General features: G+C 31.7%; 3 protein-coding genes and 1 long non-coding RNA gene across 14 annotated transcripts; 2 read left to right on the forward strand and 2 right to left on the reverse strand.

The window, feature by feature from the left end:
- The first annotated feature begins 17,866 nt into the window (after positions 1 to 17,866).
- On the forward strand, positions 17,867 to 19,479 carry LOC103488021 (uncharacterized). The gene is made up of 2 exons (XM_008446556.3): positions 17,867 to 18,271; positions 18,351 to 19,479. Exons 1-2 carry the CDS (start codon positions 18,169 to 18,171, stop codon positions 19,205 to 19,207), a joined length of 960 nt encoding a protein of 319 aa, XP_008444778.2. The 5' UTR covers positions 17,867 to 18,168; the 3' UTR covers positions 19,208 to 19,479.
- Positions 19,469 to 23,705, reverse strand: LOC103488032 (BAG family molecular chaperone regulator 3-like). Its single transcript, XM_008446568.3, has 4 exons — positions 23,057 to 23,705; positions 22,683 to 22,939; positions 20,200 to 20,346; positions 19,469 to 19,912 (listed from the first exon to the last, which is right to left on the reverse strand). Exons 1-4 carry the CDS (start codon positions 23,319 to 23,321, stop codon positions 19,754 to 19,756), a joined length of 828 nt encoding a protein of 275 aa, XP_008444790.2. The 5' UTR covers positions 23,322 to 23,705; the 3' UTR covers positions 19,469 to 19,753.
- A 9,663-nt stretch (positions 23,706 to 33,368) lies between these two features.
- Positions 33,369 to 50,399, reverse strand: LOC103488011 (methyl jasmonate esterase 1-like). 11 transcript variants are annotated; one of them, XM_051080441.1, is made up of 9 exons: positions 49,853 to 50,390; positions 48,960 to 49,091; positions 42,544 to 48,521; positions 41,948 to 41,972; positions 41,568 to 41,811; positions 35,229 to 35,276; positions 34,512 to 34,618; positions 33,931 to 33,989; positions 33,369 to 33,586 (listed from the first exon to the last, which is right to left on the reverse strand). In XM_051080441.1, exons 1-3 carry the CDS (start codon positions 50,303 to 50,305, stop codon positions 48,405 to 48,407), a joined length of 702 nt encoding a protein of 233 aa, XP_050936398.1. In that variant the 5' UTR covers positions 50,306 to 50,390; the 3' UTR covers positions 33,369 to 33,586; positions 33,931 to 33,989; positions 34,512 to 34,618; positions 35,229 to 35,276; positions 41,568 to 41,811; positions 41,948 to 41,972; positions 42,544 to 48,404. The 11 variants fall into 11 exon arrangements, with proteins under 11 accessions (XP_050936398.1, XP_050936400.1, XP_050936394.1 ...); XM_051080443.1 differs by having other exon boundaries at positions 48,452 to 48,521; positions 49,853 to 50,389; XM_051080437.1 differs by lacking the exon at positions 41,948 to 41,972 and having other exon boundaries at positions 48,452 to 48,521; positions 49,853 to 50,391.
- On the forward strand, positions 39,041 to 39,636 carry LOC127144466 (uncharacterized). The gene is made up of 3 exons (XR_007816129.1): positions 39,041 to 39,185; positions 39,259 to 39,354; positions 39,436 to 39,636. It is a non-coding gene; the product is annotated as an uncharacterized LOC127144466 (long non-coding RNA).
- Positions 50,400 to 71,325: the final 20,926 nt, after the last annotated feature.

The raw sequence follows: 71,325 nt of genomic DNA on the forward strand, positions 1-71,325 counted from the left end.
TTGGTTTGCAAATACAAGATGTAGAATAATGGACTGATGAATTATGAATGTTTACTATCTTTTAGAAAGGATAAAAGAAAAGATTGGCAAATAAACATATGTTCAATAAATATAATAAGAAATGAAAAAAAAATTGTGACAACAATGCTTGGAATAGGAGTACAAAGAGAGGGTGAGAGAAAGTTTACACATCTGGAAATAACATTCTAAGAACTAAATGTAAGTTTCCTAGAAATACCCCTGACTTCTTTCAACATTACGAAACCCTCTAAGAAAAGGTCTCATGCATAATAACTTCGAACATAATCTGAATTCACAAGATTTTTTAACTCAACGCCATCCATATTAGTCAAAAGTAGAGCTCCTCCTGAAAACGCTTTTTTCACTACGAATGGACCTTCATAATTAGGACTCCATTTTCCTCGATGATCTTTTTGAAATGGAAGTATTTTTTTTAATACCAAATCTTCCTCTCGAAAGCTTCAAGGATGCACTTTCTTATTGTATGCTCGCATTAGTCTTCTTTAGTAAAGTTGCCCATGATTTAATGCTGCTAACCGTTTCTCTTTAACAAAATTCAACTGCTCATAATGACCTTGTATCCATTCAACTTCATCTAACTTAGCTTCCATGAGAACTCTCAATGAAGGTATCTCAACTTCTAAAGGTAAGACAGCTTCCATACCCTAAACTAAAGAAAATGGTGTGGCCCCTGTTGAAGTACGAACTGAGGTGCGATATCCATGCAGCGCAAATGGTAGCATTTCATGCCAATCTTGGTATGTTATTGTCATTTTCTCAATGATTCTTTTAATATTTTTGTTAGCTGCCTCAACTGCCCCATTCATCTTTGGGCGATATGGAGTCGAATTTCGGTGATTGATCTTGAACTGCTCACAAAGTTCGTCCATCATTTTGTTATTAAGGTTCTTGGCATTATCCGTAATAATACCCTCTGGGAGATCATAACGACATATAAGCTCTTTCTTGATAAACTTGATCACTACTCCCCTTGTAACATTGCAATAAGATGCAACCTCTATCCACTTAGTGAAGTAATCAATGGCCATAAGAATAAAACAATGCCATTTGAGGCTTTAGGATCAATGAGTCCAATAACATCCATTCCCCATAAAGAAAATGGCCATGGTGCTGACAAGATATGCAAAGGAGATGCTGCTACGTAGATCTTATCCATATAAATTTGACACTTTTTACATTCCCTTGCATATTTTATGCAGTCTGATTGCATCGTTGTCCAATAATAGCCAGATCTAAGTATTTGTCTAGCCAGCATATGTCCATTAGCATGTATTCCACATATTCCTTCATGAATGTCTGTCATAATTTGTTTTGCTTCCTCTTCATCAACACACCGAAGGAGCACCATATCGTGGTTTCTTTATAAAAAACTTCATGAATGTCTGTCATAATTTGTTTTGCTTCCTCCTCATCAACACACTGAAGGAGCACCATATCGTGGTTTCTTTATAAAAAACTTCACCACTTAAGAAAAAGTTCATGGCCAACCTCCTTATTGTGTGTTTGTCATTCTCTGAAGCTTCATATGGATATTCTCTACACTTTATGTATTGCTTAATGTCGAAATACCATGGCTTGTTATCATTTCCAACATTCATGCAATATGCTGGCACATCTCGCTTTGTAATTTGGATTGGATGAAGTTCAAATTCAAGATTAAGATCAAACATCACTGCCAGGGTGGCTAATGCATCCACCATTCGGTTGTCTTCCCTAGGAACATGGTCAAATGAAATCTTCTCAAAATTTTGAGATAATTTTGTAAAGTATTAGCTGTAAGGCACCAATTTAGCATCTCTTGTTTCCCATTCTTCCTTGACTTGATGTACATCGAGTCACCCAAAACTTTCAACTTTTTAATACTCATATCGCATGCTACTTGAACCCTAAACTTTTTAATACTCATATCGCATGCTACTTGAAGTCCCATAGTGCAAGCTTCATATTCAGCGATATTGTGAGTGCATTCGAAACATAACTTGGCCGTTAGGGGGAAAACCTTTCCTTCTGGAGAAATTAGCACAACTCCAATCCCATGTCCCAACTCATTTGAGGCACCATCGAAAAGCATAGTCCATGTCTCATGATCTCTAGCATTCTTTTCAACTATAAATATGTTTTCATCCGGGAAATCAATCCTCATAGGTTCGTAATCTGCTATTGGTTGAGTAGCTAAATGATCAGCAACTGCGCTTCCCTTTATTGCTCTTTTAGTAACATAAACAATATCGTACTCTAACAACAAAACTTATCATTTTGTAATCCTTCCAGATAATGACGGTTTCTCAAAAATGTATTTTATTGGATCCATTTTTGAAATAAGACATGTCGTGTGGTATAACATATATTGCCTCAAACGATGAGCGGTTCATACCAAAGCACAACAAGTTCGCTCTAACATTGAGTATCTAGATTCATAATCGGTAAACTTTTTGCTCAAATAATAAATGGCATGCTCATTCTTCCCTGATAAATCATGTTGTCCTAGAACACCACCCATGGAACTTTCTAATACTGTTAAATACAAGATTAACGGTTGCCCTGGAGTTCGAGGTATCAGTACTGGTGGGCTTTGCAAATACTGCTTAATTTTGTTGAAAGCTCTTCACAATCCTCATTCTATTTTCCTGGGTTGTTTTTACGTAAAAGCTTGAAGATTGGTTCGCATTTTGGTGTTAAATGTGAGATAAATCTAGATATGTAGTTCAATCTTCCCAGAAAACCTCGAATTTCTTTTTCTGTTTTAGGGGATGGCATTTCCATGATAGCCCTTACTTTATCTGGGTATACTTTAATCCCTTCTTCACTGACGATGAATCCCAGTAGCTTTCCCGAGGTTGCCCCAAATGTACATTTGGATGGATTTAATTTCAATTGATATTTTCTCAACCGATCAAATAATTTTTGGAGTGTAGTTGTATGATCTTCATCTGCCTTGGATTTTGCGATCATATCATCAACATATCTATTTCTTTATGCATTATATCATGAAAAAGTGTAACCATTGCTCGCTGATATGTTGCCCCAGCATTTTTCAAACCAAAAGGCATTACTTTATAGCAGAATGTTCCCCAAAGGGTAATGAATGTTGTTTTTTCTCTATCTTCGTCAGCCATTTTGATCTGATTATATCATAAAAAACCATCCATGAAGGAGAAAGTTGAGTATCTTGCAGTGTTATCCACCAACATGTCAATATGAGGTAAAGGGAAGTTATCTTTTGGACTGGCTCCATTTAAATCTCTATACACATTCTCACTTTTCCGTCTTTTTTGGACACTGGAACAATGTTTGCCACCCATTCAGGATATTTGGAAACTGTGAGGAACCCTGCTTCAATTTGCTTCTGTACTTCCTTCTTTATTTTAATTAATACATCAGGTTTCATTTACGTAGCTTTTGTCTCACTGGGTTGCTTTATGGTTTTAAAGGAACTCGGTGTACTACAATATCCTGATAACTCCAAGCAAAAATATCTGAATACTCACGTAACAAATTGATCAGTTTTTTCCGTGATTCACTAGTCAATGATATGCCAATTTTTACCTCTTTTGACTCCTCTTGAGAACCCAAATTGATTGCTTTAACTAGTTCTTGGTGAGGACGAAGAACCTCATCTTCTTCTTCTACCATTATGAGGATATTCCCACATCATCTTCATCGTCACTTTCTTTGTCAGATTCCATAGTGTATATTAAGGCATCAAGGGTAGAACTGGAATTACTAACATCTTCATTCTTATGAATATTGTCTATGAAATGGTTTAGACTTTTGTGTTTAATTTGCAAATGCAGGAAAGAAAGCAGAGAGAAGAAGAAATTAGAATGAATGAAATGAAAATGCGGAAATTTCATTAAATAACAAGAAAGCAGTACATTAATGTTGTAAAGCAAATAAATACTATGGCATTGGGTAGAGCCATTCGAAAAATAAAAATTTAAACAAATAAAAGCTTAATCATTACTCTTGAAAATCTCGTGAAAATGTAGGTAGATCTACAATATCCCAATTGTTAAGCTCAAAATCAGACGGACATGCATAAACTGTGTTGCCTTCAAATGATGCTTCTTGTGCTACTGCTGCAACCGATAAACTTTCCATTTTCGTTAACAAATCATCCTTCAAATCAGAGTTGTGTGATGAATAACTTATACCAGCACCCTTGAAAATATCATATAATTCTGGTATCAGTTTTATACTTGGATCAAACTCCCTCATCTTCAGTTTTGCCAAACGCTTTTCCTTCTTTTCCTCCTAAAGCCTAATCTTGTCATATATGGATGGCTTATAGCCCAAACCAAACCTCCCATCATTGCTCGGTATTTTTAGAAGTGTCTCTAAGTTTTGATTCAATGAATATCCTCCACCTCCCGTTATCCTAGTGGTCATAACTTCAACTTTAAACTTGTGTGGCTTTATCACTACATCTACAGTTGCTTCCATCATAGTTGCATGAACAATTTTAAAAGAGCGAAAAGAACACTCTAATGTTTCCTCTGTCGCTTCAACATATGGGGTTGAGACCAGCTTTGTTATTAAGAAATCTTCCTCTCCCATCACGTAAATCAACTTACTCCCAACAATAAATTTCAATTTTTGATGCAATGTGGATGGTATCACTCTTGCGGAGTGAATCCAAGGACGTCCTAATAAAAGACTGTATGTGGGTGTTATCTCCATGACTTGAAAGACTATATTGAAAATACATGGGCCAATTTTAACTAGTAGTTTAATGTCACTCATTACTTCTCTAGGTGACCCATTGAAAGCTTTCACAACCACAGTACTTGATTTTATGTGTGACATATCCACGGGAAGCTTCAATAGTGTAGATTTAGGCATTATATTGAGAGCTGATCTGTTATCCACTAAAACTCTTGCAATGACGTAGTCTTTGCATTTCACTTGAATATGCAGTGCTTTTGTATGGCCTAAGCCTTCAGGAGGAATTTTGTCATCCGTGAAGACTATGGAATTTGAAGATGTAATGTTTCCAATAATTCCACTAAACTTTTCCACTGAAATGTCATGTCCGACATGTACCTTGTTCAAAATATCTAGTAACACTTTGCGATGAGGCTCTGAATTAAAAAACAACGATAATAAAGAAATTCGAGCTGGAGTATGATGCATTTGCTCTATGATCTTATACACACTTTATTTTAGTATTTTCAAGAATTCATTTGCTTCCTCATTCGTGACAAGCTTTTTGTATTCTATATCTTTTGCAATGATAAACATCTCCACATCTTGGTCTTTGCAATGCTCTTTCACATTTCTTTTCTCATTTTTCCTACCTTGCTCCAGTATTAGACCATATGAAGAGACTGTTAAGTTATCTGGTTTGTAGCATCTTCCACTTTGGTTTATCCCGCTGATTCCTGTAATGTTATCAACTGAAAGACCTGTTATGACTTGACAATCATACCGCCATGGCACTGCTTTTAGATCTTTAAATTTGAAAGGACTCAGTACTTGGATCGTGAGTTTTTTAGGATTGTAGAAGGTTGACTCATTATGACTTTCTTGATAAAAAACTGTCAAAGGTCTTGGTAAAAAGGAATATTCCTTTTCTGAAACTTCATCCATTAAAGCACATATTTTACTGTCTTTCATCTCGTTTTTTCCTTGTCCTCTATATACCGTGAGTATCTTTGAATCCATAAGTTGTTGTACTTTGGATCTAAATTTTTGGCACTGTTGGACAACGTGGCTTGCAACTCCTTGATGGAATTTAAATGTCTGCTTTCATCATATCCTTCATATCTTATGTTGGGGTCTAGCTATTCCTGACTAACATATCCTGCTTCAAAAAGACCTTCAAAAAGTTCTTCCATAGGCATCATTATCTCATGGATTTCATTTTTACACTTTTCAACAAGGCGATCCACAACGTTCACTTTTGGATTTTCATGATTAGGCAGTGGGTTTTCATTGACATTCGGCTTCTCACCAGATTTTTTGAAGCTCAACCATCCAACATTAATTAGAGATTGCACCTTTCTTTTCAAAGCCAATCAATTTTCAGTTAAGTGTCCCACTCCTCCAGCATGATAATCACATCAAGTATTTGAATCATACCATTTTGGGTAAGGAGGTTGTATAGGAATCATTGGAATATGAGCTAACTGTCGATTTTGAATTAGTTGAGGTAAAAGCTCTGTATAAGTCATGAGAATCAGATCAAACCTCCATGTATCTGAATTGGTTTTGCCACCTTGACCCTGTACAAATCGAGGAGAATTTGAGTTAACGGGTTTTGGAGTTTCAGAGAGGGTATGGGCTGGTACATAGCTATTATGAGGGATATGAGAAACATTGCTTATATATGACGAAAAGTTTTGGTCATATTTTCTTTGACCAAAAATTGATTTGTGCTTTCCTGAATTAGGAAAACCAATTGCATGAACCTCTCATTCTTTCTTCTTGAATATTGTTCCTTTCTTTATTCCACCATATTCATGAAGGGATGAAAACCCTTTACAGTGGAAGAATTACAGAAACTCAATTTTAATTGGAACCTTAAAAATACCATACATTAGCAAAAATTAGAAAAAATAATTTTTATGATTAAACATGCTTTGAAGAAAAATACAAAGAAGAAAAACTTACGCTCGTTAACGACTCTGAATCTATCAATCACCAATTTAAGGCACCACCACTTGGAAACCTTCCTATTATCTGATTGAGATGGTTTGTGGGAACCAAAATTGGAATAAGGGAACATAGAATTTTTTTTTCAGAGAGAACGGGAGAGTATTTTTGCTTCATAGAACTTACCCCCATTTTGTTACGCAAAGTATTCCCACTTCTTTAGACGGAAGAAGTGGGACGGAAGAAATGGGAAGTTGGAGATAATAATGGGAACGTGGGAAAACCACCCACGTTCTCTATTAACTTAATAATAATTATTAAATTATTATATATTAAATTAATTAATTAATTTAATAAAATAAATAATTAATTAAATCATATTTAATTAATATTTTCATTTAAATCATATTTAAATGAATATCTCTTGCATAACCTATAGTTTTAATTTAATTAAATCAAATTAAACTAAACTATTAATTAATTCTCCAATTAATTAATTTCTAAATTAAATATCTTATATTTAATTTAATCCATAATTTGAATATGTATCATATTTACATTAAATTTTAACTTATAGTTTTAATATGAATCTAATTCACATTAAACTAATATTTGAACTTATTCAAATATTTTATTCTCTCGTAATTTAATTTTGAATCATATCCCAAATTAAATTTATATAATAAAGTCTAATTAAAATATAAACTTTATATTATAATGTATCAATATACATTATATTAATTCCCAAAGTAAATTTAAACATTTCAAATTATAACCAATATAAATAAATGTCATTACTTTTTATGAGCTAGGAAGGGGACCTAATGGACCTACAGATCAGAAGCTACAACGAAATGAGATTAATTGGCTAAACTCATTAACCACATTAATCAATATTCGTTAACTGTGTGTACACTCCACTAAAGACTCACAACTGAATTCTTCTCACTGTAGATATATTTCTGTGTCTACGGATATAGACCAATACCAGTAAGTTAGTCCTTCACAAGTGTTCGTAAGACCAAAAGGGTCAAATTACCGTTTTACCTCTAGGTTACTTCTAGTCCTTAAATACCAGTGCTCCTCTAATGAACAACCTGTTTATGGTCCAACCACTAAACAGAAATCCCTCTCGTACCATAGAGTGGGTAGGGCCCTTTGTTCAAGTCCCGAAGACACAATTTAAGGGAAAAATTTATCTACTTACCCTAAAGGTGGGAAGGAGTGAATTCCATCTTGTGTGATTATGTTTCCAACTCCCCACTCGGTCTTGTCCCCAAAATGATAAGAATATTGAGTCGACAATCTGGCCACTCTCACTCGTACAAATCAAAGGACAATCCCTCGCAAACAGGAGTTCATAATACACTCAGGATTAAAATTAAGTTACCTAGGTCATCCAAATGAAATAGAAATCCAACTAGTTAACGGAGTTACATCTAGTGATTACTATTTCGTGGTCCAGTCTTATGCAAACTCATTGCATAGGATACCCTCACTTGCATGTCACATACATGAACGCATTGGATCAATGTGTTTGTATCAAATAGAAAGTGAGCTGTATCCATAGTGTTAACAGGATAAGGTACCCAACCTTAACCTTATACTATATACCCTTTAAGCTGATCTTGAACATTAATCCCCGTATGTCTCTACATACTGTTCAAGACTCATCAAACAACTTAGGATGTTAGTTTATTGGATTTAGGCTATTAAGACAAAACTAATAATATAATCAATAACACTTATTGAAATTATAATAATAAAACACTTTATTAATGACGATAAATTGATTATATTTACTATCTACGAGTTTTAGGACATAAAACCCAACAATTCAGTTATAGCCTCTGCTAACGTCCTGTGTTTTATCCCATATTCAATTCTTTCGCCAATAACAATAATATCAGAAAAATTTATTGATACAGTACCAATCATTTGCTCATAGAATGGAGCCCGCAAGGTATTCATAAACATAGATGTCATTTCTTTGTCTGTTAACGGTGGCTGAACCTCGACAACCATATCTCTCCATCGTTGAGCATATTCTTTGAAACTTTTCAAACTCTTCTTCTCCATACGTTGCAAGTCTAAACGGTCTGGAGCCATATCAATGTTGTGTTTGTATTGCTTTAGAAATGCATCAGCTAAATCCTTCCAAACGTGAATGTGTGCATTATCTAATTGAATATACCATCGACTAGCTGGACCAGTCAAACTATCCTGGAAGCAATGGACTAGCAATTTATCATTATTAATATGCGCCACCATCTTTTTGCAGTACATTAAGATGACTCCTTGGACACGTTGATCCATCATATTTATCGAATGCAGGAACTTTAAACTTTGCTGGAATGATCAAGCCTGACACCAAGCACAATTGTGTTGCATCTATATTTCCATAGACATAGTCCCTTCAATTGCTCACAACTTTTCTTCCAAAACATCTAACTTTCACTAGTCTGATGATAGGTAGGGCAGCAGAATTCACGGCTTTCATTCTTCCTGCATCCTTCTCCCAACGGAGATTCAAACGTTTAGCTTCTGCTTCTGTTATGAAACTGTGGGTGGCACCGGAGTCAACCATAATGCTTTTGGTTGGCTTCTGGTTGATCCAGGTGTCAACGTACATTAAGCCCCTTTCCACTGGTGTGTTTGTCTCCCCCACCTTTTTCTGGAGAGAGGACAAAAATTTCAAAGCCCCCATTCGAGGGTTATCAACTTCTTCCGTCTGGTCTACTTCCCTCTCGGTCTGACTTAGTTGATTGTCTGGATCTGAGGCCAAAGATGCCTGCAATGCATTGAAAGCAGTTTTATTCGGGCATTCCCTGGCCAAGTGTGGTCCCTTACATATGAAGCAACTAAGAGGACGATTGGACGCATTCTGGTTACTTGGTCCTCGCCAGGAGTTTTCAATATTCGATTGATGGGACCTACGATCTCCATTAAAGCGTCTGTCCCCTCCCGTAGTTTTAGGAGAACTTGGGCAGTTGTTCCTACTTCCTCCAGATGAGGAACTTGGATGACGTCTCGCATCCTGAGAGTCATTAGACAGGTCAAACAGCCATTTAGCTGCAGCGTACGCGGACGTGAGGTCTTGAACTCTTTGTTCATATAGCTTTGTCTTCGCCCACGGCTTCAATCCTTCGACAAAACAGAAAACTTTGTCTTTCTCGAACATATCGCGTATATCCAACATTAGTCCCGCGAACTGTTTCACATACTCCCGAATACTACCGGTGTGTTTCAGCTCGCGTAACTTCCGTCGAGCCAAGATCTCGACATTTTCAGAGAAGAATTGTGAGCGAAGTTCTCTCTTCAAGACGTCCCAAGTATCTATCGTGCAATGTCCCTCCTGCATGTCAATAAATCGGGACCTCCACCATAACTTGGCATCCTCAGACAGATGCATCGTCGCCAACGTGACTTTGGCTTCCTCTGTAACCGTGTTTGTGGCCCTGAAGTACTGCTCCAGGTCAAAGATATAGTTTTCTAGGGCCTTCGCGTCTCTTGCCCCACAGAAGGGCTTTGGTTCCGGGATCTTCACTCTACTAACCGGAATGGCTCCCCCAGCAGGAGCTTGGTTTACCATTGTTCGCATTGTGAGGCTCGGTCTCGCGTTCACATCTTCGATTTCGTTTCTGACGACATCGAGGGTAGCTTGGAAATCCTCTAACATGCCGTTTATCATCTCTAACAGTGTCTTTTGAGAGCTATCCAGCTCCTGGACACGTTCTTCAATATGGGCAACAGAGCCCGTCGAACTGTCCTCACGTTCGTGGCTACCAGTTCTTCCAGCAGTTCCCTCTAGAGTGTCGACTCTTGCCAACAACTCTTGTATCGGTAATCCTTCGACACGGCCAGCTACCGCATCGATCATGTCAGTTTTCTCAGCAATCTCTTCGAGACGGGACTCCAAGAAGCGGATGGAGTCGGGGACTTCGACTAGGTAAAGCATCTGTTCCTCCAACTCTACTAGTCGGTCCTTTTGGGCCTTGCCCGATGGGTTCGCGGATGACATGTTTCGGTCTTATAGCCAATTAGCCAATTTGACTCTGATACCACTTGTCACAATCGTAACTTCTCAACACGTTTGTGCGGCACTTGTTTAGCTTGATCAACAAGTCAGCCGTTCGAAATTCGAAATCTGCAGACAAACTCGCGTTATGATGTAACCTCCCTCCTCGTTCTTGAGAAAATGTTTTTATAAAACGGGAGAGAGAAAGTAAATAGTTGAAAACATCATAAAGAAAGCATTGAAGACTGTCAATTGCAAAGAAAATAGCTTAACTTGCAAAGAGTGTGACAAGGCTTGGGCAGGGGTCGGACTAGTCATGTACCCCTTATAGTACATATTAAGATTTTTTGGCCTTGGCACGCTTGCATATGAAAAAGCCGAAATGTCACACTGTGGCTCGGTGACACGAAAACGAAAGAATTAACCTAAACTACTTTCAAGACATAAAGATAAAGCGATTTAGGGGAATTCGGGCATACGACCATAGATAAATAATACCTTGGACAAGTATGCCCTTGACACATAGCATGTATTAATTACAAGGTATTTGTGGTTTTTCTTACTATTGTATTTAGGAGTCTATATTGTAAAGTAGGTAGGGGCATTTAAGGCATAGTTATCCCATTTATTATGTGGAAATTAACTGTTTTGCTATTTTGACAATTTAAAAATAAATTTGTCATTTATCTAAAGTAAACCTTACATTTTGCTATTCTTCTTGTCGCCCCAATTAAATATGACCCAAATCCATGTGATTGAGTCCATGGATGTGATACATGAACCAGACTAGGTCCAAGTCGATAAAAGCCTACCAGAAAACTCTATAAATAATGGAGTTCTATTCATTTGTGGGGAGGAAAATTTTTTACTCTGGAAGGTCTAGAGAATTCTCCCAAGAGCTAGAAGGCTTGAAGCTGACCACTCTTGAAGATTGAAGCTCCTTTGAACATACAAGCTTTCTTCCAAAACTCCAACTTCAAGAAGATCAAGTGCTCCACTTCATCAAATCAAGCGTAAGCATCCAGTCGAGAGAAAATCAGAGGATCAAATTCTAGAGATCGAACCACATCCATCAAATCAACATAAATACAACATCAACACAAGTTCAACTCCACGAACCAAGTTTCGCTAGAAATCTCGTGTGAACGGAAGGAAAGAAAAAAAAACTTACCTTTGAATAGTTTCTTCACTTTTCTTTTAACCCTTTCAATTCATCTCTCCTTCTTCCAAGAAAAACTCTCCCTTTTTTTCTCTTCTCCCTAAGGAAATCTCCTAATTTGTTTTTGTAGGGCATTGAGATGGTTGCTTTTTCTTAGACTACCGAGAAGAAAGCAAGATCGTGTTTGTGAGAGTGGAGAAGGTGGGAAGAATCGTGAAGAGGAAGAGGGAAAAAATTGTGGAAGTTGTGGAGGGAGTGGTTGAGGGAAAATAGGGAGGAGATGTGAGATTTACTTTTTGTTTTCTTGCGTTTTTTTTTAAATTCAAATTTAAATCAACTTAATTTAATAAAAAATAAAGTAATAAAATAAAATTAAGTAAATATAAAAAAAAAATAAATGGCCAAAATATGGTAGCTACAAGTTTTATTATGTTATTGTGATTTGAAGGACCAACTTTTAAAGTGTATATTTTGTTTGCTAATAGCTACAAAAATGTACTTTGTTCAAATGATTTTATAAATTCAATGCTTTATTTCTATAAAAGAACATGGCTATAATGTATGAAATCTACGTTTGGGATGTAGCAACATTTATCAAGTTATGGAAGATGAAAGTAATTTGATGAGAAGCTTGTTGACTGAGATGTATATGTTATGTTGGATTTAATATGGTATATATGTAATATTATGATGTATACGAGGATATTATACATTATAATTTGATATATATTAAAATAGAGGATGTGATAATTAAAATGTTCATGTTAAGTATATTTGCAATAATATTATGTATATGATAGTGCAATGCAAACTTTGAACTAGAAAACTAAGGAAAATAATGTAAACATCATTGGTGGATATGAAATATTTAGGAAATTAGTGGATAATTAAATAAAAAATTTGAATGTTTTGTATGAAAAATTGTCAAATATATGCAATAATATTGTGTATATAATGGATATTAAACATTAAAATTGGATATATATTAAAATGGAAAAAAGATCATGTAGTTCAAAAAATGGAAAATGTTAAATTATATATTTTCAATAATATCATGTATATAACAAGCAAATGGATAGTTTTTAACAATACTCAACATAGATAATATTTTCAATAATATCACGTATATAACAGTAGATAACTAAGGAAAAATGATGTGAAGATAATTAAAGACATGGAAATTTCATGAAATTTTAGGATAATTTTAGAATTAAAATTTAAATTTTAACAACATTACAATATGAAAATTTAAATTAAAAGTAAAAAACATAATAAATAATGAATAATCTAGTTCTATAAGAAAAACTTTCATCTCTTCCAGCTATGACCAACACGTTCACAAAGACCATATTTAACGCATCTCTTGAACTCCATTTTTTAAGGAATTTTAATTTTCTTCTATCAACCAACTACACGTTTTACATTCGATGGGAGGATGACAATGAACATAACATCATCAGGTATTTGCCATTGTCGATGATCGTCTAAGGGATTTATTAGGTCTCTATATATTGAACTCAAAGTACTGTTCAATTAAAGTGGTGAGACATATGACTTAATTGACAAATGTTTCATGGTGAAAACAATACATGCGACTACAAACTTTCGTAAGTAAGTAAACCACATACTGGGAGGTTCCATCTATGACCTGGTATTTCATGTTGTTAACCGAATTAACCTACATTGCAAATATACAAAAGTATTATATAATGTATATATTCAATATGGTGATGTATATGCAGAATACGTAAGTATATATAAATGGAGCATACCTTCATTGATCGACTACGTTCAATTTATTCTCTTAATATACCTTTAATTGTTTTTGTAAAATCTGTAACTTGATAATCAGTTTCATTTCTTCGTTCGAAAAACCATCTTTGCAACATAATTTGCAAAACCTTAAGCTTAAGCATAGAACATATTGGTAACTCCATTGCCTTGAGCATGACAGAATTTGAACTCTCAGATATATTAGTGGTCATAACATTATATCTCCTATGTGGTGAGTATGCACGAGACCACTTAGAAAGACCAATGGATTCAAGCTCCTCATGTATACTAGGGGCAAAAGATTTTAACAATCGCATTTCGTGTTCAAAATTTACAATATTAAAAGCCTTCCCATATGCATGAAATACGGTATCAACTATTCTCTTTTACTTCAACTTCAGGTTCCTAAGTAAATGAACAAGGCACATGCAATGTAGAATGTTGAGAAATACTTCCTCTATGGCTTTGCATATACTTTTATGCGTATTAGATACTATGATAACCTCATTTCGCCACCTATAATTCTCTTCAATTGGTTGTAAAACCAAGTCCAAGAGGAATCATTCTCAGAATCAACAACACAAAAGGCTAGTGGAAATATCTGATCATTGGCATCAGGTGTTGAAACAGATAAAAGAGTACTACCGTACTTATTCTTCAAACTTGTTCCATTGATAGAAACGACTAGACGACAATGTTGCCAACCAGAAATGAAAGCAGATAATGCATGAAGAAGTATAGAAATCTACCATCGACATCAATTTTGTATTCAACAACACAACCTATGAACATGAAAAATATGTACATTAAGGGTAAGAAAAGAATGACGAAAAAATAATTACATATATGAACTTATATATTGTTAATATACCTAGGTTGTTGAGTTCCAATATGTAAGTAAATTTGGGCATCATCTTGTAGGTGTCCTCCAGAGATCCTCAAATCTCATCCAACAAAGTCTCACGTGCACGCCATGTTTTTTTGGTAAGTTATGCTTAAACCATGTTGAGCATGAATGTAATGAACTATATCTTTAGGAGTTGACAATTCAGAACTAGCTAAATTTAGTTTATTCTTAATTAGGTCCTTGATAACAGTAAAGATGACCTGTCTATGATTTGTTAATGGAACATCTACTGAACATGTATGTTCAGAATCCAACCTAGTAAGAACCCATAATGTCCTATCCCCATAATACAACAAGAAGCACACAATGACCATTTGTAATCTTCAATTACACATTGCAAAATCAAAACTTCCTTGTTTGATTTCATTGTAACGTATTGAAAATTATCTCTAATAGCAATGGCTTGCGCACAATGCTTGAACAAAGATTTTATTGAAAACATGTCGTGGGGTTTCAGTGCAAAGTTAGAATCTATCTTAGAGATATCCATGTTTTCAAAAACTCGACCCCCATTATCATGGATTTCACTTTGAAAAGAACTTGACGACGATGAACCCAAACAAATCGATAAAGGGCCAACAGAATGAACACAATAAGGGCAATATGTCGCTCAATATTCGATGTTATTATATGGTAAACCCATTTAACATCGTTATCATTTGTTATAGCCAAATCCTTCTTAACACATTCTATAGGACCTAGGCAAAGGTATATATCAATATTGTTCATATCAATAAAATTGCTTAACTTGGATCTAAGGCTAATGTAGAATTCTTTATAGCACATATGTTCATTAACTATTAATTCAAATACACTAAAACTAATTTAATTGTTCGAATCATTGAAAAAATCATCGAAGTAGACTGCAATTTTTGTCGTCCTACCAAAACATATTAGAAATCTATGTCATTAAAAATTTATGTTGTAATTAAGGAGGAGTATATATATACTAAATCACTGAAAAAACATATAATCTTCTACGGTTATTGGATGTCTATGTATATGTATTATGATAAATAAAAAGGGGTATATATCCACAAAATCATAGAACACATACATCATATTCATCAATTACTCAATGTATGTTTTTATATATTATTGTATATATGAAGGGGTATATACTTAAAAAATAACATAACACACATATCATATTAATTGGTTACAGTATATCAATTTATATGTATTATTGTATATATGAAGGGGTATATATAAACTAATTCAAATAACAGACAATTCATATTCCTTGGCGACTATATGTACAAATATATGCATTATTATATATATGAAGTGATATATGTCTAAAACAAATATTCTTGAATATAAGGTTAAATGTTCTAGGAATACTACGATGTAATGGAGTATAGAAAAATATAATGAATTGAGGAAGACAACTAATTGGATGTATGAAGAGAACGAAACGACAAAATAAATTGAGATTCTGTGAAGAACGGAATCGGAATCGGTGATGGGTGAAATATAAATTGATGAAGAACAAAACTAAATGTACCAAAATTGGTGAAGAAACTCGATAACTTGCCGACGACGGATGTAACAAAATTAGATGACTGCAGAAAGTGGATGTACAAGAATTGGATGGCTGCAGTAATTAACGGTGAAGAAATTGAAGAAGTTGACCGCGGCAGATGAAGAATTAAAATGATTTATGTGCGGATGAAGAATTAAGATGAAAGATTTAGTATGGAATTAATCAAGTTATTTTGAAAATTATTTTCATATTAAAAGATATATTATCTGATGATAAATGAAAATAAATTATATAAGGTAACGTTTTTTCATTAATAATTAATATTTTACATTAATTAAGATAATAATTAAGAAAGTTATAATTTAGATAATAATGCTAAATATAATGTAAATAAGGAAATATATACTTTTTAATTTTGAATTCCCCATATAATTAATGTTAATGATAAGGTTAAAATTGTCCTAAAAATATGTGAAATCCTAATCAAGTAAAAAAAGAATTTTATTTTAGGATATTTGTGAAAATTCTTAGTCAAATTAGGTCGTTTCTCCAAAAATTTTCTTATGCCTAAATAGGCATTTGCACTAAATTTAACGTATTTTTGAACTCAATTGGACTTTAGGTCAAATATTAAAAATATCAAAATGGACCAATTATTTTTTTTTGATTCAATGATAACAATGAAAACACTTGACATCATATATGTAGAAAAATGACAAAATATTTTTAAGTTGAAGTTAAAATAGTAAATATGTCTCCATGACATTTTTTAAAATAGTTGCATCTTCTTTATTTGAAGATTGAAATTAAGCGGGGTAGCTGCATACAGGAAGAGAAATTTTTTTCTTCTTGCACACACCATAAGAGAGAATCGAAGAGAGGTTGACGGCAACAACGTTTTTGGGTGAAGAGAGCAGGTTGTAACGTGTTCCACATTGGGTCTTGGTGTTTGGGAAGAGATGGCGACATTGGGGTTCAGCTGGGTTCTTGGCATCCTCGCGGTGTGGTTCGACGGCCACTTTTCTGACGGGCTACGACGGTCTTTGGGGCAGTTTTCGACGTGCTTGGGTCTTGTTTCTAGGGTATTTTCTAAGCTTTTCGTTCTTATATCCAGACCGAATTGGTTGAACCACTATATATCTTTGTGTCGTTTATTCTTTTATCGCTTACTAGTTATCTAGTTATTGCATTCTGGTTGGTTTGGCATTGTGTTCTCAGATTTAGTGCAAGTAACAATAGAGATTCACAAATTTATGAATTCAATTTTAATACGAGACATATGTCAACTTTTAATTAGTCTTAAGTTCAACCATTTATAATTTTGCCATTTATTTTGGAAACAAATTTTGCCATTTATTTTGAAAACGACAGATTGGTCCAACATAAATGGCTAGTAGACTAAGCTTAACATTAAATTTTATATCAGATAAAATTCAATAATATTTACTTTGTATTGAGTAGGTCCGATAAAATTTTAAAGTCTTTGCTTAAAGAACTTCTTAAACATAAATCGAAAATTTAAAGACCTATTAACACATTTAAAATTCATACTCATTGAACGCAAATTGAAATTTTAAGAAGAAACAAAATAGTGCTTTTACCCTTTAACCTTATATATCAAAATTTACATACCAAAATAAACCGTTTGGAAATTCATAGCACACCCCTTGTTTGAAAATCATAAACAATGACATAGTCACAATAAAACAATCCAATTAAATAGGTGAAAAAACCCCAAAAATGAAATAATTTACTTAAAAAAAGAATAAAAAAATGTCAACACCAATGAAAAAGTCAATGGATGGCCAATAATTGCGCACCATCACAGCCAAAACCGACCATTTTGAGACATGCTTACACCAACAAAACGTAGAATATTTGTTGAAATCCAACATTAAACAAACAAAAGAAAAAAAAAAAAAAGAGTCGCTTCTTTTTTGCTTGCCAAAAAGAACAAAGAGAAGAGGGAAAGGAGAGATTGAGCCAAGAACCAATCTCTCTTTTTCTTCAAATATTTCTATCTTTTCAATCCTTTCTCCCAAATATTTGCAATAATTCTCAACATTTCTATTTCCTCCCTCCCTCTAGTTCTGTTTTTGCATTGGCATTTGACGTTTCTTTGCATCTTTCCCATATAATCTCTTTCATTTGGTTAATTACCTGTTTTTTCCTTTTCGATACTTTTCGTCATGGAATCCATTGACATCAACCGTGTTCGAGCTTTGTCGTCTCCTGAATTAGCAAATCCCTTGACCAGTCCACGACAACATCATGTTGATCAAAACTTTGTCGGTACGTCGAATTCTTATTACTTGAAATTTATTTGTTTTTAGGAATGTGTGTTTTTGATTGGTATTGTTTGATTGTTTAGGAGTATCTACCAATGTGAGGATTTTATTGAAACTAATCCATGAGTACAAAGAGGCTTCCGTGAAAGGAAACGATGGAAGCAAAAATCAAAGGATATCTGAAATGATGCAAATAATTGATGAAGTAAAATCCCAAATTTTAAAATCTCAGTCTCTTGGTAAGAGAAAGGAAGCTGCGCTTAGAAGGTGCAATACGGATCTTAGGCGAAACGTTCCAAAGGACAAAAAGACGAATGAACCAATAATAACCGATGAGAAGGAGAGGTTGAGGAGAGAGCTGAATGCAAGCGTCGCTGCACGTAAAAGCCTTGAAAGTATATGTTCGAGCATCGGAAAGGAGAAGGAGATCATTGCGAAGGAGCTAGCAAGGACGGTTCAACAACTACACGGAATGGAAGAACATGTTAATGATCTCAAAGCACAAAATGAAATGCTGATGTGCAAAGTTCAAGCTTGTGTTGCTGAGCATAGAGTGAAGAAAAACAACGTACCTGATGCACAAGGCAACATTGAAGCCCTCCAAAAGAGAAACAAAGTGTTGACAGAACAACTTCTCAAGTCGCTCGATGCATACCGTTCCTTAAAGCGAAAGCTAAAGGAACATCAAGAGAAAAGGAACGGAACTAATGCAAGAATGGAAGAAATGGGAATCCAAGTACGAGCAGGACTTAATAGGATTCATAGCTTTAAAGAAATGATGATCACTCAAACTGATGATGAGAAACAGATTGACATTGAACAAGAGATCTCTGCATTAGAGCATATGTTCAAATGCTTCGACTTCGAGATATCCAAACAAGTCAAGATCAAGAAGCACCCCCTCGAATGTAAACACGACCGCATCAATGCTGATAAGTGACTATTTCCTGCTCGAGTTTATAATAGAAACAGCAGCTCACAGCCACAATAATTCCTAGTCCAAATCCTACTTTTTTTGTTTGGAACAACAATGGGGATGGCCTTGAGTGTTGAGAAAATAGAAGTAATTGAGATTAGTGATGGTACATTGACACCTTTATTTGTTTTGTTGTGATCATGTACTGTTCAAATGTACTAGTTCAGTTGCTCTAGTTTTAATGTACTGTTTGAACTTTAAACCAAGCAATAATTCAGCAGGAACTTCTACTTAAACCTACTTCCCTTCAGTCACTTTTTCTTCAATCTTACAATGACATCACAACCAATTTTGAGGTGACTCGACATACACAACATTGTCTGTTTTCCCGTCTTGCTTCGTATCGAAAACTCGAAAGAAGACATCATGGTCCAAATAATTTTCAGAGAAAATAGAATTCCAGAGGAAGTAGAATGGGATGGAAAGAAGAGTAGCTCAAATTTGTCCTCCAACCAGTTTCTACGTACAAATATGATGAGAATAAGAGAGAAAAAGAGAAAAGAGAAGGGATTAAAGATCAATGAGAGAGGTCCAGTGATCGTTGGTGGAAGGATGAGGGTCAAATGTCTCCCATTTGGTTGTAACAATCACAGGCTTTGCAACTTTCACTCTTGCATTTGTAACCTTCAACACATCAAGCATTTCAACACATTTCTGCACTCTCTTCCCCTACATTCATAGAAACCAGAAGAACAAACATAAAGGGTAAAGATTGACACAAGTTCACTAACAACATACTACCTACGTCCACGGATAAAGAGAGAAATTGATTTATTATTAGAGAGGGACACTATTAAATACAATACAGATGACAGAGACACCAATACAATTAGGGGATTAATGTACAACGAGATCCACGCGCTTGGCCGTTTAGAGTACCCAGGCATTTCAACAGCCGGTTAACAGTGGGAATCATTTTTTCGACGTCAGAATGGGAAAAGAAAGAGAGAATTTACCTGCAAAATTTTCTGAGTAGAAGCATCTCCTTCAGCAACAATGTTGTCAAGTTTAATGGCTTGCATCATCAACATCTCAATCAGTGTGGTGATTTGAATTTCTGGAACTTTGATTCCATTTGAGATAGATTCTTCCATTACAGCAACCTGTTCACAAGTCATTTCATAATCATAATTACATCCTTCAAACAATAATGCAACATTATCATATTATTATTTCAGCTAATTTCATGAGTTGATATTGAAACTACTATAGCATATGGGCAGTACTATTCATTGATTGAACCCATGCTTTTAATCTCTAGTTCATATCCTTTCCAATTATATGGTTACAAGGGTCCCAATGTCTTTTTGGCCAAACCTTTTTCTTTTTTATAATTATTATCTCTATCATTTAATTATAGCTAAGCCTAACATTTTTGTGTTGCTTAGTGAGATGAGGTAACAAAAATATACCATGATATAAATTAATGAATCATTATAAATTTAATTAACAACATTCATATGTTTTATTACATCATAATAAGTATTTGAAAAGTAATAAGTTGTTTGAGTTGAAAAAGCCTAAATTTAAGTTTATTTTAAATATCATTTTAATTTTAATAGTAAAAAAAAATCTCAATTTATCTAACTTTAAAGTTGTAACCAAAATATTTAATAGTTTTTTGTAAGCAAAAGTCCTACTAAAACAAAAACCAACCGAGTATTTATATTTACATAGCATGAAACAATTCAGAAAATAGAAAAAGGCCAGAGGCCTAAAATACCAAAAATACCCCGCCAACAATGCGCCTAATATATTTGATAATGTGATTTGGTATACAATCCTTTAATTAATTGGGTACACGATCATTTAGATTTGGTATACAATTTGATTTGGTTATAGGATCGTTTAGATTTGGCTGCACCAGATTTGAGTTCTAAATCTAAAAAAAATTCAAAAATTGGTATAGGATGGTTTAGATTTGGCTAAAACTATCGATTACATTTGGCTACACCAATCGTTTACATTTGAGGTTCCAAATTAATTTTTTTTTCAAAGTTTGGTATATAATCGAGATTTGACTACACAATCCTTTAGATTTGGCTACACAATCTTTTAATTTTGGTTACTCTACTTTAAATGTCTAACCAAGTTTTTCAAAATTTTTTATTGCGTAAAAAAGAAAAGAAGGAAGACGATTTTTTTTCAATATTATTCTTTATACACAATATTTTAGTTTTGGTTACTCTAATTTAAATGCCTAACCAATTTTTTCAAAAAATTTTTATACACTATTGTTTAAAAAAGAGAAAATAGAAAGATGATACAATGCATGTGAATGAAAAAAAGAAGAGAAGAAACAGGAAGAAAGACATGCCTAAAAAAAGAGAGAAAACAATAATGAAGATAAAAAGAAATAGATTTGGTTACCCAAATCTAAAAAAACAGAAAGATGGAAGAAATGAAGAGTATAGAGAGGAAAAAGATAATAGAAAATAGAAAAGGATGGAAAGACAAATCTGTAATATTTTAAAAATGACTAAATTTATGAATTTTGGTGTCGTAAATATTTCATTAGTTTGTTATATTTAAGAAAATTTCCCAACAATTAAACATCACCAGACATATGCAAGAAAAACCAAATATTTAGTATTTTGACTACGACATATATAGTTGTAAGTGACAAATTTTTAGTATGTTTTAAATAAAGACTAATAGAGTCAATATCAATGATACAAGTTTTAACGATGAGATCAAACTTAAAATTTAAAAAATATCTACTTTGAATATATAACCCCAAATTATTTAACATATAAAAACTAGACAAATTCTTATAAATGATAAAAAATTGAAACTATTTAGAAAATACAAAAAACAAATAAATGAGCTACCAAGAATTTGATAGATTTTACTCTATTTAATAAATAGTTTTAATTTTTTTATTTAAAAATATAAAAAGATTAAATTTTTATTTTTAAATTTGATTTATTCGGTTCCAAAATAAAATCACTGCTAAGACCATTTAACCAAAACATTACAAAATATCAAAATGTTAAAAGTGAATAAAGCTCAATTGTATACCTTTTTTTATTCAACCTAAACTTTAAACGAGAAAAAAAACAAACAAAAAGATTACTCCTAAAATCTAAACTATGCCATTTATATTCTTTCAAATTTTGCAATCGCAAACATTCGCAACAATTTGGAAATTAAAAGTATTGTTTATTATTATTATTATTATTATTTTAATTTGGAGATTGAACCCTAAGGATTTAAATTAATAAAATGTGCAATAATAGAAATCATATTAATACCATTAAATCAAATTCATTTATTTTAGTTCAGTGCCAGTTTGGTTCTAAATTATAATTTTTTAAATCCAGAAATTTCTACTGGGAAACATAATTCTGAAACGTTAGAAGAAAGAAAAGTAAAAAGTAAAAAGTAAAATAAAAAAAAAAAAAAAAGTGGAAATGAATAAAGAAAAAAGGACAGTGACCTGGTCGGCGAGTTTATCAAGGTCCATGGAAACGTCGGAAATAGCGCGATGTGCGCTCTGTATTTTGGCGTTCCGTTTAGTCTCAATGTATCTTCTTTCAATGCTCGCCGGATCTTCAACCAACTCCATTTTCGATCTGTTCTTCACACCACAACCTTCCAAATACTCCCCGTTTTCCCTCTCTCTTCCTCTGTATATTACCTTCTGCGCCGCTACCTCCAGCCCTGTCTCCGCCGTCAGCACCCTCTTCAGCTCCCCTGTTTTTTTAAAAGAAAAACAACCAAATTTACTCATCTTTACTTCTTCTCGAGATTTGTTCTGTTTCACAAATTCGTCATAAAACACATAATTTTCTTTTTTTGGTTTGGATTTACCGAATGTGGCTTTGGAGCTGATTGGGATCTCTAATCGGACGGCTCCAAATGCGACTCGGAGATGGAGAATCGGCGGTGGAGACTCCGATTTATCTGTCCGCTTCTGAACCAGCATTCCGCCGGGTCTCATTTCCCATTCCACTGGCTCGTCGCCGGCGCGGGTGGAGGAAGAAGAACAGGACGACGTTGTTGAAGAGGAGGATTCATTGGGTTTTCCAATTGCCACATTGTGACTGTGATTGTGATTGGATCTTCTCTTCATCATTTTCCGGACGGCGGCGGTGTCAGTTTTTTTCTTTCCCCTTTTTTTCTGTGGGAGGAATATTTGAAAGTGAGATTTGTTGCTTGAAGAAGAGTGACGAGTGAAATGGGGAGTGGATTTTTGTGCCGACAAAAAACAGAGCGTGAGTTGTTGATTAGAATGGAAGTGGTGGGTTTTATATAGTGCCGGAGAACTGTCGTGTTGGTCAGACTTCCGGGGAAGAAGCTGACTGGAAAGTTAACACATCCAATGAGAAACTGCCACGTCATTCATTCACATAGATTGTTTCCGGTGACAGCTAAGCTGGAAATATTTTTTTGCCGACATTTCAAGAAAGCATCCAAAACAAGAAACAAATTTCGATATCTATACTATATTCTCATTTTGTTCTTACATATTTTAATAATAATACTTTCCCTACATCATATACAAAAATATCCTTCCATTTTGAATTTTTATTATTAAACTTTTAATTTCTTTTTTATAATAACTTACTTCTCACTTCTTTTCAAACATACCAAAATAAATCAAATTATAACAAAGTTTCAAATTACGTAAATCATAGATATTAATAGACTTCTATAAGTGATGTTGTATATGAGTGATATTAAAAGATTTCTAAAATACACTAAAAAAATAGAAAAAACACCTCTATTGCTACATGAACTGAAAAGGTTAATACGGTATACAAACTATAAAAGGAAAAAAAATGGAAGCTAAAACTCATTTTAAGATTTAAATGTTTTAATATAGAAAAATTATAGCAACTAGCACAATAAAAAATAATCTAAAACTATTGCATAACTTTAAAATATTTGCAAATGCATCAAACATTGATCATGTCAACTTGTAAATTTTTTTAGAATTTTAAGTTTACTACTGAGTGCACATATGTTTCCAGCATTAATAACAAGTATTAGTGATAACAATTAATTATACATTTCTCAAATTGAAAGCTACAACCGTTAGCAATCAGTGATATTTAATGATAGCAACTATACATGATAGCATTGAATAACGTATTTCTCAAATTGAAAACTACCGTTGATAACAACTATTGATAATATTCACTAGTAGCAACTATCAACAATAACAACTAATAACATCTATTAACTTTTGCACTAAGGATGAGTATGTTAGTTTTTTTTTTACCGATTTTTGTATTTTTTTTGTAATTATTTTATTCTACATTCTATTATTCTTTTGGTTACATGGCATTTGTTGCAACGGACCCTTTAATAAAGTTGTAGGTTGGTAGTAGAATGTGTTAATATATAATTGCCATATACATTCTTCTTTTTACTACGTTATCTCCTCCGTATGTTTTAATGGAGGAATTTTTGTTTCAAAATTGTTTTTCTTTTTTAACTCAAAAAAGTTTCAAACCAAGTTTACCATCTTAACTAATGATAGGATAATTTTTCAAAAATAAAATAAAATAAAATAAATAAATAAATAAATAAAAAATAAATTCACCTTTGTAATGTCGGATATTATTTTAAAAAGTTCAAGATAGACTTTTTAAACAAAATTCAACCATCCCTATCCAAAACTAATAGTAATAATATTTTTGTTATTAATTTAATTAAGAGTAATTTTAAAACTTTTGAAAACTTAGGAGTACTTCTTACATAAATGACATTTTATAAAAGATAATTTAGAAAGCGATATTTTATTCTTTACAATTATTTGGTTCAAAGATGTAATAACTCAAAAAATATAACACTTCATCTTTAGGTGTGTTGTATATCATAAATATTAAATATCACAATCTAATTATAAAAACATGCTTGAGTAGACACTCAATTTTTTTGTCTCGCTACAATTATTCGATTTGAAATAATGGTGCATTGTTGTATTTAGAAAACTAGTGTTTTATTAGTGTATGGAGTGAATTAGATTATAATTGTGAAACTTAGTAGTTTAATAGCGTAAATATGCTTCAATAAACAATAAAATGCTTTGCACTTTAAAAATTTACAAACTCTTATTCTGTCTCCCATAATTATGCTTACGACTATTTTAGTCAAACATATAAAATGCTATTGCATGAATCGAATCTTTTTAATTTCTTTTTCACTAAAACAAAAATATGAATCTCTAAAGAAAAATAATAATTAAAAATATAAAATTCACGTAGATAGCCTACACTAGAGAAATAGGTGTTTGATATTCTCGTCGATATTTCAACGTTTTGCATATCGATATGAACATGATAGATGAATCAATCTTTGTATTATATAATAAAATTTTCACAAAACATATAAAATAAACAATAAAATGCTCCTAATATATATATATATATATATACATACATACATTACTATATTAAAAAAACATAAACTATTTATTTAATAATTTAATTTAATTTAATTTTTTTTGTTATAATTTTTTCGAATACCCATCGACGTTAAAATGTTATCGATGTTTTTATAAAATGAAGAGATTGATATTATCTTATGGACATCATATAAAGATGTCGATATTTTAATCTTAATTTAAAAATAATAAAAAAAATAAGAGAGAGGTTGACACAGAGGCAGATTCCATTGGATGGTGACTTAGGTCTGAATGACAGGCAGATCATTTGATATTTCTCTCTCAAAGAATCAAACTTTTCTATATGTTTCTATAATTAACTAATTTGCAATTAATTTTTCTTCTATTATTGTGATCTGAACATAAATGGTACTTTCTTTTCATTAAAAAGGAATACTAATATAATTTTGAGCAAGAAAATGGAGTTGAACAATACTAATTGATAAAATATAAATTATAGAGCATAAATTATAAGTTTGTTTGGATTCAAATCTTCAATTAACATATCTAATTTAAGAAGAACATATCTCTGATTGAAATCAGTGAGGTTCATAAAATGTATGTAACTTTAGGAACATTTCTATATAAAATCACTAGCTTTCTGTCAATTATTTTATCTTGTAATTCAATAGAACTTAAAATGTAATTTAGAATATATCTAATATTGATCAATCTTGTAACCAATGGGTTTTGTCTTTTCCTTTTACTATATACATGTTTTTTTTTTTTTTTTAATATTTGGGGTGAAGGAAAGTAGCCATAATATACAAGTTTACATTGGTCAGACATATACTCATTTGGATCTCATGTTAAAAATATTATTTTAAATCACAAATCTTATAAAAATATTTACAAATGTAACAAAATTATATTATCGTCTATGTGTAATAGACTGCGATGAATCTAGATACAATACAAATAAAATAAGCAGAGATAGTAGTCCATCTTGGTCTATTGTAGTTTATTGGAGATACAATATGTCATTTTTGCTATATTTTGGTTCATTTTTCTATATTTGAAAATAGTTCAATATTCTGTTAGGTTTAATCTCATTTATTTAAATTTTAAGTTTTATCATAAATTTACCAAAATGAATATAATTCAGTTGGCATAGATGTTAGAGGTTAAATTCGAAACTGTTACTTTTAAACTTTTATCATAGCCTTGCTATGTTTTAATATTTTTTTTAATAAGCATAGTAATTTAACTAATTAAGTGATCATAACTTGTCATAAATTTGAATCTTCCTATTTTATGTTGTACTAGAGAATAAATTATATCCACACAATTTCGAATCTATAATTAATGGCATTGAAACAAAATTTTGTTCTATAATTCTTTCATCGAGTATAATATAGGAGAAAAAAAATAATTGAACCACATAAACATCGAGTATAATATAGGAGAAAAAAATAATTGAACCACATTATTAAATTATATGGTAGAAGTTGCAAAAATAATTTAAACCCCGTAATTTAAGAAATTTTCTCCATTGATGTCTATCAACATTTATGAATGATATTTGATTATATTTGTAAATCCAAATTTCACTAACGTTGTTGCTTAGGTTAGGTAAACAATGAGTTTATTCAAACTTAACCTAATCTAAAAATGTATCGAAAATTAAAACTATATCATTTGAAATTATAAAATGAAAGGTGAACAATATTATCCTCTCAATGATTCATGTGGCCACGGAGGGGTGGTTAATTTAAGATGTAATTGAAGAATGAAGATGAAGTAATAATTGAGGGTCCACAAAAGAATAAAGTATTGATTTTAAGTTTATGAAAGGTATGCTTTTGGATAATATATAATTTAACGATAAAGATGAAAAAGAACTCAAACGTGGTTGGGTTTAATCGATGGTCATATACTTCCGAGGGGTGTGGAAGGATATTTACTATATTCTTTTTAATGTGATTTAATTAAGGTGTTGATTGTTGCTTAGAGTTGTAAATTTAAAAAGTGGACAACTAAGTCCTAACAGCTTTGGAGATTAGGATTTAAGTCTTTCCAGGTGTTTGGTACTTGAAAGCGAATAAGCTTATATTTTATTTCTTTATTTCAACCAAAATATTTGAAGCGAAGAGATTCTAATTTCTAACGTATCCGTAAGATTATATGTGCTAACCAATTCACTTATTCTTATTGATCAAAAATGTAATCAAACCTCTACTTTGATTTGATAAAGAAAATATCATAATTAGTTTACAGTAAAAGACAAATCTTCAATGGTTTTGAGGTCTTTTTTAGATAGAAATTAAATACAAAACTTTGTATGAGAGCTTATGCTAAAGTGGACAATATTATTCGAAACATAGTTAAAAGTCCTTTGTATCTAACACATTCATCGACTTAGTTTTTAATTATTTATGATCTACGATAAATGTCATCACACACATCATGAGTTAGTTGGATATCTAAATTAAGAAACCTATTAGTTTTGAGTATATAGCTAAAAATATTTATTGACATGCAAATATTTATTTTTGGGTTTATAAGAAACTATAACAAAAGTGGTATTATTATATATCTTCTTGGATTGCAAATTGTTGATTGATATGATTAATGGTTTGGGTTGATTCAATTTTGGAAGTTCATCTTCATTGAACCACACATTTGCTTGCTCGCAAGGATTAGTTCTAGAATGGAGATGTTTACAATTTGTTAGTCTTGTTCTCTTTAGACAGAGATTTGAATCTATTCGATCATCTTTCTCAAAAAAATATATATCATAATCTGTTTGCTAATTTCTAGATATCTCTATGAAGCAGATTTTAAATGGGTTTTGTTAATTAATTTTTGAATTGAATAGTGGTTTAGGTTTTATATGAATAATGATAGGGATAGGGTTTTCTTAAGGTATAATTGTTTCTATATGTTTTTGAATTGGACTATAAAAGCTTTTGATTCTAATTAGTTATGGTGTGGTGATTTTGTCAAAGCTTTTATTCTAATTATGGTGTGGTGATTTTGTAACAACGACGCCTACAATATGAGAAGCTATGCAATATGGTTTGTGATATAATTCCGGATTTCCTAAATAGTTTTATTATATACTTTTATTGCTCACTAAATAAGCAAACATCATTTCCAACAACTTCGCAAAGCTCTCCCATCACTATTCATTTCTTTTTTCTTCCACCTTAGCTTCTTCCCCATCTAATTTCTTTTTGGGTTTCTCTTAAAAAAAATTGACAAAAAAAAAAAAAAAAACCTTACAACTTTTTTTACAACATTCACATCCTCCCTTCTTCATCTAAATCTCTAATCTCGATAGTCCCTACTAATTCTTTTAACCTTCAAATCTTCATTAAAAAAAATCAAAAGATCTACAATATCTATTTTATCTTCTCTTCTAGCTTCTATAAAGAATGTAGAAAAAAAGAAAACAAATAAAAAAATGATTAAATATTTGCTTATTATCCTTGTTCGTATTTCTCTACTTTTTTCTCTTATAATTATTTATTTATTATCTTGTTAGCTTCTTTTTTTTTATATATTTTTATTTATTACATATTTCTTCGTACCTTGTTGTTTATCTCATTTTTATTTATTTTATGTCTTTTCTTTGTTAATTTATTCTTAAGCTTTATTCTCTATGTATTTGTACCTATTTTTTTTATGATTAGCATTTTTAATTCTTTTTTTTTTACAGCATTATTTATTGCTTCTTTAATATTTTCTCATCTTGATTATCACTTCTTTAATATGTTCATGTCTTTTATATGTTATTTAATATTTTATTTTTTTCCTTCTTTTGTCGTCAATTTAATATGTTATTGCTAATAATTGTTTAGATTTTTTTTAACATTTTTAATTAATTTTCTTTTAAAAGTAACATACCGACAACGGAATCTAGGAAATTTGGGAGTCCGATTTCTTAGATTTCTTAGAAATTTGGGAGTCAGATAATCTGTTCTAGTAGTTGGACATATTCCCTCACACTGATCGTCCTTGGTGGGTGCACTTCAGGTTAGTCTCATTATTTAATTTGGATGTCACTTTATAAGTTTGAACTAATACTATTTTTTTTCCCTTAGATGACTCTCGAAATATGAAGTTGGAGAAATACTTCCACAAACATGGAAAGATTCCAATCTCCATCACACCAGGAGTGGAGAAACCAATCTCTCCACATGCTATTCAATTCAGTAACATTATCGATGTTGCCATTAGAGATACATTTTTAGTCCAGTGCCTTAAGTTTGCTGATGTTCCACCAGAATATATTGAGATTTTTAATGGCTTTTTACATAGTTTATTAGTTTACATCTTCACCTACATTTATAGAAACCTAAGCCGTATGTTCTTTCCTTTTTAGCGCTATTTCGTATTTGATTTTACAGACCGTGTACTTAATATATTCGTTGAACATCAAACCTTATCATCTTTCAAAGAATACATATGTGACTTGCACAGACATTTTAAGAAATGTGGAACCTTGAGCATGCACGTGCCACCCACCTACTAGATTGAAGAATTGTTTAGAAGATTGACACTTCTTTTGCGACCATTATCTAAGTCAACAATTTCAGGTGATTCAAATCATTTAATACATCATGTATCATTTACATCTTCTAATGTTACTTCATGTATCATTTTTTGACGTTTGCAAGTAGGAGCAATCAAGAACCAACAAGGTGAATAGATGGAAACAACCACTATAAGAAAATATGTATTTTCCAATGTACAACATAAATGCTAGGATAAGTGAGATAGGAAGAAAAAGCTTCTCCTCACGCCATAGAAGCAATGTCGAAAATGGCTGGCAATCTTGACGCAACATAAGGCGACGTCAATATAAGGTAATTTAATAAAAATATTACAAACTTCTCTTGACATTTTTATGCATGGCGTTGAGAGAAGTTTATAAATTTTTAAAATATATTTAACTTCTTCTGATGCCGTTATGCATGGCATTGGGAGAAGTTAAATATATTTTAAAAATTTATAAACTTCTCCCGACGTCATGCATAACAATGTCGAGAGAAGTTTGTAATATTTTTATTAAATTACCTTATATCGACGTTGTGCCTAATGACGTCAAAAATGTCCAACACATTCCCGATGTGTTTAGTTATGCATCAGACATTTTCCTTCAAATACCATTTTCAGATGTGTAAAAAAGATTTGTGTTAGCCGAGAATGAGGGAAAGAGAGACCGAAAATGAGGAAGACGAATGAAAAGTTTGAAGGCCGAAAGAGGAAGAATAAGGTCCACTGCCGCTCGTCGTCCATCGTCTGTTGCTTGTCGTTGTTGTCGACACATATGAGCCATCGTTCGCCCCTCGTTGGTAAGTGTTTGTTTTTTTCTTTGTTTTGGTTTTAGTTTGAGAAAAAAAATACTAAATAGGTATATTTTTATGATTGTCAATGCCTTCTCTCGTGTGTTTTTCTCCTTGTCACTGTCGTCTGTCGTTGCCTTGCCACTGTCGCCGCCGCTCGCCCCTTGCCGATAAGTCTTTGTTTTTAATTTTTTTTGGTTTGAGGTTGAGAAAAAAATATTAAATATGTGTGTTAGTCTCTGTTATTGTTGTTGATTTTATTGTTATTGTTCCTAAAGGTATTTCTTTATTTCTTATTTCTTATGCTAAGATCCGATTAGATCTCTTTAGGGTTTCTTCTAATTTTGCTATTTTTCCATTCGTTTTCTTCTAATTTCCATTCGCTTTCCATTCTGGGTTTCTTATGCGTTGCAGTATTTGTTTAAAAAAAAATCAGAAAACTCTCGATGCACAAAATGTAGCGGCGGGAGATCCTTGACATCTTTCGATTCTTAAATAAGGTGTCGGGAAATGTCAAGGATCTCCTGATTTATTTTTTTCGACTTCAATTCTGAGGCAAATTTATGCGTCGAGAAATCCTTTCCCAACGCTTTTTCTTATATCTTCCTACACTTTTGTGTGTTGAGAGATCCCCATTTTCTTGTAGTGAACCATATAATCACAGTAGCGGGTCCAAGTGTTCTTACAACAAAAACCTGAGCTTAGTGAACAACGCGAGGCCAATTAGTAGGACGTGTGGAACTATTCAAATAAATGCACACCTATAAGAGTGGCTAGTTCATGAATCAAGCAGTCGAGGATGCACATGTAATGTTATTAGGTATTGTAGTTTATTTTCTTACATCCATTTTGGTTTATTTAAAGTTTAAATAATGTATTTTACTTTCATGTGATTGTAGGTGTGGACGTGTTCAAAAATGATGTCTGGCGATGAGAGATTAAGTATTTTTCTTTTGTATGTATTTGTTTGAAACGAGAATTATTGAAAGTCTTTTTTTTTTATGAAATATGTTTTAGTTTTGTAAATTAAACTTTGGTATTTCAATGTAGTTATTAATTTTGTGTTTGTTTGGTTTGAAACTTTTATTAAATTTTAAATCGAATATGAACTTAAAAAAGTACCATAGGTTACAAAAAAATGAAAATAATTGAAAAAAAAGACATCACCTCTTGACACATAACAACGTCGGGATAGAGACATTTTTGACACCATACTTAAGTGCGTCGAAATTTCTCTACTCCCGACGTGCTTCATTATTGTAAGACAGTTTTTTTTAATGAAATATGTTCTAATTTTGTAATAAACTTTGGTAGTTCAATATAGTTGTGAATTTTGTGTTTGTTCTGTGTGAAAAGTTTATTAAATTTAAATCGAATATGAACTCAAAAAAGTACCACATGTTACAAAAAAAAAATGAAGATAATAATTTTAAAAAATAAAAAAAATCATTTCCCAACACAAAACAACGGTATGATTTGTCCATTTTGGGTATACTGATGGAAAACATACAAATGTCGTAGCGGAAAATTGAAACAAATTTACTCTAAATGCATCTAACTACTTAGAGATGAACATGTATAAATAACTACCCTAATTAAGCTAAAATAGGGTTAAAGGAAAAAAAATTGCCTTTGAATCAAGTTGTGAGGCATGTTTAAGTGAGAGGGTGGGGCTCCTTGTTCAAGACTTGGATTCAGTCTTTAAGGGAACAACCTATCTACAAAAGCTAAAGCGGATAGAAGTGAATTTCCTCTTGCACCCTATGTCCTTAGCCATCATCCGATCTTACCTCTGAAATGAGAGGCTTATTGGGCCAACGTCGTTGAGTTGCCTTCACCTATATAGATCTAAGAATAATTCCATTTGAATAGAAGTTTATAGTTAACTCAGGATTCACTACTACAGAAATTGACTCTCTTGACGGTTTTAAACTGTCAAGAATGATTATTCTTGACGGTTTTAAAACCGTCGTTGAATCCAGTGTCAAGAAAGGCAATTTTCTTGACAGTTGTAAAAACGTCAAGAATTGTTAACGTTGACAGTTTATAACCGTCAAGTATTCAATTATTCATGACAGTTTAGAACCGTCAAGATTATAAGTTTTAATGACAGTTTAGAACTGTCAAGAATGTGACTATGAATGACAAAAAACGTCAACAATATGAATATTCATGACATTTTAAAACCGTCAAGAGTGCATTTTTCATGACATTTAATAACCGTCAAGAAAGTGATTGTTTATGACATTTTAGAACCGTCAAGAATTTCGTTGTTTATGACATTTGCAAACCGTCAAGAAATTTTTTATTTTTTTTAATTGTAATTTATTTACTAGTTCCTATATTATGCTCCCATTGATCCAAGAATTCAACTACATATAAACGACAAATATACACAAATATAGTTTGAAAACTCAAACATAAATATGCACTAGAACAATTCCAAAACTTTAACATATATTAACATTTTACCACATATGTATCAACATTTTGAAAATTTTACATATTTGTTCGATATTGTCATATACAAAACATTACTTCTATCAACCGAACTCAATGACCTTGAATGAAACTTGGCTTCAAATAAACTTGCATTCTGCATCCTCTACTACCTCCAATTCATGAGCTAAAATAAGTGTCACCAACAGCAGAGCCAATCTACAAGAAGTAGATAACATCACAATAACAAATATAGGATTAATGATTAGCTATGTTGATGATAACAATGTAAAGGGGAGGTGGAAATAAGTTTAGATCAGATTGTCAATACCAAATATTTACAAACTCCTTGTAACTAATTGTTTCAAATTCACCTATACTCTGAGCCATCAGCAGAAACGCTCATTTTGAACTTTTTGATTTCAATTCAAGAGGAGTGATTAGTTTGAACCATCAAGTTTTAAAAAAACAACAGTAGAACATTTAAAAGAAAGACACCCCAAAGCCATCACAGAGTGAAAAGTACAAAAACAAAGAAAGCTTAATCCATTGGCATTACAAACCTGATAAGATGAAGTAACCAAAATATCTGCTCCAGCCTCCAATATTTGATCTTCCAATCCTATAAACAAAAATTTGAGTTAGTAAAAAAATAAAAGTAGAAGTCAAGGTGCAAAAAAATTTCAATTAGATCTCATCATCAAACTACAGACAAATTATTTATTCCATTTATGACCACATAGCAGTTTGCAATGGCAAAATCTACTCAAAATGAAGGCAGCCTCCAATAATGAAGATGTAATAAACAAAACACATGGTAAGCTATTTTATTTATTATTTTTTTTTGCACTGGCAAAATCTACTCAAAATGAAGGCAGAAAACAAAATTTGACCAGATAGGTGTAGCGATTAGGTGTAGGCTTCCTTTTCAGATGGCCCCAACTTTATTCTCTCCATTTCCATTTGACATTTTGAAAGCATAGTTACTAATCAAATATTCTTTTTTGTCAAATGAAATGCAAACAATAATGTCAAACCAATGGAGATATGGATAATTTGTCAAAAAAATCTGATTTTCTGTATTTCATTTTTTAAAAAATAAAGATAAGCAAAATCATTAAACAAAAGAGATTGTGGTGTTCACCTCTTTTATAATACTCTGGCATTTGTTGAGTATTTCTCGTTGCTCGAGAACATTAGATTGTCTAATGAAATTTGTTTTTGAAGTCAGAACATCAACCTGCCACCGACCTGAACAGTAAAACAAGCGATCTCTTCAATACCTTAAAAATTCAAAATTCAAAAGTAGAACAAGAATATATTTGCAGGGACAGAGAAGACAACGAGGTAAACAAAATTGACACCATTCTCCACAAAATTTGTAAAATATTGTTACTTATAGCACCAATTCGTAGTATATTGTAAAAATTGAATCCTATAAACACCTGAAACACAAGGCAAACTTGTAGCAACAAATTCAGACAAGCAAAAGAAAAAGACAAGATATATTATAGTGGTTTCGTAACAACCCAAAATCTAAACACTGACTTTGGGGACATTACCAAAACTTGATCAGTAACTAACTCTACTATCTCTAAAACTTTAGACAGATTTTAAATATAAATCAACTATCTTCAATCACTTAGGAGCTCCAGAAATGAAAGTAATTCCACAACTTGATTCTATCTTTTCACTCATGAAACGTGAAAAATACTACAACAACCTTGTACACTCAAGTATAAGGATGTGTAATATACAAATGGCATTCTTTCAGAGGAATAAAAAAGCCCATATGAATATATCTTGGATGAAATCATTTTTCAAGATGCAGTCTTTTGACGTCGATCAAAGAGATACTGACCTTAGAGAATATATCTGGGTCGCGCAAGTTGGATGCAGAGAATGAAAGCTGCCATTAGAATCGGAGAAGAAATAGGAAGATGAAACGAATTAGATGGATATAAATTACATGAAGTTAAGAATAAGCAACAACGGAGGAAGCAACCATGGCTACATCTACAGCAAATCTAACATGTATACCCTAGAAGATACACTAGAACAAATATAGGCTTTAATGTCGCTTGGGAAAAATGAAAAAAGACCATTGGTGTCGGTTTTGAAAAAGCGGATCTTTAATGTCGGTTTTCCACCGACATTAAAGACAAAGCTTTAATGTCGGTTTTAAAACGACATTAAAGGTCCGCCATTTTGAGAACCGACATTAAAGGTCCATTTAAATTTTAATTTTTAATATTTTTATTTTGTGAAAAAATAGACACTTTAATGTCGGTTTTCCACCGACATTAAAGGTCCATTTAATTTTTTTTTAATAATTTTTTTCGTGAATTCTCTCTCTTACTTTACCTTTTCGACCTAGCTATTCGATTCCAAATCTCGACCCTCGTCTTCTCCGAACTTCCTTCATTTCTTCTCCATTTCTTCTCCGATCGACGCCACAATTTTAATCGACGCCGCCATTTTATCGCCGCCACCATTTCTATCGCCTCCACCATTTCTATCGCCGCCACCATTCCGATCGATTGTTGTTCTGTTCGCCCACCCTTGGAATCAAATTCGGCCGCATTTCTCTCCTTCTAAAGAAATTCGTCCGGTCGTCCCCGTTCACAGCAATCGTGTTCACAGCAACCGCGTTCACAGCAACCAGGTTTTTTGAAACTCATCCGCTCGTCCGCGTTCACATCAACCAGCAACCAGGTTCGCCCACCCTTGGAATCAAATTCGTCCGCGTTCACAAAATACATCTTCTCACGGTAAAATTTCCATCTTCTTTCATTTGGGGTTTTTAGCATGTTTTTTGATTTTGATTTAGATTATGGATTCTTAGACAAGGGAAAGTTGTCAAGGCATATAGAATACGAGTAGTTTTCTGTTCATGCATATATTTTACTATTTTGGCATATGATGCGGTCACACATCAATTCTGCTGCAAAACCCAAAAAATTGGAACATAATTGTATTGATGCTTTGATTAAAATTCAACCTCAAAATCACTTATTATTCTGCTGCAAAACCCAAAAAATTGCACATTATTATTGGATGCAGTCGGTGCAGCGAACTGCACCCAAGTATTTTTCTTCAAACAGTTACGAGGGGAAGTAAAAGGTATTCCTGTGATCCTGATGTTAGTTGTTTGTGTCGAATTCTGATTAGTCAGTGATGCTTGAAACGCGTTCACAAAAATTCTGTTTGTGTATGAGTGTGTGTGGGGTAAGTAGATTTGAAAGGCGCGAGACAGAAATTAATTTAATTAATTTCACTGTCTTCTAGTTTTATTAACTTAACACATCAGGTATATACAACATAGAGTTGAAGTCGGTCGCTATATACAAATCCTAGGAATGATGGATTGTTATGAAAAGAAAGGGAAAAAAATAATAGAATCTGTTGGAATGGCTAGATTAGAAACTAGGAAGAGAGTCTAAATTTTGTCTGGTTGCATTGGAAGATTTGTGTTGCGGGCTTTATTGGCGTCGACGAATCTTGAAAAGCATAAATTACAATAATGCTGTAAATAAGGATGAAATGGCTGGAGTTGCGTTTAGTATAAGCTTCTTGTATTTGGTAGATGAGGTGTATTGAAAGGTACAGGTTAGAGATGTTGTGCTATGTTGAAATGTTGGTCAAACTGGAAGTTTGTATTTGGTAGATGAGGTGTAGTGACAGGTACAGGTTAGAGATGTTGTGCTATGTTAAAATGTTGGTCAAACTGGAAGTTCTTACTTTCTACTGGGTTCATAGAAAGGAATCAAAAAATTATTCTCTTTAGAATTAGCTTAACTTGGGCAGGAAAATGAATGGAGAAAATAAAGCTATATCATTGTTGTAGTTGCAAGAAGTTCTTATAATATCGGCAATAAAGTAGGAATGTAGAGACTTTTATTCTATTCATATGTGTTGTTAGGTCATTGGCTTGATTTTAAGAAAAATTCTTAAGAGTGGCATCTAGTTAGAATGGTTAAGACTTTGGTGCAGAAAGTATTTATGACCTCTTGCGATAGTTAGCATTGAGAAGAGTAATGATAGCAGGAATGTAAACATATCCCCATTTAGGAACTTCAACATCTTGTACTACCAATGTGGCTGGTAATACAAGACAGTAGAATATGAAGGTGTTTATATGGGCTGCCACTTTTCTCACAAAGAATAAACTGTATATCACGTGCACTTTCTTCCACGTTGTTACTCTCTGCAAATCAACCCCACGCACACACGCAAATATTTTATCTTCTATGTGTTCTCTCCTTCATTCTATTGTGGTTGAATTTGATGCTAGCTAGGGAAGGTGGTGAATTTGGTTAATAACTTTTTGTTTGATTTTGCTAAGGTAGATAATGTAGCTAAGTCGTTGTTGAGTTGGGTGAATTGTTGAATTTGGTTAATAACTATTGTTTGAATAGTAAGAATTAGAAACTTTATCTTTCTAAACCATAGGCTTTCATATAAAGTATATGCATATATTTTCTCATTCGTAAAGTATAGAAGCTGCAATAACTCAATTTTGACCCTAAAATGGTATAAAGATAAACTAATCTAAAAGTGCACATCTCTCTCCCTCTTTCTCTCAATTTTATACAATAATTGGTTCTTTCTTTTCTTCCTTAGCAACCATCTTTTTATACTTTTATGTTTCTCTAAAATACAAAAATGTATAATAGTCCTTTCTTTTTCTTTTAGTAGTTGAATCTATGTGAAGGTGAATAGTTAAACATTTTAAAAAGATAATCGCATGTGTAAAAGAATAATATACTATCTTAAATATATATAAAGATTACTATTTAACAAAAAAGATGTATACATTATGTCATTATAGGGTAGACTATATTTTGGGTTTTATATGCTGTAAATACTATATATCTATAGATAATAATATAATCTGAAGTTTCATCTCCAAATTTCATTTGAGAAGGAGAGAAGTACTTCATATATATTTTATAAATAGTGTGAGAGGCTCTTTCATTTTTTTTAGTTTGGATTCCTCAACAATAAAAACATTAGTTTTATATAATTAGTTAGGTTTTGAATTCCATTTCCTAAGATTTATTTATTTTTATTCAAAATTAAAACTATATACATTTGGAGTCTCTCTTTGGAACAATTTATAAGTATTTAAAAGAGTGTTCTTTCATAGATAAAGTTCTAATAGTTTTAAGTACTTGAAAAGTCATTCCAAACAAATTTAAAATAGTTAAGAGATAAAAATTCATACAATAATTGTCTCGACGATCTAAGTTTACTTAATTTCGTTGTTTTCTCGATTTTTTTTGTAGATTAAATTGCATCTTATATAATATTGATAAGTCGTGGATGCAAAAGAATAGAACGTCATCTGAGTATGCTTATGGGGTTGAGATGTTTATTAAAAATGGGTTGAAGCATTCAAAGACGTCGAATGTCATGGCATGTCCTTGTTTAAAGTGTGTGAATGCAAAAACTTTAGATGTGAATACAATTAGAGATCACTTGTTTTTTAACGGCATCGATCAGAGTTATCAAGAATGGATTTTTCATGGTGAATCACTACCAATAAAGAGAAACAATGAAAGTGTCTTGTAGTTTTCATTGGATGTTGCATGTTATCGATCTTTGTGAAAATTGCGTTTATGTTTTGGACTCTCTTCGGAGTAAAGTCAATGAAGACATTCATGGAATCATAAATGTGTAAGTGTATTTACTTTATCACTTCTTATTTAACTTTCTTGTCTTCTAATGTTTCAAAATATTTAGAGGGTTGAAGACATGGCAAGCGAAACACGATCTACAACGCTATCGATCAACTCCAAAATGGAGACCTGTAAAGGTAATTTGCATTTACAGGTTATTACTTTTTATGAAACATAAGATTAATTTGTATTCAATTGATATACATGCAGTGCCCTCGTCAATTGGATTCTGTAGGGTGCGGGTACTACGTGCAAAAGTACATACATGAGATAGTGCATAATTCTAGTACTTCTATTACTAACCTTGTAAGTTTCTACTTTAACTTTTTACATATTACAATTTGTGATCCAAACTCATACTTTCCATATCTTTCTCTTTGTGTGTAGTTCAATACCAAAAATGCATATAGCCAAGAGGAGATTGATGAGATTCGAACTGAATGGGCAGCTTTTGTTAGCAGATTTGTGTAAGTAGTTGCTTTTTGTAGTTAGGTTAGTAGTTGATTTTTGTAGTTAGGTTAGTAGTTGATTTTTGTAGTTAGGTTAGTAGTTGGTCGAGTTAAGTTTTTGTAGGGGACGACAGTCCTATAGTTTTTTGAAGGGCAGGTGGTCCCGTACTAATTGTTGTTTGTTAGATAGTTTGTACCTATACTTTAGTTAGTGAAGGAACCTTCTATTGTGTTTATAAATCACGATCTTATATATTATCTTTAATGGCGTTAGTGTGCTTGTATTTTAGTGTTGGATCTTATGCATTGTAGGTGTTTACTATTGGTTTGCCATGGATGGTAGGATGTGTTGTTTGATATGTGTGATTATGTATATATTGGAGGATTTGGAGTAGTTGGACTTATAGTGTTGAATATAGTTGTGTTTATAATATGTAAGTGTTGGATGATGTGTATTTGTTGTAGTTCTATATGGAAGTGTGGAAAAGTGTGCTTGTATTTTAGTGTTGGATCTTATGCATTTTAGGTGTTTACTATTGGTTTGCCATGGATGGTAGGATGTGTTGTTTGATATGTGTGATTATATATAAGTGTATATATTGGAGGATTTGGAGTAGTTGGACTTATAGTGTTGAATATAGTTGTGTTTATTGATATGTGATTATATGTAAGTGTTGGATGATGTGTATTTGTTGTAGTTCTATATGGAAGTGTGGAAAAGTGTGCTTGTATTTTAGTGTTGGATCTTATGCATTGTAGGTGTTTACTATTGGTTTGCCATGGATGGTAGGATGTGTTGTTTGATATGTGTGATTATATATAAGTGTATATATTGGAGGATTTGGAGTAGTTGGACTTATAGTATTGAATATAGTTGTGTTTATTGATATGTGACTATATGTAAGTGTTGGAAGTGTGCTGGAATTTTAGGTATTATTGTGTGCTGGAATTTTAGGTATTATTGTGTGCATTGCAGGTGAATTAGGTATTATTGTGTGCATTGAGTAGTAGGCATTATAGCTAGTGTGCAAGCAATTTTTTTATTTTTTACAATATACGATGACGAACATTTCCGGACGTAGTTCGACTCAAATAATATCGGTTTTGCCGTCATAAAAACTATTATAAATACGACATGAAATGAATCTTTAATGTCGGTTTAAAAAACGACATAAAATGTGTCTTTAATGTCGGTGGAAAAACGACATTAAATGTGTCTTTAATGTCGGTGGAAAAACGACATTAAAGATGTGCACTAAGCAACATTAATGTCGGTTTAAAAACGACATTAAAGATATCTTTAATGTCGGTTATAAACCGACATTAAAGCTGTCTTTAATGTCGGTTTATAACCGACATTAAAGATGAACCGACATTAAAGACCTTCAATAACACCTTCAAAGATGTCGGTTTATAACCGACATCAAAGGTCTTTAATGTCGGTTTATAACCGACATTAAAGACACCTTTAATGTCGGTTATAAACCGACATTAAAGCCCAACCGACATTAAAGGCCTTTAATAACGCTTACAAAGATGTCGGTCGCCAAGTGACATTAAAGGCCTTTAATGTCGGTTTTAAACCGACATTAAAGGCCAAATTTCTTGTAGTGATAATACAACCCAATTGGAAACAGCAACAGAGAGTAAAGGATGGGGGCACTAAACACACAAAGGACTTGAGGGGGTACAACCAGATAATATAGCTTATTCGATCAGATAACTTATTTAACATAAAGAATAATGAGAAGGAATGAAATCTTGATTCTTCTACATCATCATCTTTCACATACCATTAAATCAACAACAAAATTATAATCATGAAAAATGAGTATTATTTTTAGAGCTTTAAAGTGAGTTTAGTTTAATTACCACAAAAATCAGCAACTGCTGTGATTTGATACAAAGACAGTGACAAAACAAAACATACATAATCAGTATGAACGGACTATGAAAGCTTTCCCCTACGTCCACTTTTCTATATTCCTAGCTTAAAAATCATTTTTAATCCCTAACTTGGCTTAAAAATAAAAAACTGAACAAGTTAGAAGAAATAACTAAAAAACCAACCTCATCCACATTATCAATTGTAAGTGCTATGCCTGATCCTTTGAAGTCTCAAACCTCAAGCTCTCTTCATGTCTCCCTATTTTCTGGAACTGAATAGAAATAAAAAGTAATGATAGAAAATAAAAGGTTTGGGGATGAAAAAATAGTTGTCGAAATCAATAAATGAGAATGAGTTTATTCCATAATTGTGCCATTGGGACTTCTCCACATAGTTTTAAACCAAATTGTTTGACCTTGGCCTCGTCTGAAAAATGAGAGAGATCAAGAGATATCAATTAAATTGTTAAAGCTGATAATTATGTCCATCATTTGGTGATTGTACAATATGAGAATAAAATGGACACAAATGACAAACCTGGGGTTATTGTAGCACATTTTACCGCAACATTTCACGCAACATTTAACCTGCATTCAAAAGGTTAGAAGGACCAAAAGAAATCAAATAATCCATAATTGTAATTTATGCATACAAATCGAAGATTTCGCTATATTTATAAATAATTTGGAGTTGTTTTTATATATTTGAAAACGTGCCAAACAGAAAAGTCTTATCTTTTTCTTTCAGTGTCGTTTTATTTTGATTCAACTCCACACATTTTGAACCATCAATTCAAGTTGACTTTTGACTTACACAAGTCAAACATTGTTTATAGAACGGATCACAATTCCAAATTCAAAATGCAAAGGAATTACATTGTAAACAATATAAAGAAAAGAGAGGTTTGACACGTGGATCGAATAGTAAGAAATTGCTAACACAATTGGCAGCCATGAACAATATCTTCTTCTAAAGATCACATAAACATTAACTTCAATTCCCAAAAGAAGTTATAAGATCACTCAACCAAAAATTCTGAATAATCATAGCTTTTTTTTTTCTTCTCTCTACTCTTTATTTCAAAAATGGCCTTTTCCGGTATAGGTTTGAGATGGTGAGAAAATTTTTAAAAAGAAAAATATAACTGTAGAAGAATACCATCGGATTAGAAGATTCGATCACCTCGTAGAGATCCTCCGACTGCAGTTCTCTATAGTGAAATTGACTACCCGTAAGGGTTGGTCAATAAGCATACCTACAAACACCATCAATAAAAGGAAAAAGCAGAGCAAAGTGCACAACTTGCGCTGAAGGCTAACTCCTAATCAATCTCCAATCATAAATGGATCTACTTCTCCAAGATCAGCAACAAGAGGTTCCAACTTGTCTGTGTCCTCACCATCAGTTGCAAAGTACATAGGAAATGGAAGGATTGCCGACTTATAGAGTCTCTTGTACATGGCGTCTTTTATAAATACAAAGCTTCCTTAGGTTGGAATTGTTTTTATATAAAGAGGAAGAAGAACTCTTTAGGTTGGAATGTGACACATCACAAGCTACAATTAAAAACCCTAGAAAAATTGAGGTGGAAATCATATTAAGAACAAAGAAATTTAAGGAAAATTACAAACTAATCGATTGAAACATGGAGAAATGAAAGCCCTAAGGAGAAGAACAAGAATGTAACAAAATGTAGATTGAGAGGAAGGGGAGAGAGATGGAGACATGGCAACAGGGAGAGAGTCGAAGACGGAGGCACAGAGAGAATCGGAGAGGGCGGTGGCAGGGAGAGAGTCGAACGGACGAACGAAATGGGAAGGATTTGGTACGCATTTTTTGAGAGGTGGAACACGGCGGTGAACGCGGACGGATGGATGGTGAACACGGCACAAGTGAGGGATCTAGTGTAACTTACAATTTCGAAAGGGCAGGGACAAATTTAGGGCTTTGAAGAAGTTAACCTAATATTTTCTTTTTTATATATTTAATAGCACTTGACGTTTATAAAACGTCAAGAAAAATGATCAGAAAATTCGGGGTTTAATTTTTTTTTAAATGAAGTTAGTATTTTATTTAAAAAGTTAAAAGAAATTAGTTTTTTTTTTAAAAATATATATATTTTTATTTTTTTCAATTAATTTAGTAATTCTTGACGTTTCTGAAACGTCAAGGAGAATTCTCTTACTTGACGTTTTAAAAATGTCAAGAAATTTTAAAATTTCTCAGTCTCCGCCTTTTCATTAAAATTCTTGATGTTTTAAAACGTCGAGAATTTAATCGATATTTTTTGACGTTTATAAAACGTCAAGAATGTAGTCGATATTTCTTGACGTTTTTAAAACGTCAAGTATAATTACATTATACTTGACGTTTGAAAAACGTCAAGAATATCGATTTTATAATAAATCTTGACGTTTTAAAAACGTCAAGAATTTAGAAGATAATCCTTGACAGTTTATAACAGTCAAGAAAAACGTTCATATTGCTTGACGGTTTAAAACTGTCAAGAATTCTGAAAATTGCCTCCCCTCCGCCTTTTCATCAAAATTCTTGACATTTTTTCTATTAAACCACCCTTTTCTTGACGGCTTTTCCAAAAACTGTCAAGAAAAGAAAAAATCAACCGTCAAGAAAGGATTTTTTTCTAGTAGTGATTAAGATTAAGTTACATAGATCATCAATAACAAAATAGTCAGTTTTATATAGTATGGTGTTATAAGTTAACAATGACTATTTCATGCTTCCAATCTTATGTAAACTCTTTACATAGAATGCTCCCACTTCCAATTCTCTACATGAACGATTCAGATCACATTGTTTGTACTAACTACAGAGCGGGCCGCATCCGTAGTGTCCCTAGAATAAGGCGCTCAACCTTATTCATACACTATAAATCGTTTGGGCTATAAACTCAAACTTGATCCACGTTTATGTCTCTACATAAAGTTCAAATCTATACTAGATAGCCTCAGGACCTTAGTTTATTGGATTCAAGAATATAATATTCTATTTTTACTAATAAGTCATCGATAACCACTTTATTGAATACAATATAATTTAAACTACAAACAACGAGTTTTAGGACATAAATTCTAACATATACACCCTCATGACTTTGCTTTTCTTACAATTCTATAAGTTTTCATACCAATGGAGATAGTTGTCCTCGTATATACCAATATGATCATCCTTTATCTAACTGATATGAGACTTTAGTTGCATTACAACTACTACTTAATTTCAATTATTTACTTGCTCAAAATTTTTGTACCTATTTACTTTAAACTTTCAAATAAAATTAAGTTGTTTGAATCATTTTTTTTTTAATATAAGAGCATTTTAGCCTACAACTTAAAATTGGTGGAGTAGTAGCTACAAGAGCAATGACTAGATGCACCTATCTCATATGCTTTATGATAACTTGTAGAAATACAAGTTATTGTAGCCTGTTATGTAAAATAATGAAGCCCTATCACATAAGAATGGAAGAAAACACGGGTAGAAGTAGAAGATTTGACTAACTTGTGTATCGTAGATTACAAAAGAACTTTATCCCTGTTTTATTGCGTCCTATGTGTCTTATCGCAAGATTTTAGGCAGAAAGAAGTAGGGCTTGGCGATAGAACGTTAAGCAAGGAGACATGTTCAACTAATAAGGCATGGATGTGAGAGAGAGAGAGAGAGAGAGAGAGAGAGACTTACCTCACCCATTTTCTCTCGTCTCTGTTGAGGTTGATGCCCTAAATCTTGTGGTCATGTAGTTTGTATAATATATCAAACATTTTATTTATTTAATAAAATAAGGTATTTTATTTTATTTGACATTTAGTTGTATTAACTCACAAAACTAATAAACTAACATCCAAGGTTATCTTCTGTAACCTAAACATGTATTTGGATACAAGTGGATCATGTTTAAGTGATAACCTAAATGGTCTGTAGTAAATGGATAAGGTTGGACACCTTATCCTGGTGACACTACGAATACAACCTGCTTTGTAGTTGTTACAATTGTTCTAAAGTACTACAAATGATTTGATCTTAATCATTCGTGTCGAGATATTAGAGCGGGGGTATTCTATACAAAGAGTTTGTATAAGATCAGACCATGAAATGAATAGTCTTTCTTATTAACACCGTTACTAGTTGAGATTTACATTTTACCAAGATGACCATAGGTGACTTGACCTGAATCCTGAGTGAGTTGTGAACTCCTGTCTATTAAGGCGGTCTTTTGATTTGCATGGGTGAGAGTGGCCTATGTCGCTGACCCAATGTGCCTACCATTTTGGGGATTTGTCTGATTGGGGAGCTAGGAACACAACTACACAAGAAGGAATTCACTCCTTCTCTATAGATAGAGTAGGTAGAGAAATTGCTCTCTTAAAGCTGATTCTAGGGTTTGAACAATGTGGCGCCACACCCTCTCTTGGCCTGAGAGGAGTTCAGTTATAGTAAGACAATAATTATTATTCATTAGAGGAATCAGTGGTACTTAAGGAGCTAGATGTAATTACAGGGGCAAAACAGTAATTTTTGGCCTAGCTGTACTTACGAGCAATTTATAAAGGGTCATTGCACTATTGATTGATTATATCTAATGGACACAAAAATATATCTACAGTAAGAAGAGTGCAACTATTAGTCTTTAATGGAATGACTAATAGTTGATGAATAGAGATTAATTTAATTAAAGAGTTTAATTAATTAATCTCATTTTATTGGAGATTCAATTTGTTAGGTCCATAAGATCCCCTTGTTAGCTTAATAAGGATAAATAAGAATGAAAATTTATTTTATTTTAATTTGAATTTTCCAAATTGATTAAAGAGAATGATTTGTATATGATATTATTAATGTATTTGATACATTATAATATAAAGTTTTTATGAAAGAAGTTAATATTTGAATATGATTCTAATAATATTAATAATATGAATAAGATTCATAAATAAACTATACGTTAAGTTAATATGGATTTGATTTATATTAGCACTATAGATTATATGAGAGATTTAAACTATTGCTTATATTATATCTCATATAATATAAAGTTTATATTATATGAGATATAATATGAACTAAATTTATATTATATGAGATATAATATGAACCAAATTTATATTAATTTTATTTTATTAATATATATTTAATTAATAAAATTACTCTAAAGTGAGTTATTTTACATGTAGAGAGAGTGAGGGAGTTATTTTGATAACTTCCCCCATCTCTCTTAAATTGGTTGAGATATGCAGAATTACTCAGTATTCGTATTCTCATTCTGATTTTATGGTTCTCTGTGTTCCAAAGAGAGAAAAAAAATTCTCTCTCAAACTTTTCCCTCACCAAAATTACAGAAGCTCCACATCTCTCTATTAGATTCTTTTCTTGAGAATAACAAGGAAGATTTCGTGGTGTTCTTGAAAAATTTGGAGAAGATTTCTTGGAGGTTCTACAAAGGTTAGTTTCTTTTTCCCTTTTTCTCAATAGAAGCATGCTTAGGTTTTAAGTTTGTTTTTTCTTTGAATTGTTGTTTTTGGGTTTTACAAATTAAGTTCCATTTGCACGGCGTCCATACGCTTCTACTTTGGAAATTCCATTCCTTCAGTCTCAACAAGCAAAAATCCATAAAAAAAAAAAAAAAGAAAGAAAAAGAAAAAAGAGAAATCATATTCTAAGGCTTGCTATTGTCTATGTAACTCATTTTGTATTTTTTGTGTATCAAGTTGTAATATTAACTCTATGGCCAAAATGCCCAAATTAAAGTTTTATTTATAATATTGATGCATTCTACTTCCATTATCCCATCTTTCTGTTGCTATTCACTTTTATGCATTTTATTAGTTTCTGAACAATGTAATGTGTTATTAATATTAGAGAATATGGGTATGTGTTCTCCGAGTTCTATTCAACCAAACACAAACATCAAAGCTTTGTTTATTAGAGAGGAAAGACAATTGCATTGATTGTAATCACTTGACAAGTGAGAACTCGTATTTAGTGAAGTAGACGACGAAGAGATTGTAACAAAGTAACCTCATCGCCAAATGAATCTTTCGCATAAGTTAGAGTAATGTTAATGTATATGGGAAAACACCAAAAGGACGTTTGCCTTAAATTAGGATGAATTGCTTGTAATGCATATAGCCAAATTAAATGCAAATCATGGCTTAACTTTAATTATTTGGATCACGAGAGGCGGGCAAGTATGACGAAAACATCGAAAGGACGCTCGCCTTAATTTTGAAGTTAATAGATGTTTGTATCGCTTCGAAATATTAGTGCACAGTACATTGCGATTAAGAAATCAAATATTATTTCATGTCACATGCCTGTTACATGATTTCACACACCACATTACACTCTATCGTCATGATCATCTTGCACAGCCAATTTCACTTTAGTGTATATAGTTAGGACAAATATACTGTGCATATCCATATGGTATAGAGTATACCGCACAGGTTTAGCTGTGCGATAGTTTCAATAGGAACACCAATTCCCTTAGTTCGACTCTGGACTTATCAGGAAACCCCTCTTTGCTTACACTTGGACGATAAAGAGGAAAATTTGTACTACATGCATATTATTAGAATTCAACAACACGTAGGTAGGAAATGCCTATTTTATTGCATAATCCTGTCCAAGTCGCCCATTAAGTCGCTCACTTAGAGCTTAGCATAACACATCCATGAATGAATGATTCATGAACAAGCACTTTACATCTATCTACCACACAAAAATAGTTTTAAATTTTATTTTTGTGTGGCATGGTGGAGAGATGAAGAGCATATGAGATGCAAATTTTTCTTATAATAACCTTTTATATTTGGAATTTTCAATAGGAAAATATTTACTATTTCAAATCTTTCTTTGTTAGAATGTTTACCATGTATTATATTATTTAATTACTATTTTCTACTCATCTTTTTCTAATTTTCTCTTTAATTACAATAACTATTTCGTATATCAAGAGTAAAATAGTTTGCATCTCAAACACATTATTATAATAATCCATACTAAAGTAATTTGCACTCTAAATAACTTAAAAACAATTGTAACTCACATACTATAATAACCATAGACCAACGGTGGAATGCTTTCCATATTCTACTCTTTGAATCATCCATATGTGACTGGATAAATAATGAAAAGTCAAATAGTAAAGTAGTCAAGAAGAAAAGTCAAGTAGAGAGCATTGTTGAACAATATGTTGGAGTCCATGGGCAAGTTCAAGAGGCTTAGACACCATAGCCATATGATCTGATCCTCTAATTTCGACAGTAATATCAGGTGGATTGTTCTCAATCATCCACATTTGAAATTTCTTAGGGGCTGCTAAATCTTTTTCTGTAACAACAAAAGCCCTTTTTACACTACCAAATCTCTCTCTTGTGAACTTAAATTTAGAATCATTGATTTTAAATAGAGGAAGAGACCTCACCAACATGGTCGCTAGGGTCAAATCCTGTAGAATTATTGAAATTAATTTTGACATATTCAAACTAATGACTATAAAACATGAGTTTGATCACTTATAAGTTAATTTAATATTTATATATAATATAATGTACCTCGGGTGGTGAGAGTGAGTAGAGATGTTTGGCTAACGTCAATGAACCGACTATGATTGACGTTGGAGGCTTGTCCTCTCCATCGTCGTACACATAATGACTGTCCAATGGCGGAGGTGCTTGCTTCCCATTCTTCACTTTGTGAATAATAATAGCATCAAAGAGAAAAAAAAAATGTGAATAACAATTACGTACCAAGATATTGCTTCTTAGTAACAACATTGGTTTGAAAAATTTGCATGATCTTTATCCTATTATGTTTTGTTTTAGTAATCTATAAAATATATCTTTTAATTCTACATATACTCTTTGTACCCTCAAAATGTGGTTTTGGCACTGCCATATACATGATCTTAATTCAAATTATAATGTTTATATTCTGTTATAGATTAGTACTACTTTGTATATTAATTTTAAAAGTCAATAGAATGATATAATATTGAGGCCCTGTTTGGTAGCCATGCTGTTTTTCTTTTTTCTTTTTGTCTTCTTTTTTGTGAAAATTTAGCTACACAACAATTCAATCTCCAACTTTCTTTCGATGTTATCTACTTTTTATCTATGGTTGAAAAAATCAAGTTAAATTTTGAAAACTAAAAAAAAAAAACAGCTTCTAAAATTTTTTGTTTGATTTTAGAATTGATCAAGACTTTCAACCATTATACATAAAAAATTTGTATATCATTGCAGGAAAAGAGGAAGAAATAGACTTGTAAAGTTTCAAAAATCAAAACAAAAATGGTTAGCAAAGATGAGGAGCTAAGTATTAAGGACTTTCTGTCAAATTTAAGAATACTGCTCTTGTTGCAGGTTGTGAATCAAACACACACAAAAAGAATTTAAAAGATAGATGCAAGCAACGATATATGCACGTAGTAGCTCGTTAAATTTACCTCTACCAGAATATCAGAAAGAGTAAGATTGGGACCAGGCATGGTGGCGGTGACAAAGACACCAACAGAGATCTTTTCTGGGAAATCCTCCATAGCGGCAGCAACTCCGATGCCGCCGAAGCTGTGGCCAACGAGGACCACCCTCTCGTCGGAGGGCAAACCAGCCAAGAACTCCGTCAAGGGGTGAAAGTACTGAAAGGCTGAGGATACAGTCTTAGGCTGTATGGGGTCGATGCCGGAGGCAGCCATGTCGAGAGCGGTGACGTTGTGGCCCCACGATTGGAGAATGGTGGAGAGCTTGTACCATGACCAAGCCCCATGGAAAGATCCATGAACAAGCACGAACTGGGTCTTCTTTTTTGTGGGATGGCCGGCCACCGGAGAAGCTAAGAGGATGAGAAGCACAAGTAGCAGTGAATCCAAATGGGTTAGCAAAACAGAGGAATTTTTCATTTTGGTGCGTTCAGCATCTTTCCATCTGTAGATAAGATGTCATGAATGAAGAGAAGAGTGGCTGAAGTCATCTCATTCCTTTATTGATTTTGATTATACTAATAAATGAATTAATAAACTTTTATTAGAAATTTGAATATATGAACTCAGAAGCCACATGCTGTAATTAATATTAAGTTGATGCGTGTGTTCGGTTTTACGACCCAAAACTCGTAGTTTAGTAGTAAACTATTAGTTGCTCTCATTATTTATTTATTTATTCTAATTAACTAACTAGAAGATTTGTTGTTTTGGTTGGTTCAAATTTGACTAGATTTTCTTTTGGTGGTTTGCGTTTTGTTGGGACAAGTTTGTTGCTAGTTTGTGACAAAAGTCGGAAAAGAACACATAAACTAAGCCTCTGAATCTAGTTGTAGTGTTGATCAAGAACAGGCGAACATGTACCTGGATTCAATGAGTTTATAAAGTATGAGATCTAGCTATTGTGATAGTTATTAATTGGAAAGTAGGAGCAAAGGGATTGCAAACGGTCAAAGATGATACTTGGCAAGTAAAGCTGCTTTATGATATAGAATTCAGAGGGAGCATACTTGGTGTACATGTGACAAGTTTGTTGATGTGTATACATTTGACAATTATCATGTTCTCGTAAACTATTTCATCAGGCAATAAATGATCTCTTCCTATGGATCTGAGACCCATCATATGTAAATGTTGTATCATTAAACCGAGTCACCAATTCTTCTATGATTTGATTATTATTTTCATTGTCTGTTACTCATGTTGTTACTTTAGTTATTAGCCTAATCATTGTCTTAAGGCGTCAAAGTTAATTATGCCTTTTCTTATTGAACTATTTATTGAAATTTAATAAAATGGATTTGCAATGTAGGGGCCGTGACAATTTTAAAACATTGTTTAGGTGTCTTCATTTATTTGTGATTTTGCAAATATATGATAAAATTTTAAATGGGAAATTCTATATTTATTCTTTAATCCAAAATTGCCCTTGTATTCCACACTTTCTTATTTCTTCCCTCCTCACTCCCAAACTTGAAAACTTTAGTTCCCTTGGTAGACACTAAAAAAAAAAAAAAACTTTCCCGTTGCCTACAATTGTTGAAAATTTGGAAAAAATACGCTAGAAGATCATTTCTTAATGCCATCAGTATTGTCGACAGTTTAGTAAAAAAATCTATATCGGGAGATGAATTCCTGACATTGGTTGCTACGCCATCTTTTGGAGTTCAAAATAACTCCCAACACGATAACCAATCATCATTACACTTTTTTATCAAGCATTTTTCCCCAAAAAAGTGTTCATATTAAAATTCATAAGTACATATATATTCTAAAACCAATCTTAAATATACTACAAAATTAATGCCACACTATTCCTAAAAAACATAGAAAACCAACTTTCAAGATTAATCAAATTCTCGTATCAACTACCAAAAAGAACAACAATAACCAAATAAATAGCACTCAGTCTCTAAACTTTATTTTCATCTTAATTTCTTAGTTTTCAAGCATCAAACTACCAAAACAAACATAGGAAACATTGCAAAGTATAATCCATACGAGCATAGAAAGACAGAGACAAATAATCAAAAAAAGGAAGGGACGTACTAGAAGTAGGCATTGTAGAGCTTTGTGATGTATGGAGTTAGAAATTTAAAACAAAACATGAAATGGCTTACTAATTAAAATACAAAATTCAAATCCACTCTAATCTGCAACAAAAAAAAAAAAAAAACACTAGATTCAACTCAACAAAAAAAAATCAAGAATTTTAGGTCAATTGCAACCTTAAAACATACCATATTTGATTTGAATAGGTTTTGATAAGGTGAAGATCTATAAAACAAATAGAGGAAATGACGAGAATGGAGAAGAATGACAATGACAATGGGTGGAATGAATGTACCAATGTGACGATTAGCGATAGGAGTGTCAGATAGCAAGGAGACTGGGGTGGATGGACAGGTGGCATCAGGCAGTAAGGAGCAGTGACAAAGTAGATCTAAGGTTTTGGCATAGAAGGTTTTCATTAATTTGGGGGGTGTGTTCAAACAAATTTGCTTTTTTTGAAATATCTCTATATGGAAGTTTTAAAAGAAAACTCTCTAACGTGTGGGGAATTATGAACCATCTCTAACGCATAATTAATAATGTTTGGACTTTGTTATAACTCTTGATGCCCTTATATGTGATGTCAGAAGTTAGTAGGTAACTCATTTCGCCTTTAATTTATAAGACATCAGAAGTACTTATCTCTCTCGATGCACTATCTCTCGATGACCTTTCGCCTGTCGGGAGATCCTCTTTTTTACTTTAATTGTGCATTTTGTAGTTTAAAAGTTGAACATAGATCATAAGAATGGTATTAGAGAGATATATTAAGGGGTATTGATAACTTGTAGAAATACAAGTTATTGTAGCCTTTTTTATAGAATAATGAGACCAAAATGTAGAAGTATATCAAAACGTCATGATTATGTTGAAAAAGCATAAGTATTTAGAATTACACTTTACATAAGAGGAAACTTTTGTAAATGTAACAAAACACCAAACTATTTACGACCCGTATAACAAAACTCATAAAGTTAGCCATTTTTTAAATATTCTAGGTTTGCCCTTCCATCTTTCTTTTTTTCCCGCAATTCGTCTTCCTCCTGCTATTTCTTTCATCGTCTTCCTCCTGCAATTTTCATCTTTCTTCTTTCCTATTTTTTTTTTGCAATTTCTTTCCATCATCTTTCTTATTTTTCAATTCTTTATTTACGTCGTTTCATTTTTTCATCGTTTTTCTTCCTTTCCTTTTTTTTTTGCTTTTCCATCGTCTTTCTACTTTTCCTCTACTTTTTTTGCTGTGATTTCTTTCCATCGTCTTTCTTCTTTTCTTTTTTTTTAGGTCGTGTACAACAAATAGAAAAATCTAAAAGATTGTACGTGTATAAAGAATATTGAAAAAAATCATTTAGATTGGAGTAGCCAAATGTAAATTATCGTGTAAAAAAATAAACAATTGTGTAAAAAAAAAAAGATAGTGTATAAAGAATCTTGGAAAAAAAATGATTTAGATGGGAGTAGCCAAATGTAAATGATTGTGTATAAAAAATCATTTAGATTGGAGTAGCCAAATCTAAACGATCGTGTAACCAAATTTAAACATAACCAAATTAAATGATCGTGTAACAAAATTAAACTATAAAACTGAAATGATAAATTGTAGCCATATCTAAATGATCGCGTATAAATTGTAGCCATATCTAAATGATCGCATATAAATAGTAGCCATATGTAAACGATCGCATATAAATTGTAGCCATATCTAAACGATCGCGTATCAAACAATAACTTAATCTAAATGATCACAAATATATTACGCTCTCGTTGTTGACGGGACATTTTTGATATTTTACACGGTGGACCTTTAACCTTTTTCCATTTTTGGAATTGTTCTATAGAGTGTAAATATTTTGCCGTTTTTCTATATTTTTGAAAAGACCCCTTACATAAGTGTATTTTTGCCGTTCGTAAAAGCATTATTCTTCTTCTTTAGTCAACTTGCAAGTGAGAGCTTGGAGTTTGAAGAAAAGAAGTCTGTTTCCCATTTTCCCTAACTTGTAATCCCTTTTCATTATCTTTTCTTTCCATCTTTGTATTCCTTGTAATATATGTTGTTTATATTGAATAATGACAAAGGCCTACATTCTTTAATATATTGCATGTTTATACCTTTTCAATCTACCATTTCTGTACTATTCATCTATCAATGTGTCATTTGTAGTTTAGTAATGTGATAAGATCTTGATAAGAAGTTCAACTTATAATTCTTATCGCGTTAGTTGAGCTATAGCCATCAATTGGCCAGTGCTTATCGCTAACTATCTAAGAGGGCAAGTAGCAAGGATATGGCTAGCGTGTGCAAGGAGGAGTTTGGAGACAAGCTCCACCTTGGCGAAATAACTTACACCATTTGTATCCTGAAAGAAGAATAAGTTTGGGTTTTAGGCGCCGAGAGGTTAGCACCTTTAAAAGAGAAGTTCTATAAGCCTCATAAGTAAAACCTTCTAAATATATCTTGCTTAACTAGGTTGAGTCATTTGTACCCCGACAAGAGGACAAGTGTGGTGTTTGAAGACTCCGAGAGGAGCTCGCCTTAATCCTATACTAGTTATGAGAGCCATATCGCATCAAGACTTTCATGGCCTGATCGCCTGGTAATATATAGACATTTCTTCACCCATTCTTAGTACAAGTTAGTTCGCATCTTCATTTCCATTCATCTAATTCATCTTTTACAGCTCCTCTAGTGTGGATAAGTAGATAAACATACATTTCATCATATTGTATAGACATAATTCTTTTATATCGCCTAAATGATGAGTAAATCCTAGAACTAACCTTTGATATTAATTCACTATGTTGGACTTTGGATCACCTAGATAAACCTATTGTTTCGCTTATACTAAGGCAAGCAATAGGAAAACTTGTACTCAATGAGGACTTAGCTCTCATGTGATAAAGAGATATATAGTAAGTAATTCGCATACAATGATCATGATCAATGACTTATCTTATAGAACTAGTTACGTGTATAACCAATCCTGAGTCCGAGCGTAATGAAAATTAAAAATATCAATCGTTTTTTTCAACAGGTATATTAATAAATAATAATTTAGGGTGCGTTTGGGGGAGGGAAAGAATTATGGATGAAAAGGATTATGATAATCCTAGTGTTATGATAATATGTGTTTGGGGGAAATGTTATTATTGGTAGTGTTATAGTAATATGTGTTTGGGAGAAAAAAATATGAAAAGTAGTGTTATGATAGTATGCGTTTGGAGGAGAGATTATGATAGTAGTGTTATAATAATATGTCTTGGGGGGAAAAGTTATGATTGTTGTAATTTAAAAGTAAATACTAGATTTGGATTGGGTTATATGGGTAGGGTATGTAGGTTGTAAGAAAGTAAGAGAGATGATAAGATAGGGTTATTTAGGGATTAGGATAACCCTAATCTCCATTTATCATAATCTTTATGTTTGGCCCAATTTCCTAATCCTTTTTCTCCTAAAACCCCACCCCAAACATACCCTTAGTAGTTTGTTAGAGAAAGTTTGGTTATAAATACAGTGAGTAAGGAAGAATGAAGTACTCAATATTTTTACTGAGTGGGAGATTAAGGCTTGAGAGGGATTTCAAGATTAGAACGGGTCCAATGCATCCAACACTTGGTTTGTCTTGTATCTTTATTATCTTTTATCATTCAACATTAGAGTTAACAAGAAGAATAACAATCCACAATTTTCCATTTGGAAAAATAACAAGACTATTTTTACTTTTCAAAAATGGCCAAGCGAATAAAAATGCATAAATAGAAACTTGCAAAAACCCAAAATACCCATATATACATAGAATGCCAACTACTTTCTAACTCTAAAATAAACCACAATTAGACTTAATGACTTCAAAAACACAATTACACATACTCACCTATCTAATCAAAATTTAGCAGACCCTCTATCTCCACTTTCCTTTTTCGATTCTTCATCTTCCACCGTCCTTTTTTCAAATATAGATTCGGGTTACATTCTATTTTCTTCAATCGAGCAAACCCTAAAATTACACCTTGAAGCAACAAACCTTAATCTCCACCCTCCTTCATCCTGCATTTACATTTGAAGTATCAATCTCATCATCAACTTCATCATGCATTTTCAAGAAGCATAATAAAGACAAAATACGCTCCCATTTGAAGCACGCAAACACTATATTCATTTCCCATCTTCCATCTTTGATCCTCAAATCTACAACCTGCTAATCTCAAATACTTGGGGTTAAAGAAGAAAAACCTTCACTAAGAGGAATAAAGGTACAAAAGTTGCATCCTCTTTGTCTCTTATGGGGGATAATTTTGGTCGATTTTTTCTCAAGATCATTTATGTAACATCCTGATTTTAGGAGGGGGAACATGAATGAACCGATATTACATCTGAATAAAAGGAAACATGAAAGCAATGTTAAGAAAAGACTACTTAAAAAGAATTGAAAGTTACTACCTATACCAACAAAGTGCACCTTCCTTTTTAATGGCTCGATCATAGGAACTTCAAAGTTAAGAGTACTTAGCTCATAATAATTTTATGTTGGGTGATCTCTTGGAAATTTTCCTAAGATGCAAGTGAATGAGGAAAAAACATGCTGAAATAACTTTTGTTGGTTTGCAGGGGAAACTTTCAATTTAATAAGCGTTTGTAGGGGCAACTTTCACTCTAATAAGCCTTTAAGACAAGTAAGAATATGATGTTGCCGGGTCGTAGGGTATGTAGGGGAATGTCAGAGATTAGAGAAGAAGACCATGATGAATGCAAGACGCAATGATCAATTGAGAGCTACATTCGTGACTAGAAAAGGGACTAAAATTCTAAAACAAACAAAACTGTAAATAGTGAAGAAGAGGTATTCCATTTAGAAAAATGTAATTATTTCAAATGCAGGATTATAATAACAAAGAACAATAGACTGAAGATGATATACAAAGAACAATAGACTGAAGATGATGTAGAAACATTCAGCGAATTAATGTTAATGTAAAATAAAAACAATGGTTGAGATTCAACCAATAAAAAATAATAATATGATTATTTGGTAATTAAAAAAATTGAATAAAGTTGTTAAAATCTTTAACCAAATTGTTAAATATTAGGAAGATGTTATATGATAACGGTTGGATACATTATTAACATGGCAAAATGAATTACAAACTCGTGGATGCATAACAAAAATCAATAAAACGCTTTAAAGTTTGAGAAATTTAGATAAATATAGTTAGTTTTACTAAATATTTAGTAAAATATTGTGTAGTTTTAAAAATATTTATAGAAATATGGTAGATTTGTTATTCTCTCTCCAAGGTCTTGTGTTAAACCCAAGACCTTCTCTTTATTCAAATTTTTTTCTCTCCAACGTCGGGTTTCCAACCCAAGATAATTAAATAATTAGATGATGAGAGATTTTGGCCTTTTAAATTAAACCGTATTGAAATTTCAATTCTTTTATAAATTATGTATTTTATCTTTCATTTATTGTCACTAATTTTATGAAAATTTGTAATTATATTTTTTAATTATTAAAAAAATGATTGTTGAACAGTTGTTTAATAACAACCCGTAATTGAAACAATTAAGTGTGAATTAAAATATTTTTTGATAACCAAATTATATTCATTTAAAAGATAAAATAAAATCAATGTGTTCCACAACCTGGACATCATCAATTTTGAGCTAGTTTTCGCCGTTGTCTCTGAACTCTATGTTGTGATGGCTCCTCTTGATTCTCTAGTTCTTGTTGGTACTATTGTCGATCTGATACCTCTGCAGGTGCTTTATAATACAAATATTTGTTATGTTCTCCAAGGTCACGTCTGTGATGGACCGACATCCATGTATGAAGACAATGGACTGACCCCTAAATCATGATATCATGTACCTGGCTTAGAATCACAATATCCTACTTCAAATGTTGGCATCATCATCATTAGACTATCATAACTAGTTTGGCTCTATGACTATGTCATATAGGACACTTCTTCCACTTGAACACGTCCCCTATGAACTAGTAGAGGTACAATAGGTACATCCTACATATAACGTATCTCCTCCACATGTACCTCTTATTATTATTACATATATCAAGGACTTGTTGTGGATCATCTGCAACATCACAAAGTCTTTTATTGTTCGATCAGCGTGAATTGTAAAAAAACTAGAAATATTTAATTGAGTAAATAATTTTAGTAACTATATAATATTTAAATATGTACCAAATAACCCACAACAGCTCTCGGTCAAGTGATATAGAGCCTCGTAATTTATTTATTTTGTCCTTTTAATTTTGGACGAGGGAATAAGCATTTTAAATAGGTTTTTAGTTTTGAGTTGATAAATATTAGAATGAATTACTTATCTTTTTTCGTATTAGTTATGCTAGCATAAAAATATTGCCAAATTGCATATTTGAGACATATCAGAAAGTATCGGTACCTAATATAGATGTTTTTCCTCACGTAAAATATTTGTGCTTCACAACTCTATTTTGGCTAAATTAAGCATTCCAAATACATAATATTATAATAAAAACTAATCAAGTTGGCACACCAATCATAGACCGTTATATTAACATATAAGACTATTAGAACCTGCAGGGGTGTAATAACCCTAAACGATAAATATAATAACCAAGCGCCTTAAACAACAAAACAAATTAGGGGCTCTTGAAAATTTAGCAAAATTAGTTTTATAAATTAGGTTTATATCACACCACTTTTAAATTTGCAAAAATGGCAAAATTCAAGCCCAGCCTACATTTGAAAAATGAAAAAATTACAAATTTACCCACTAGAATTATCAACATTTTCACGCATCATTTGATGTGCTGTTGATACACTCGATGTGTTGTTAATACACTCGATGTGTGGTTGATACACTTGTTATGCTTTGCTGATACACTCGATGAATTAAATAACACTTGATATACCTCATTGGTTTGATACACTTAATATGTTGTTGATACATTTGTTAAACTTTGAAAATACGCTTAATCAATTAAGGACACTTGATACATTAATCATGATACATTACATTATCGATAGACTTGATTAGGTTTAATACACTTAATAAGTTTGATACACTTAATAAACTACTGATAAACATTTTATACTTTCACCGATACACTCAATAGATTTAATATACTTGATATAGTTCATATGTTTGATACCCTCAATGTACTGTTGGTATATTTTTTATATTTACCAATACACTCGATTGATTAAAATACACTTGATACACTAGTACATTTTGAGATTCTGATGATACACTTAATATATTTCACTAGTACATTTTGATACATATATTATACGTTTGCTACACTAAGTTACATCATTTATATACTTAATAATACTACATTGAATTGCATAAAATTTGAAAAAAAAATGGAAATCATGTAGTAAGTATATCAACCAACTAATATATATAATATAAGTACATTACTACACTAATATACAAAACTGATACAAAGTGGAGAAAAAAGAATGATTAGGGCCTTAAAAAGTGGAGAAGAAATATGAGATGATTAGGACATTAAAAACGGGAGAAGAAATAAGTTATTGAATGATAGTTTGAGAATAATAAAATATTTAAGATGGAATGTATTTTAAAAAGTGAGAATGTTGTCGTGTTTGAAATCAACCATTTGAAAGAAGTTTGAAGAAAAAAAATTTAGATTTAACAAAAAATGATGATCAGAAATCTTGATAAAAAAATGGTGAAAAAAAGAAGAAGAAGGAGATAAAGATGCCGAAAACGGAGATTGAACGAATGATGTTTTTTTTTTTTTTTGAGAGAATCTACAGAAAACTAACCGAAAAATAGTGTTTGAGAAAAACAAACATTTTTTATTATTAGATTAATTTTTTATTATGAATACAAATATGATAGAGGTTTTACAAAAAAGAAAGAAAGTGGAATATGAAGCATCAAAAGGAGATGATCGACAAATAGAGAATAATGTATTGGGGCAGTTTGGGAATAATAAAAAATTTAAAGTATAAAATATCTCCAAAATATTTTAGAGATTAAAATTTGACATATTTACAAAATTTAAAAAGTATGTACCATAATTGCTAAAACCTATTCTTCTAGTGCTACCCAATACAATTTTTCAACAAATTATATATACTCACACTTGCTTAAAACTAATTAAAAACATGTGTTTACTTTATTTTCCTCTTTTAGGTTATTTTGGGGGAAAGTATAACTTTAAAATATACTATAAAAGCTTGACTGTCGAGAGGATGAAATGGGACAAAAGAACAGAAGGCTGCTTCATAAACTCAAATAAGCCTTATTTGCTTCAATCTAGCCCATACTAAGTGTTGCATTTCGTGCATGATAAGAATGCACATGGGCCACCGAACTGGGTACGCAGCCATGGCCAAAAGCCAAACCAAACAGATCGATCTCTACCTCAGGAGAAAAAGACTCTGTCGCAGCCAACTGTATAAATGAGGAAACATTGAAACATAAGAGGTAAGTTGTTTCTCTGCTAAAATAATTTTCAAACTTTTCGACTTTGGCATCAGAGTCTGAGTAACATGCAGCTTTTACTAATTTTTTTGGTGATTTTCCTTTCTTAAAGTACAAATTTCACGGTCTTTCCACCTTGACGTTATGTAATTTTTCCATTAAAATTTTACCATGATACCATTATTAATTACTAATTGGTCCAAAAACTTAAGTTAATATGTGTAAAAGTAAATTTAATATTATATAATCTATGGATTCAATGAGGTCTTATTAAAGAACTTATTACACTGAGAAACACCCAACACAGACTCAATGCAATTAATTTTGAGCTAACAATCCACAGGAGAGATCAATCATGGATCACGACAAGGATTATATTGAAGACAATATGGGCAATACCTGAGGCTGCCCAAAGTACAAGAAGGCCAAAAGTAATCCATAACCGCAAAAAGGCGGAGGGGAAGGTGACTCAATTTTCTTTGAGTTAATAGTACTTCATTGTTGAAGTTACTACTACAAAAATTGAATTATTTGAGGTTCAGGCAATGTCAAGTAACCATATATTTGTTTTAAAAAGTGTTAAGTAATCAACTATCAAGTATGCTATTTACTTGACACCAAAAAACATTGTCAAGTTATATATTTCTTGACATAATTTTCGTGTAAATTAAGATAAAATACTTAACTCTTTTTACCTGTTAAGTGAGATAGTATATTTGACTGTTTTTATATGTCAAATAAGATAATATATTTGATTTATTCTACATGTCAAGTAAGATAGTATACTTAATACGGAACAATGGACACGTTATTTAACTATTGACATGTATTTAGCGCATCATATATACCTTTTATTAACATATTATTAAATATAATAAATTTTCCATTTCACATTTCCTGAATTACATACATTCATTTAAATAAGACAGATCCATCAATAAAATAAACTCTCCCACCAGTAGTAATTCCATTATTCAACAATAAGTCATATGTACAAAATTCAACATTCAAGAAACACATATTAACTAATTCCCACCAATAGTAATTCTATTATTCAACAACAAGTCATATGTCAGAATTCAACATTCAAGAAACACATATTAACTAATTCACTTCGTTACACAACAAAGAAAAGAAAAATAGTTTAATATAATAAACGAACAATAATTTCATTCTTCAACAATATGACATAAACAATTACACAATTCAGATCCAATATATCCAACTAAGATTTCACATATGGGGCCACTAGTAGAAAAAGGGCCTACAATGACAATTAAATGCTGTCATTAAAGGTTTTCGTGACAGTTTTTTGCAGTCATTGATGCGACAGTCATGGAAAGTATTTTATGACAGTTGTATAAAACTGTCACGAAATGCGATTTTTATGACATACAATAAATATCACGAATAAAATATTTTATGACAGATTATAACTGTCATTATTTAGTTACGATGACAGTTAATAACTATCACAGTTTACATTTTCTGACAGAGAATAACTGTCATTATTTATTTTCGATGACAGTTAATAACTATCATTGTTTATATTTTATGACAGTTTATAATTGTTATAGTTTACATTTCATGAGGGAGGATAACTGTCATTGTTAATATTCTATGACTGATATTAAATGTCATTATTTATCATTTATGACACTTCTTAACTGTCATTATTTTACTTACTATGACTTTAATTAACTGTCAATAAAACTTTTTCGATGACAGTTTTATTTTTCAATTTAAATGTCATAGTTGTGTTTTTAGTCACTGTTTTCAACAACCCTCTTTTTTATTGAATCATGTATTTCTTGTCGCCCTTGCATTACACATACCATTACAAACCAATAGAATCACATATAGAAAAATGGTGAGCGCTTTAATAGAAAGAAGCACACCTTGTAATATTGCTTTAATTGTTGATACAAATGTGTTTTGGTACGAACAAACTATTTAAATAACTACATTTAAACAAAAAAAATTTCCTACCGAACCTACAAAAAAACCTATACATCAATGAATTGGCGTAAATATGGCTTCATTGCTCCAATGGATTATGGCAAAACCTAATAAGAAAAGAAAAGGAAAAAAAATGATTCAACAAGATGAACAACACTTCATGATTAACAACACACTTCAACAAATTCAGCCCACATACTTAACAAAACTCAAAGCTAAAACACCTACAAGCATATCAATGGCTAAAAGTAAAAAAATTGATCGAACGAGGCACTAGCACAAAGTATATCGAATCTCCTACTGAAACTGAAGGACAAACATATCAATGGTTAAAAGTAAAAAAAATTGATCAAACGATGCACTAGCACAAAGTATATTGAGTCTCCTACTGAAACTGAAGGAACCAAATAAACAAAGCCACTCCAAACTTAAAATAGAGAAGCATAAACTGGGTTTCTCTCCATCTTAATAATGAAAAAAGAAAAGCACCTCAACTAGAGCTAGGGTATTCAAGTTAAGAGTCAACGTTGGCTTTACTCCTGTAGCTGTAAAGACTTCTTTTGGTATCCTATTACAAAGGCAAGAATAATTGTAGTAGCAAATTAAATCTGCAACATTGAAGTGAAGGAGAGACTATTTATCAATATAGTTTCCAAAATATTATCAGCAAAGCTACAAAAGATCAGTGAATAAACTTAGATAAACTTTGCTAAAATAGGCCTTACTCTCAGTCTATCCTCTGGATCACTAAAATATGATAGAACAATGAAAAGTTCACAAAAATGGCATTGGAAAAACGTGAAATGAAAACCATCTTGTTCAATACTAATAGACATAACTCTGAAATCTCCCTTGGCCTTGATTTTCTAATTCAAATAAACAAAAATCAATTAAAAATCATCCAAATGCTTCATTGAGGCATTTCATCAAACACATTGTAAGCTACCAAACACATGTAAACTTAGACAAACCTTGCTAAAATAGGCCTTGGTCTTGGTCTATCCTCTGGATCACTACAATATGATAGAACAATGAAAAGTGACAAAAAGAAAAATATATTGTGAGGGAAAATTGTTTGGTAGAGAGACAAGTGACAAAAAGAGACAAAAAGAAAGATGAATAGAGAAATGAAAGGAACTTCTATATTGAATGGAAGAGATGCACTAGTACAATAGAATCGGGGAAAAACTTTGTGGCTAAAACCATTAAGGTTATTATGATCGAATTCAGAGATAAACAAAAAAAATAAAAATGGAGAAATTTAGGTGTCAAACCTTCGGTGAGAAGATGGCCTTCAACAAGGATTTCTGACCTTTTCGACCTTCGATGAACAATTTTCGACCTTCAATGAACAATTTTAGACCTTCAACAAGGAGAAGGAGTCGAACCATATAGTGTATGGGAGAGGAGGATTGGGATATGAACGAAAAAGTGAAAGAAAAAAGAGGAAATTTTTTATAAAACTTAGACGATTCAAACTTAAAAGCCAGAAACAAATATGTATAGAACTCTCAACATCATAACCATGGAAAACAATTATTTGCACTTACCACACAACAAACTTGAAGGCTTCCTTGCCAATAGTACCATATATGAACCACATTGTGAAAGACAGAGTAAGAAAATAAACAAACACCAACTAATTAATAAAAGTTCAGGGATGCTTAGCTATAAATCCTTAGAAATCATGAGAATGAAAATGAAATATCCTTCAAAATGTATCTAACTCCGATAAAATACATTATTGGTTAATACAAAACTAAGAAAATTTATCTTGTTCAAGTTTTTGCATAACTTTTTCCCTTGCTCTTTTCTCCTCCTCTTTCTCAAGTTGCGTAGAATTAATATTGTCTTCTTCTTCAAACCACCTAGAGGAGTTTTCAGCTTGAAGGGCCATAAGAAATTGTTTGCCTCCTTAAAATGAGGTCCCGCTGTCATAATCTCATGGATGAGATCTTCAGTGCAAATAATTTTAAACTTTTTGAGAGTCTGGAAAAAACAAAGCCAACAAGCAGTTAGAAAAGATTGAATGTTATGGACAAAGTTATACTTCTACAAAATACAACAATAATTTTCAGTTCGAAACCTGCTCGATGATGGAGTTATCAGTTAAAGCAGTTCTTCGTTTGTTGAGTTTTCCAAATCCTCTCTTGTAAATAAATTCTTTAACACTCTTCAAGTTGGGATAACTGAAAGTATCAGTTCAAAAAAAAAACTAGAAAAGTTAATATTTATCACTAGAAAATCAAAAGATGATAAAGAAGGAAGACGGGCCTCAAGAAGCATTCTATTCAAACCTATAAATCCAAAAACCTAAATTCAACTAAAACGCTAAAACCCAATAACATCGAAACCACTAATCCAAGAAAATCACATAATACTTACCGAAGGTGCAGAAATGGAGATTAAGAAAAGAAAGCATAATTGCTTAAGTGATAGAGATCCTCTGAAATCTCCGGTGCAAGTCCTACATAGTACACAACCCCAAACCACAGTAAAAGAAAATGCATCTAGACAATAACAGAGAGCATTCTTACGGACTTAAAAGGGTTTTTGAGAGGTCGTGGCAGACATAAAATAGGGCTTTTTCGAGGTCGTGGGTCGCCGGTCGAATTGGTCGTGGGTTGTCGTCGATGTGTGGCCAGCCGGTAGGGATGGGGATTGGGGTTAGGGTTTTTGAAGAGGGATTTTTTAAGATTGGCCAGCCGTCGTCGATTGAAGAAGGAAAGGGTTTTTGGAGCCTTTCATGGAGATGTAGAGAGAAAGGAGATAAGAAAATATATAATTAATAAATTATTTTATTATTTATATTCAATGACAGTTAAAATTTTTCATAGATTTATGACAGTTAAAAACTGTCATAAATTCTTCAAATCCAAAAAATTCCGCCTTTTCCCGCCAAAAACGCGCATTTTTACCTTTTATGACAGTTTTTTCTTCCCTCCTTTCAATTTTGGATGAAATGAACTGTCATAGTAGATACCTTTTCTTGTAGTGGGCCTATTCCAAAATTTATTATAATCTCTTTTCTATGGACCCCTACCCAATCCATTTTCTCTTGTGTGTTACTAGACCAATCCACATGTGTGGTATACCAAAAACCATATAATAATTCCAACCCAATATATCCGACAATACTAAAGTCTACCCTTCATCTTTTGCCTCAAGTATATAAGCATATAATGACTATAATTCATGAACAAAACATTACACAAAAAAGGTTATGGACATTTCCATATTCGATCACCATTTACAAAATTAACAAAAACAACATATCTAGGTATCTATCAGATATACCAAGCTAAAAATTCAACCTACTTCATTCGTATTTCATTAAATTCAAGTTGCGAGTACGAGCTTTTCATATCAATCTATAAAACATAAAAAGTCGAATAGACACTTTGTTAAAAATAAAATTTGGTCATAGTATATTATTAATAATGTTACAATTAATGTAAGTAGTTTAAGAACATACTGCATCGCAGTGGTAATGCTCTTGTTCTTAGTCACAATTTCCTGCATGTTTCTCATAATATAATGCCCATATTCAACAGTACACACTTACAAAGGACACTGTAGTACAAAACCAACAATGCATATTATATTATGTACTAAATTATACGTAATTGTAATACATTTTATATTTGTTTATAAATATAGTTACCTTTACCGCTTTCCAGAACATGGTTTTTACGGTCTTTTTCTTATTCTTCTGAGATTGAAAATTTTTCATGGCCCTACATTTCCCAAAATATAGTATCACTCAAAATGAAATTAACCTTTTCAATAAAAAAAAATAACATAATACAGAGTAATTAGTTTACATATTCGCTATGTACTAGATATATTATTGATCTCCTGAGCTTGTTCTCAACGAGTCAAAATGGTACACCATATCATCGTACGCATTAATCACAATTAATGACCAATGATCACTAAAAACAATATATACGCAACTAATTAGTATTTTGCTACTAATGCAAGTTTGAATTGATAAAAATTGTACTTACCCATGATTATAAGGAGCAATAACCAATTCATCTTATTCGAAAGTCATTAATATACTACAAAGGTTTTGAGCTCTATTGAACGATAAGTATATATATATATATATATTTTTAAATTGTCAAATAAAAATTAACATTGCTCTTGACATTTTTTTTCGCTACAAGTAAAAATATTAATGATACTTGACACATATAAATTGTCAAGTAAGAACTAATTAAAATAAAATAGTTCAAAATTTCGTGAAATCTTTGCTTTTATAATATGTTATTAGATTTTTTTTGTTTTTTTTACGTCAAGTAAATAAAAGTTGCAAGTGTCAGATAATCTAATTTTCATAGTAGTACATAGACATAGCCTAGTTGGAAGGGCTAGAGCATAATATTGAACAAGACGTATTAATGATCTTTTTATACAAATTTAGGTGAGCAATCAAGATTAATAGAGGAAATGATGTCAATAAAATCAAACCACACAAGATAGAAGTGAGCAAGATTAGTTTTTGTGCATGAAACACCCCCTTCACGTATAACACATTTGAATACCAAATAACATTTAAGTCATGTTAAAACAAAAGCAAAACAATGGGGAAGAATAAAAGTCCAAAATAAAAATAAAGAGAAGATATAAGGGGAAGAGTATGAAAATGGGTAAAAAAAAGAAGAGAATGTTTGGCTAAAGTTGAACAAAGCGTAGCCGCCCTCAATTGAGCTCATAAAGTCATGCATGGTAAGTAGAGATGTTCACGGAACGTCCGTTCCCGTCTTCGCATTCCATTCATTTTCTATTTCTCTCAAATTTTCCACGAGGATTGAGTCAGAGATTCTCTGCAACGAACTTTGTTTTTTTTTTCTTCTTTTTTCTTTATAAAATAATCGGAGAAAAATCTAATTCAATAATTAAGGATGTGTTTGGATTTCACTTTCAAGTAATTAAATTAAAAAATAAGTTGTTTTTAATTGTTGTCGGCCAACGTTCTTTTACCGTTTTTTTTGTGGCCGTTGCCTATTAATTTTTGTTGGTTGTTTTTCTATGACGATTATTGGTTTATTTTTATCAATTGTTTCATGGTAACCATTACCAATCAACTTTTGTCAATTGTTTTTCTATGACTATTATCGAAAACAACTATTTTTTTTAATTGTTTAAAAATCTTTTACTCCAATTGTTGGTTTCTTTTTGTCATCCTTGATGATTGTTGTCGAACTTCTGTCTCCACGAACAAATTCTCTCTCTATATATAAATCTTTTTCTCTGTTACAAATCAAACAAATTTTTACTTAAGAAAACTTTTGAAAAGAAGTTGCCAAATACACGTATATTTTTTCCAAGGAGTTTTTAGAAAAAATTGTTTAAATAAAAATGCATTTTTTAGAATACATTTTTTCTTAAGTCATTCCAAACATACCCTAAATTCATAACCATTTATTATAGTTATTTTATGTCATAATTTAATTTAAATTTAAAGATAAATTAGTCAAATTTTGTCATAAGAAACTAATATATCAAACTTTTTACTAAAAAGACATAAATATAAATCAAATTATTCATGTATATAATCTAAATTTGAATATTGAATTTAAATATACTTATTATCTTCATCGATAGACAATCAAACTTGAAATTAAGTGTATTATTTATATAACAATAATAACATAATCTTGCATAAATATAGTAAATAAATAAATAAAACCTAACATGGTAGAGACGGGAATGGTGAACGAGGTGAGAATGGGGTCAGGAAATATTCCCCATCCCTATCCCCGTTTAGCTCATGGGAATTTTTTTTCCTTACTCCCTCCTACATTTTCCACCTAATTATTAGAATTATCGTGTAGTTCAAGGTGGGTCTCCGTAAGGCTCCAGGGAAAAATTGGACATCTCTAATAATAAGAGTACACATTGAGTCATGAGAAGTGGGCATACATGGCCAAATGCGCAAAACAAATTAACTCGATCTACATCTACCACTCGATTAGGATCAAAATACACAAATCTAATCTTTATCCTAAAGTGTTGACCTAGAGAGAAAATGTTACCTCCAAAAAATTAAGGAGAAATCCTAAAGAGAAAAACTAGCTCCACCTAATTCTATAGATGAGAAAACATTCAAATATAGGAGCTAAGTTGTTTAAACCTAGAAATTCAACACTAAAATAATCTTCAAACTTCTCAATTTTGGCTCTAGAGTGTGCCTGATAAGTAACTTTTGTTAACTTATAAATTTACTGATTTTTTCACCTTGAGTTTATGTAATTTTTCTTTCAAAATTTTGGCATTGAACACATAATTATATGCCTAAATTTCCTTGTAACATGTTTATACATTCACGCAATGTTTTTTTTTTCTTTTAATTGTATTAAATATCAAAATTGTTAGAATTTTTTTTCAAATATAATAAAATGTTAATGTGTATTAGTAATAATTATAGAAGTAGATATTTATCGTATCGATGTTAAAAATTGATAGATATAATTAAGAAATGTTGATATTTTATTATATTTATAAATAAGATATGATTTAATTTGTTATGTTTAAACATTTCTAATTTTAATTTTAAAAAACCTTTATTAGCAATGTTTTTTTAGTGTTGTTTTAAATTCTTTGAAAAGTCGTTGTTTTTTCTTTTTTTGGCCATATGTATTCTTTTATATAAAACAAAAAACCCAAATACAATTTCTTAACGTTTAAAACAACTTTAAATGAGATTTTTTTTATAACAAAACAATATTATAAAGAAAGAAATATGTCAAAAATAGAAAAGAAAAAAAACTATTTTCTAAAGAATTAAATTTTATAAATTTTGTCCTTTTAATGATTTTTTTTATAAAAGGTAAATAGTTTATTTTTTTAAAAGAAAAAAAAACTCTAAAAAGACTCCAAATTACGCTACAAACATTTTCTTAGAGAGAACAAAAACAACCGACAGTTGCATAGAGACAACATTTTGAACCAAAGTGGACAAATATATTGATTTTGACTATGGATGAGAAGACAAGAGAAGGGCTATTGGGTGGGGATATGACCAATTATTAATTTTGACTCTATTGCCACACTATTTTTTCTAACAAGTTATTCTTACTTGTTAGCTCATACAAGTGGAGGTGGGCTCACTATTATTATTTTTCACTTCATATTGTTCATCCAACTTAAGTTTTTTTTTTTTTTTTCCTTTTAGATCTTGCTGTGGGTAGGATGGATTTATGATAGGGTAAGTGAGGTACATACCTCTCCTCACATCGTATCGGTATACACGTAGATATTGTTTCTTCTTTTAAATATAGAATAAAATGTACTAATGTTTTAATATAAGACACGTGTATCCCTTAAAATGAGCTTCGAGGTTTGGTTAATGATTAATGTAATGGTCCTACGATAGTATCTCCCATGTTCGAAACTTTACTAGTACAATATTTTTTTCCAATGTAAAATTAACCCGTTTTTATTGCTTTTAACTTCTTTATATATATATAAATATAATTTTAATAGAGTTAGAAGACTACACGTCTATATACAAATATTTTTAAAATTTTAGACTTGTTTGACAATTATTTAAAATTTGTTTTTCATTTGATAATTATTTTATTTTTTAAAATTAAAACTATAAACAATACTTCTACATCCAAACTTTTTTCGTTGTTATCTACTTTTTACTGATGATTCAAAAAATCAACCCAAATTTTGAAAAGCAAAATAGTTGGCCATGTCTAACCATTTCGTTTTTTTGTTGTGTTTTTTTTTTTTTCAAATTAGGTCTATTTCTTTTCTATATATCACAATGATTTGCATAAATTATTAAACCATTGGTAGAATGTAAATAACAAAAAAAAAAAAAGAAGAAAAAAAATTAGTGGTCATGAAAGTAGTGTTTATAGGCATAATTTAAAAAAAATAAAAATAAAATAACTACCAAGCGAGACTTGAACATTTAAAAAATTTGTTTTTATTTTCAAAATTTGGCTAAAGTTTCAACTCATGTACTTAAGAAAAATGAAAATCATCGAAAGAAAATCATGAAAGGAAATAGATTTAATCTTAAAAATAAAAAGATAAAAAAATAATTAAATGGGGCAGTTTTAAAAATTAAAACATATAAACTTTATTTTCCATTATAATTTTTTGATTTGTTATTTACTTTACTAATATTTCGTATGAAAAAAATGTCTATTACAAATTATTAGAGGCAAAGCGTATAGATTTTTCAAAGTTAATTTCTTACCAATATGAACATCATGGGAATTAAATAGAATTATTTTCTTCCAAAACTGTTTATTATTGTCATTCCTCAGATACTCCATTTTCTTTCCCTCCCTCACTTCCCACCTTTCTTCTTCTCTGCATTTGTTTCCACGACTTTCATGAGTTCTTATCCACTTCACACCTTCTTTTTCTTTTTCTTTTTCTTCTTTATATATATATATATATATATATATTAAACATCACAACCTCTAAATTTCAATACTAAATTCAATAATCAAAGATTTTTTTAGTAATGTTTTTAATTAAACATTATTCTGAAGGAATACATAATTAAATATTAATCTTTTAAAACGTTAATTTATGAGTTGTTGGTGAATTTAGGGCACTTAAATGATTAAATTAATTCACGTTAATCAATCATGAAAACTATTTAAAACTTCTTTACAAAAATTGGAAACAAAGAAAAAAACTATTCACATTAATGCATTATAGTTATTTAGTTAACATGTGTATCCATTCAGCATTGTTTATTTTATATCTATAATTCAGTAAGGAAATTTTTAAATATATATTTTTTTAAAATTCATAACAAAGATTTTAAAAAAGAAAATAATCAAAATTAAAATTGAAAAATTGATATTAACTTAATAATTAAAGAAAGATACTTTTAGAATTGGAATTTGGAGGTTGTAATATTTAATATAAAAGTGTGACATGGAGGACTGCTAATGGAAGTCGTTGTTCATGATTTTACTATCCTATT

Source organism: Cucumis melo, chromosome 12 (assembly GCF_025177605.1).
Source record: "Cucumis melo cultivar AY chromosome 12, USDA_Cmelo_AY_1.0, whole genome shotgun sequence".
Lineage (NCBI taxonomy): Eukaryota > Viridiplantae > Streptophyta > Magnoliopsida > Cucurbitales > Cucurbitaceae > Cucumis > Cucumis melo.

What these genes read in the sequence shown, in the direction of transcription:
- LOC103488011 (XM_008446545.2), bottom strand. Translation starts at nt 50,305, where the DNA reads ATGAAAAATTCCTCTGTTTTGCTAACCCATTTGGATTCACTGCTACTT. An exon ending in TTTCTGATATTCTGGTAGAG is followed by an intron (nt 49,092 to 49,852) that starts GTAAATTTAACG and finishes CACAAAGTGAAG; the next exon opens with AATGGGAAGCAAGCACCTCC. An exon ending in ACTCACTCTCACCACCCGAG is followed by an intron (nt 48,854 to 48,959) that starts GTACATTATATT and finishes ATAATTCTACAG; the next exon opens with GATTTGACCCTAGCGACCAT.
- LOC103488032 (XM_008446568.3), bottom strand. Translation starts at nt 23,321, where the DNA reads ATGATGAAGAGAAGATCCAATCACAATCACAGTCACAATGTGGCAATT. An exon ending in TTGATAAACTCGCCGACCAG is followed by an intron (nt 20,347 to 22,682) that starts GTCACTGTCCTT and finishes ACTTGTGAACAG; the next exon opens with GTTGCTGTAATGGAAGAATC. An exon ending in CTACTCAGAAAATTTTGCAG is followed by an intron (nt 19,913 to 20,199) that starts GTAAATTCTCTC and finishes CTATGAATGTAG; the next exon opens with GGGAAGAGAGTGCAGAAATG.
- LOC103488021 (XM_008446556.3), top strand. Translation starts at nt 18,169, where the DNA reads ATGGAATCCATTGACATCAACCGTGTTCGAGCTTTGTCGTCTCCTGAA. An exon ending in TGTTGATCAAAACTTTGTCG is followed by an intron (nt 18,272 to 18,350) that starts GTACGTCGAATT and finishes TTGATTGTTTAG; the next exon opens with GAGTATCTACCAATGTGAGG.